The 72,089-nt window shown below is 38.9% G+C and overlaps 1 pseudogene; it reads left to right on the top strand.

The window, feature by feature from the left end:
• Nucleotides 1–35,361: 35,361 nt before the first annotated feature.
• LOC148019470 (protein DETOXIFICATION 16-like) lies at nt 35,362–41,360 on the top strand (annotated as a pseudogene).
• The last annotated feature ends 30,729 nt before the right edge of the window (nt 41,361–72,089 follow it).

Raw genomic sequence — 72,089 nt, 5'->3', positions numbered from 1 at the left:
TGTCGAAAGCTTGGAGCCAGCATCCGCTAACAATGATGGAAATATAGGAGTCCAAGAATTCTTTGAGAACCAGGTGGACTCAATCTTTTCTGGTGACATATCTATCGACCTTCCAGTGTATGCAGAGTTGTGTCAAGAGATTGACATGGGACCATAGGATACTTCATACGTAGAGCATCCACTTACTCAATTCCTTGACTAATTGCTTACGAGCTGTCTTGGTCTTCGTGAGGGCGCTCTGATAGATCTACTTTAGTGCGATCGGATGCTTCAGTTTCGAGCAGAGGAGCTCAACATCATATACACAAAGGTGTCGCACAAATCCGTCTATTTTTTTAAAAAATCTATTTTGAGAAATCCAGATGGACCTCATCGAACTGTTGCTATAGCTCCTCCAAGTACCACTTTGAACTACTGCACATTGAATAGTATCATGGAGAAGCTATGGTAATCCACCGTAACAATACTTTGCAAGTTCCCAAAATACTCCATCTCATTCACAATCGTGTTTGGATCCGTTGCTTGTCGTCAGCTCTCTTGCTCGAACCTTGCCATGATACCACAGTCCATTGTGGAGTGCATTTTATCAATACGCTCCATGCGAAAATACCATCCGCGCGACCATGCTAAACTATATATTTTGTATTGTACATTGAAATACTCAAATTAGATGTCGCATATAAAATTTAGATACGACAAATTCTAAACCCCTCATCACCTTTGGACTACATCTCCTCGAGAATTCCCACTCCTCCATTGAGACCTTTGTCCCTTTGCGAGATGCTGTGGTCAAAGCTCCATGCAACCATCGCATTGACATGAACCACGGCATCTCCTCCATGCCTTCAAGATATCGAATCGGTCGATGACGTTTACTACGTCGGAATTTAGCTCGCGCTTCCTCTCGATCTTACCTAGCGATTTGGTACTTGGCAAGCCACGTCTCCATAGAGGCATGGTGCAATATACAAAAAGCGATTCACCTTCTCCTCCATTGAGGCATCCATTCTTTTTTCTAACCCATTTTCAACCACCATATCTCCAGTCAATCTATCATCATCCTTCAGCGACCATAGCATTTCGTTGTCTAGATCCACCGTTGGTAGCCATTGTGAAATATGCACTAGCGCCTAGACACCAACCAACCTTCAACCATGCTACCTTCTGGCCGAGCTTGTTGTCGCACGAAGCCTTTTAGGGTTTTCATGAAGCGCTCCAAGAAGAACATCCATCATGTATAGATAGGTCCAGCAATCTCCACTTCATCTACAAGATGCACAAGAAGGTGGATTGTATCGTGAGCATGCTGGTGGGTAGGTATTTCTCAAAGAGACAGACTGTCTCAACTGCTCCCCGTCTCGCGGATTCAATAAAGGACGTCTTAATCTCCTTCTGTGAGATCCATTGCACAAAAGCCGACAACCTGTAAATGGCCCCGTGTATTTCTGAAGTAAGACATCCTGCGATCGCAATCGATAGTAGAAACTATCACAAATGAGAAAGAATTATGAATAATGGCTACACTCCAAATAGCAAAATGTGCACGCCAATTACAATCCATTCGTAGTACAAACCTGACATATCTTATGCCAATCATGGGATTTTAGCCCTGATAATCGGTCGTCTTTAGAAAATGTGGACCTGAGAGAACGCATCATACCCGTCGGAGTGTGGATAGACTTGACTACTTGCTTCACAATGCGCTCTTCTTTAGTGGACAAAACCCAAGCAGCGCGAGGAAGCTGCACGCGACCATTAGCACTCAACTCAGGCCAAAGCATCTCTATCTTACCTACCTCCTTCAAATCCATTCGTGTCCCTATAGTATCTCTCTTTTTTGTGATGTGGTTCCATAGCAAGCTACCCATATTCTTGAGAATATGCATGGGATCCAACAAGTGGTTGACCTGTAAGTGGGTCCAATATGGCAACTCGTAGAAAACTGAGAATCGTTGCATTCCATTTGGATGTGATTTTGTATGGACCATTTTCAGCTCATATCAGCTTGCGGGGTTCATATGTGTTGGAGGTCGTCCAAGAAAACCTTCCTGAGTTCATGATCCTTTGGTAAGAAAATAGCATGTCCTTGATATACCATCTTATTCATGGTTCGTGACCTTCAGCAGTCTAACTGTGGCCCACACAATGGACATGCATGATAACATGAGGTAACTAGACCTGTTTCAACACCACGACCCAGTGAATATTTACTTGAATGACATAAAATATAGATATTACCAATGCGAACGGAGGCATGTTCACCTGAGCACTCTCCGAATCTTAGAAAGTCATGCATCGTCCACATGAGAATGGCTCGAATATTAGCTAACTGCCGACCATCGCGTCTGCTCATATCTTGTACGGTGATCCCCTCTTCCTACAAAATCTTAAGCTCATCAACTAATGGACAAAGATACACGTCCATATTTTTAACTTTGTACCGGCTGGGGACGAGTAAGCTAAGGATGAGATGTCATTTCTTCGTAAAAAGCCATGGAGGGATATTATAGTTGACAAGAAGTATAGGCCACACATTATAAGAAGTTGATTGCAGACCGAATGGGTTCACACCATTCATTGCAAGACCGAGCTGAAGATTCCTTGGCTCTCGGGCAAAGCTTGGGAAGGTAGAGTCAATGTGGCTCCATGCGCGTAAATCCACTGATATTCGTTGAACTCCATCCGTGGACCTATTCTATGCATGCTACGTTGTCAAGCTCGCCATGCTGGACGTATGAAACATGTGGCTTATGCAGGGGATAAGCGAAAAGTGTTTGAGAACTTTTTGAGGGATGATTTGTCCTTGCAAGTCCTATCAATACCTGTGAGTACCACACTTTAAACATTGCTCCATAGTCTCGTATTCTCAAAACAATATGCAATCGTTGATACATGCATGGATGTTATTGTAGTCCATGCCAAGCTTTCGTAAAACATGACGTGCATCATCACGAGACTCAGGCATGGTATTTACATGTGATAATATATGATATTTTAATAAACTGAAAAAATCATAAACACCTTGAAAAAATACAAATGTTTGTAATAATAGTGCCGAAAAAAATCAATGAAGCGTATGTACAAGGTACCTGAACAACTCGATCACACTCGTATCACTCCACCCGTATTTTGCTTACACACTTAAGAGTGCGAACTGTGTCTTCTGGCGAGATACTCGGCACCTATCATATAATGGTATGGATGCTTCCTCTCTAAGCGGATCAGAGGTCTCGACACCCATGGGAATCAATGCATCGATCATTTACTCCATCTCAGGCTCCAAGATTGTAGGTACGTCTGGAAGGTTGCTTGTCTCCTCAGGCATTGACGGTATAGATTGGCCTTGCAAGTGGTGGATTGGCTCTTGCACTCCATCCATCGCACGCCCATGTACTCTTCTAATTGGCCGCAAAGGGTGCACTTCTCCTTGGGATGAGACATCACCTCCCTGGATAGAAAATTTGCCAGCGAGACCCAATCTTATTGTATATGGTATTCAATTAGCTTGCGAGTACAATGCATGATTGATATTAACTTTTCTTACCGTTTGCTAAAAATCTGCAATCTCCTGATCAATGATCTCAGATTTAAACTCGCCAAATTGTCGTACGTGTTCTATAGACAATTGGCGTTTTCGTCTAATTGCCAGCTTGCATTGAGAGGAAGGACATGGGACATGCTGATTAAGGTGCACCTCGCGATCTTGAACAACAGGACCTTCTTCGTTTTCCATTTTGTCTACGTTACAACAAACAATTTGTTTTTGTTATCATTCTAGGATAATAAGTACAAGGTGGCATCCTTTGTACCTAGATGGACTCATTCTTAGTGAGGAGAATCTCCAATCCTATTCTTAGTGAGGTGGACTCATTCTTAGTACACGCTATCATAGTACCCTAAGCTTATTGTAAGGTCCTATTTACTTTTCTCTCTTTCTCTCTCTCTCTCATTTCCTCTCCCTCCCTCACCCTAACCCTCTCTTTCTCTCTTTCCTTATTAGGTTTAATGACTTTTATCACTTTTTCTCTCTTCTCTCTCTTTCATATTTCTTTTTCTCTCTCCTCTCCATCTCTCATTTCCCTTTCTCTCTTTTTCTCTCTCTCTCATTTCCTCTCCATCTTTCACTCTCACCCTCTCTTTGTCTCTTTCTCTATTAGGTTTAATGATTTTTTCTCTTTTTTCTCTCCTCTCCCTATCTCATTTTTCTCTCTCCTCTTCCTCTCTCATTTCCCTTTCTCTAGCCCGGCCAAAGGTTATTATGTCTTACATTTATGTCAGACGGACACATTAATTAATGGCCGTCTTGGGCTACTTGCCCGACCAAAGGTTATTATGTCTGACAGTTGCTTGCTTTTCTAATTGGCTTTTTTCTTCCAACATTCCTTGGAAATATAGCCATACTTTTCACAATAGTAATAGTCCTTATCCTTGCTTGTATTTTCATGTATAGTCTGTGAGTGACTACCATGATCCTCTACCTCTAGAATTGGATCCTCCCCTCGCTTGAAAGTATCCATCACCTCTCTCATTTCCTCTCCCTCCCTCACCCTGACCCTCTCTTTCTCTCTTTCCCTATTAGGTTTAATGATTTTTATCTCTTTTTCTCTCTCCTCTCTCTTTCATATTTCTTTTTCTCTCTTCTCTCTATCTCTCGTTTTCCTTTCTCTCTTTCTCCCTCTCTCACCCTCACCCTCTCTTTCTCTATTAGGTTTAATGATTTTTTCTATTTTTCTCTCTCCTCTACCTATCTCATTTTTTTCTCTCCTCTCCCTTTCTCATTTCCCTTTCTCTAGCCCGGCCGAAGGTTATTTTGTCTGACATTAATATCAGATGGACACACTAATTAATGGCCGTCTTGGGCTACTTGCCCGACCAAGGGTTATTATGTCTGATAGTTGCTTGCTTTTCTAATTGGCTTTTTTCTTTCAACATTCCTTGGAAATATGGCCATACTTTTCACAATAGTAATAGTCCTTATCCTTGCTTGTATTTTCATGCGTAGTCTGTGAGTGATTACCATGATCCTCTACCTCTAGAATTGGATCCCCCCCTCGCTTAAAAGTATCCATCACCTCTAGCATTCTATCCATGTTGACTATTTACATTCTAAAATGCATTCTATTGAGTTCCTCGTCCATAAGAGAACCCTTTGCTATGGTCTCTTTGATTCGAATAAAGAACCTCATCTCTACCTTTAGAGCTACTTAAGCTGTAGCTAAATCAAATTTAACATATTCATGAACAAGGAAAGTAAAGAGCTCATTAAACTTAGGTATTTCGAATCGTGTTGATATGGATGTATCAAATGACCTATATATCCCCCTCTCTCATTTCCTCTTTCTCCCTCACCCTCACCCTCTCTTTCTCTCTTTCCCTATTAGGTTTAATGATTTTTCTCTTTTTCTCTCTCCTCTCTCTCTCATTTATTTTTCTCTCTCTCCTCTCCCTCTCTCATTTTCCTTTCTCTCTTTCTCTCCCTCTCATTTCGTGTCCCTCCCTCACCCTGACCCTCTCTTTCTCTCTTTCTCTATTAGATTTAATGATTTTTTTTCTCTTTTTCTCTCTCCTCTCCCTCTCTCATTTCCTCTCCCTCCCTCACCCTGACCCTCTCTTTCTCTCTTTTCCCATTAGGTTTAATGATCTTTCTCTCTTTTTCTCTCTCCTCTCTCTCATTTATTTTTCTCTCTCCTCTCCCTCTCTCATTTCCTCTCCCTCCCTCGCCCTCATCCTCTCTTTCTCTATTTTCCTATTAGGTTTAATGATTTTTTTCTCTTTTTCTCTCTCCTCTCTCTTTCACATTTTTTTCTCTCTCCTCTTTCTCTCTCATTTACCTTTCTCTCTTTCTCTCCCTCTCTCATTTCCTCTCCCTCCCTCACGCTGACCCTCTCTTTTTCTCTTTTCCCATTAGGTTTAATGATCTCTCTCTTTTTCTCTCTCCTCTCTCTCTCATTTCCTTTTCTCTCTTCCTCTCCCTCTCTCATTTCCTCTCCCTCCCTCGCCCTCACCCTCTCTTTCTCTCTTTTCCTATTATGTTTAACATCTTATATCTTTTTCTCTCTCCTCTCATTCTCTCTTTTTTTCTCTCTCCTCTCCCTCTCATTTTCATTTGCTCTCTTCCTCTCCTTCTCTCATTTCTTCTCCTTCACTCTCCTTCTCTCATTTCCCTATTATGCTTTCGTCTCCCCGCCCTCTCCCTCCCCCTTTCCCTCTCCCTCTCTCATTTTCCTATTATGTTTAATGTCTCCCTCCCTCATTTTCCTATTATGTTTAAAGTCTCCCTCCCTCCCTCTCTCCCTCTCCCTCTCTCATTTCCTCCCCCTCTCTTTTTCTCTCTCTCCCTCCCTCTTCCTTTCCCATTTCCTCCCCCTCTCCCTCTCCCTCTCTTTCTCTTTCTCTTCTTTTCCCATTTCGTCCCCCTCTCTTTCTCTTTCTCTCCCTCCCTCTCCTTCTTTCATTTCCTCCCCCTCCCTCTCCCTCTCTTTCTCTCTCATTTCCTCTCCCTCTCTCAATGTACACAAATTAAACCCTAAACAAGTAAAAAAAAGAGACAATGGACTCACCGTAAAGATTTGACGAGGGTTTGGCGGCTCCTCTTCGAGGCGGCAGCTCCTCCTCTCCTTCGCAAACAGCAGCGGCGGTGGCGGTGGCGGGAAGCCTTCTTTCTCTCCCTTTCTCACCCTCTATGCAAAACGATCGCTCTCTCTCTCGCTCTCCCTCTCGAAATGTCTCACGAATGCGCGAAATGAAACGCGCTCAAGTTTCGGCCCTCTTTTTTTTCCCTGTGGGGTGTCGCTATTTGCGTCGCAAATGCAACACTAATAGCGGCACAAATAATGACGTAGATAGCGATGCCACTATTTCTGTGTCACTACCCGCCGTCACTATGCTTGCGTTACCTTGTAATGTATAAGCGGCTTTATGATTATGGATACATACATGTGGAATACAAAATTGGACAACAAGTCATGCTTTATTTCCCATGGTGATAACAAGGGAACTCAAAGACATTAGTCCATCAATGGATAGGTCCATATACAATTCAAGACAAGATTCATAACTCAACTTATTTATTAACACGAAGCCAGAATCAAAGTCAAACCGTTGCACACATCTCACGTATACGACCGTGTGTGACCCCTTCCTTAGTTACAAACCAAGAAGAAATTTCTAAAGATAAAGAGCGCAAAGAGAACAAATACGATCACTGCAAAACACGAACCGATAAGCAAACAGTCAGTTGTGATCATTACAACGAAGACTAAATACTTCGAATCATGTAACTATAGAACATGGCAACGGTTTCGTCGGCCGACGCTGGCAGTTCAAGCATGTAACCTCCTGTCTGCCACACTGCTCACTTGAAGACAAAGGTTTATATTCAATGACTCATCTAGAACACTCGCAAAGAAAGAGCTCTCACAGGCACCAAATAGTAACCTTGTTGACCTTGTCCTCAAGGTTCCAGGGGGAGGTATGACATTCATGACCTATACTCCCTTAACAAACGTCAATTAGAAGTCCATCCGCCCATGCAGGTAGTGTGCCTGGTCGTATCTCTCTACCGCACCCATCATGAGCATGCCCCGACTTGCAATCTGTGTCTTGTATCATGCCTCTTCCCATCTTATGTGAAGCCTATATAAGGCTATTGCTTATCGAATAAAGACACACTGTTTGATGTCTCAATCTTATGCATAGTATTGTTGTGTGTGTGCGTGTGTGTCTCTGAGAGAGAGAGAAAGCAACCTTCAAATTTGAAGGTTGCAATACCCTTCACAAGGGGTTTTACCCTTCTTTAGAATGCTAATAGTGTATCCAACATTCAAAAGAAATTCCTTCCATGAAAATGGCTTTAAGTAATGGAAGTGTGTAAGTATAAAAACTTTCAAAAGAAAATCAAAACCAAAAATCAACCTTCACTATAAATGAGAAAAAAATTTAACCTTTCAAAAGAAGGGTATCTTCCCATGAGACCCTTCAAATAAATTATGGTTAATACTTTTATAATAAAATTTATTTTATTAAATAATAATCTAATAATAGTTTTTATTTTGATTCTCTATTCTTCTTTGATTTCTTTGATATTCCTTAATTATCTTTAACCATCTCCAGTGCATGACAATAAACATGAAGGAGTGGACAGCCTCACATGCTCAACTCTCTCTCCTCTTCTTTTCTATTATTTCATAAAATTCATTGTAAATTAGAGTTTCAAACTTTTTATTACTAAATTAATTCTAAATAATAAATTCTATTCTATGAGATAGTAGACTCGATGGTAACTTGACACTCTCTCTCTCTCTCTCTCTCTCTCTCTCTCTCTCTCTCTCTCTCTCTCTCAAAACTTTCAATAGCCCCAACCCACGCACTGCATGCTTGCAATAATAATCTAGGTCCTTCTAGGATTCCAAGTCTCACGGCAAGGCCTGGAAGAGGCAGCAAGCTTTGAAGGCAATAGGCAACATGCTAATCTTCTCTCTCTCTCTCTCTCTCTCTCTCTCTCTCTCTCTCTCTCTCTCTCTCTCTCTCTCTCATCGACTAAGGATAACTAAGCCTTGAGGGTTGAATACTCAACTTTGATTCCCTAGATTTGTAGTCAATGGTATAACTTAACTACTACTTCCATGTCCTTATGGCTCTCTTGACTCTAATTCCCTCAGATTTGCAATCAATGGTAAAACTTAACTACTACCCCCAATTTCACAGCTTCTTTGCAACCATGCTGCTATATTCAATGCTCTCTTAAACTCCCTAATCTGTGGAGTGTGTGGAGTCTGGACTCATGGAGGCTAGATTCTAAGACTTGAGTCTTTGAACAAACTAGTGCGGCATGGAGAGTTACTCTTGGAGAAAAGTCAACCATAATCGAGTAATTCTCTTGCTTCATCTACCTTGCAGTCTCTACCTTTGCATATCCATTGTGATTCATCCATTTTTTGTGCCTAGTGCATCCATCCCCATAAATATAACTCCACTATCTTTGGAGTACCTATCTTGGAGGAGTCACTTGAGTCTTGAATCCTATCAATCACTCGAGTACCTACCTCTCTTCATCTCTTCTCATCACACTTGCCATGAAGCCACTGGTCTCAATGCTATATAATTACTAGTGTGTATACATCTAATAGCGCTTTTTTTGTGTTTAGGTCTCGTTTTTTACTTTAGCCCTTCCTTGGCACTCATTGGCAGCTTGAAAATACTTCATTTGGCACTTGAAAATACCCCCTTGATGCTCGACATTGGTGGTTATCATTGGCATTGATTTGTGGACTAATCTACCTCAGTCCAAGACTATTTTCCATAATCTACAGGCAGCCACAAATAGTGTTACATCAGCTCTTTATGTTTATGCTTGGTTGGCACTCATATTGGTTGCTCGGTTGGTCCCGAATGCTAGGGGAATGTATATCTATGATGTGAGATGCTTTTGGGGCTGAATTTACTTAGTCATTGACTTTTACATAGTCCATAGGCAGCCCAAAATAGGGCAGCCCTCTATCATTACACTTTATGCTCATGCTACATAGTCATTTGATGTTCGATTATGCCTGGTTGGTACCTATACATATGGGAAAGTATGCCTATGGTGTGTCTATGATTTTGAGCTTGGATTGAGCCACTGTTTCCTCAATTTTGGATGTTTATTAGCTATTGGAATATTCAGGGTTGAAGCTCTTTTGCTTATGTTTGGATATGCCTATTGCATTTGGGCTATGTCTTGGATGTATACATTGATGTAGTGACTCTCGAGGATCGACATAGAGCTTGGATTTACTCTTGAATCACTGGTTGAGCTTGAGCTCACTTCGCATAGCATTGGGATCTTCATCTCTGATGTACTTATGGCATGTTCTTTGCTTATGTCTGACCGGTCTTGACATGCTTGGTCTATGCCATTACTACATGCCGGTTACATTGTTTGGAGTTGGATGCTACTGAGCCTTGCTTTGGCTTGACATTTGATTTCCCAGAGCTTACTTTGGCTCTTTCTTGGCTTGCTAGAGTTACAGTTTGGATGTACTTGATGCCTATGGATGCTATGTATGGATGCTACACGGCCCATGTGCTCATGAGGTCTTATTCATGCTCGATCTTGGATCTTTTGACACTGGTACTCTCATATGCCCTTGTTGAGTTTCTTTGCTTGATATTTACAGCTTTTGTGCCAATGGGAGGGTCTTGATATGCTTAACAAACACAGAGCAAGTGGGTTTATGCTACTTGAGCATTCGGATACTTGAGATTGGGATCTTCACTTGGATGTTGCATGGTTGATATGCTGTGGTCCTCACAAATGCACTTGGGTTGATTTGGACTTTGCACTCCTTGAGTATACACCTCTTTGTATCAAGTCTTGCCAATGCTATGTACACTTTTCCGTATTACACAAGGGATGCAAAGGCTTACTGATAGATTCATTTGACCTTCTTGGGTATTTGGTCAATGTCCGTATGACTATCACATGCTGGTTATACTTTGGCAGTCAGTGGTTGACTTGGTGTATTCATTTTGCCTACAGTTTGCTCTCATTGTACCTGACTGTAATTTATTATAGCAAGCAGTTATGCATGGACTGACGTGGAACTTTCATGCTGAATCATCCTGATTTTATGTACTTTTGATTGTACTTGGTGGATAACATCATATGCTATTAGTTTGTGGTCATTTTGCCTTGGTTTTGGTGGTATTTTGGCTATTTACAATAGAAAATAGCAAGCAATTTTGAACTGTTTGCACCATTTTAGACTGCAATATGGCATCTTCTTCCATTGACAGTGCTATCTTCAACATCACTAAGCTTGATGGTACGAATTATGCCTACTGGAATAGTCAAGTTTGGCAGGTATTGGTGCAGAAATCGCAGATAAAGCCACTAAGGATGCATGGCTAGTAGCCTGAAACTATGACTGATGACGAATGGGATGAGCTTGATGAGTTATGCAAGTCCACCCTCATCTTGTCTCTCACTCAAGAGGTGCATTACAATGTGGTCTCGGAAGCACAGAGTGCTTGGCAGATTTGGGATAAAATTAAGAACCTCTATGACAAGAAAAGTTCGGCAAGTTAGATGTATTGGCTGAAGCATCTTATGGACCTGCGCATGAAGGAGAATATGACAATGTCTGCTCATTTGAGCCAGTTCCATGCTATTCTCAAGAAATTGCACTCACAGTGAATGTTTGACATGCTTTTTCGCACTTTATTCCTCTACAATGATGTAAAGACCATTGGATCCCTAGTACTTTGGAAAATAAAGATTGTGAGATCAACTCAGTCCATTTTGATTATATGGTTGAGAGAGTGTTGCCAAAGTTTATCATGGTGAATTACAACATTTTTCTTTACATTGTTGCTCCAATTGTTTCTTATTTGGCTTAAAATTTGTATTTAGTGATGCTCTGCAATGAAGATGCTATATCTCATATTCATCAAAGATACCATTTTTCTTTTATGGTGAATATAGGTTTTCAAGTCCTCTCTCTCTCTCTCTCTCTCTCTCTCTCTCACAGCATAAAAGAAAATCTCAAGAGACTCGTTGTGTTTGACCAAAAGGTACCGGTCTCAAGAAAAAAGAGCTCAGTTCAAAGAGACATAAATTTGGGAGAAGGAAGATGAGGAGAAAGAGAGAAGGTATGTAGATTCAAACATAGGGAATCAGATGTGCCTAAAACATAATCATAGATATTATATATTTCATAAGAGCTTGCTTCCAAACCAAGTACAACTTATGTTACCACATAAACATCAATGTTTAAGTCTTTTGCTTAGCATAAACATGGCTATGATCAGCCCAATATGCATATACTTTGCCATACAAATGTCTGGACAGCAAATAATGTATCTACAGAACCAAAGCAATCCTCTTTAAACATTAAAACAACCTTGGACTCATTTAGCACGTATATATATAATAATCATTGCGCTAGATCACCAAAAAGTCTCTCTTTCAACCTTATACATCAGTCTTTCATGTCATGAAAAGAGTGAATCAAGAATACATTTAAAAAATCTACTATTTCCCTTGATTCAAGACAACCAAGTACATAGAATAGGGAAGAGTTTCAAGACAGTAGTGGCCTACCTTTATACCCTAGTTTGCTTTATTTTATGGCCAAAAAAAACCAACATACATCATCCCATGACTTAGGATTTCAATCCCCTCCACCATCTCTTTTGAAACAATACATGAGCAATGATCTTTAGGAATATAGCAAGAGTTTCAAGATAGCCATGTATATATTATAGCTATGAGATTTATGATATCAATGGGTTACTTCAAAATCCCTATATATACTTTAGTTTATGTCAGCGAATCACAGTATACAACAACCCATCTTTATCTACGGTTTCATGACCTCATCAAAAAGCTTTTTCCTTGCTTGTTCATGCATAGAGTAGTGCTTCTCTCTCTCTCTCTCTCTCTCTCTCTCTCTCTCTCTCTCTCTCTCTCTCTCTCTCTCTCTCTCTCTCTCTCTCTCTCTTAGAAGCTATCCCATGATTGATCCAAATGTTGACGTGTGTTTTTCTTCGTGAAGTCATGCTATAATCAACCCCACAAAAGTGCCTATAGCAGCCATGCTTTTCTTAGATTAGATCTTCTTGAAGGTAGCATTTTACTTATGCCCAGTCATGGATTGGTCTTTTTTCACACTTCATATCATGCATGTAAGATATGCTTTTCCTTGCAAACATAGCATTTCCACTTAACTATAGTCTTTTACTTAACCATATTAAGTAATGGTTTGAACCATACCTAGACTTGATGACATACTTATTGGAAGAGCATTCAAAGCTCTCATGTGTAAGCCTCCAAAAGTCAACTAGGACTTACTTATCTACCTTATCTTTTCCACAGTCTTGCTCATCTTTTTCAGAGAAACGTGAATCTCTTCTTGTGAATAGCTTGATCCTCTTTCCACCTACAGAAACCTTCAACTTCGTACCATCAAGCTCGCAAGAGAGTATGTAGCATTGTTAAGTATTTATTTCATAGTGTATAGATGAAAACCATCTCTTGCGAACCTTCTTGATAGTACTAATTATCAAAACCATCGCTTCGAAACCTTGTTGATAGTACTATGCTAATTATCAAGGCTAATGTCATAAACTAGACCCAATCTCCTTCTTTCACTGCTTTAGGACAAAGCCTATTCTTCTTATCAAACCAATACTTATTGGATTCCTTCAACCACATCAGTGCAAGTTCAATGTCTTCAAGTCTCCTTTCCCTAAGTTGAATCTGTAATGTGAGAAAGTTTTATCTACTCATATCGTCTTTCCAAGGTAACACATTCCAAGTAGTAGCAACATCCTCTATGGGCATATGCTTCTCTACATATATCAACTAAGCACGCACATACCCTATGGTAACACTATCAATAGTATGATCAACCCATAGAGCATAAGGAAGTAGCCTTGGCCACTAGCCAATTTCTCCTCTGGATGCTTTACCCAATGCCTTACCAATAGGCATGTATCCTCTTTCACTTTTCCCATTCTCGTAAGGATTATATGATCTTTTTAGAGCAAGCTTTATCCCCATCCTTGAGAAGTGTTCTCTAGCTTCATCTGCATCCAATTCTTCTCTATCTAGTATCCATAGTGACATATCACATCCTCTAAAAGAAATCTACACATAGCACTAGTAGTCTTCATTCATAAAGCTCAACCTTCCACCTAGTTTGTGAGATCTTCTCTTACAAGTCCAATGCATCTCATTGTCTGTAGATCCATAGGCATGGTTACTAAGTCAACCACCCACTTATAATGCATAGCTAGTGGAGAGGTTGAATGTAGATCATGATGATGTCATATAGAAAAGTACATCTAACAAGTAGTACAAGTCTCTAAAAACTACAAGACATCTCTGTGCATGCCTTTCCACCAATAACTTTATTTTATCTTTGCAATGATGGCCTAAACTCGTCAATGACCAGCCCATAGACTCCATGTTTGTCACAAAATACTCTCAAAGAAGTACCATTTCTTTGCTTTGGATGCCTCCTTGATGCTTCCATAGAAATCCATACTTCAAGAAATAACCATATGCTTTTATTTAGATCCTCTTGAAATCTTGATCAGTCTACTCTCCTTGCTTCATCCAAGTACTTAAGTAACAAACAACCTATAGCCATTCACCCTCATACAACTCTTTAAAAAAAGACTTAACTGAAGAAGCATATCATATATGGTCAAGTATTGCTCCTGTACTTTCAAATTCTTCACCATGTGAAAGCATATATTCCTCATTCTCATATCAAGCCCTTGATAGCATATCAGCAACTCGATTGTCTTTACTTGTAATATGATGAAAATCTAGATTCAAGGTCTTATTGTAAGAAATCCTTTGAAGCATAGCAATGTTCAAAGTAGAGCAATTGGTTCATGCTAAGAAGTGGTTGTGGGAGCTACGGAGATCTACCCCGAGACCTACGGACCACTTATTGATCAAGCATTTCAGGCCGAGCGTCCATGGCTACCTCTCACATAGCCGATGCATAATGCCTACCTTGAGGGTGTAGTGAGCTTACCTCCATGCCGTTCGAGTTACCTCATCTCTCGCGCACTCCAATAGCTCCACGATCGTGTTTCTAGATTTTTCTTGGCGCGCCTTTGTCTTCCGTTTCACTTTTCCTTGGCCTTTTTCTTCTACTTTACCTTTTCTAGATTTTCCACCTTGTTCGTCAGACGATTAACAGTGGTAAGCAATCTATCTCTACAATAACTAAATCTCCGATAAAATACTATTTGTCGCAGTTCAATGTAGTAACCACTCCCCATAATAGTCTTTTGATCTACGGATAGTTTCTATGATGTTGATTCAATACTTTATCTGTAAATCTCACAACACACATGTTTCCTTGCTCACCATCCTATCCAATAGTCCATCCTATCCCTATAGGACTCATGTTAACTATAATAAAATGATAGTTCTTCCACTTTTATAATCAACCTTTCTCAGTTTAGATACTATTTGCAACAAGTATTTTAGCTTTCTCTTTGCTTTTGTATGCATTTCATGCCACTAAAACTTTTGCTATTCTCTCAACAACTGATAGAGGGCATCCACAACATGAGCACAGTAGAATCTATATGAGATCGAAAACATAAGTACCAAGAATCTTTGAACTTCAAAGGTTGATGTATAAACCTCTTCCATTCTTCCAATTGCATTCACCTTCGTTGGAGTTGGCCATCTTCCATATGGTCCACACATGTGGTCCACAATCAAGGCTACTCTAACCCCAAAAGTTAACTTTTATCCTGAAAGAGTAAGATTTGCCTCTTCCAATATCATTAACATCTTTTCACAACTAGCGATATAATCTGTAATAAACTTTCTACATCCCTTTTTATCTGCTAATTCATCTTTATCTTCTTGTGTGCACCCTTTTTATTGGTACATCATCAAGAAAAGGTATAGTGAGCCATAGTATACAATCCCACAAAACCTTATTTATGGCATTCATCATATCAACAATTAAATTTGTTGCTCCATAAGGCAAGGTACACATGCTCATCAATCCCAAAGGTGTTTTCATTGTTGTCAAATCCGAGTCAAATCATTACTTTAAATTACCAACTAAAACTGATTATATCCAGAGTAAAGGTCACCCAAGGAGTAGATCGGCCTTCCTACAAAGGCTTCTACAAAGTCATTCACAATTGAATCAACCCCAACATTTCTAAGTCATCTTATTCCTCATTGATTGCATATCCTATGTGACCCTCAAATTTCCATTTTTCTTTGGCATTGTGAACCATTTGTTTTAATATGGAGCAAAGGATGGCTACGAAATTTCCTGCATTCTGATTTTTTCATTCAGCAACCCAATTTGATAAGTGAGCTTTTGGCATTGGAATAGGCTACAAATTCCATGAGACATAGTGGAAATGACCATTGGGGTAATAATACTAGGATCAAGACGTCCAATTTCATATAGCTAAAATATAAATGCTCTACCATGTTTTGACAACATCTATGACACACAGTCTCTCTACATAAGTAAGAAAATCCTCACAGCTAATCTTCAATTCTTTTAGGGACTTTGCAGTATACTTATGCACAATCTTCTTCGAATCTCTATGATTTGGATAAGGAGAAGTCAACTCTATGTTTTTCTCATTGTGGGAAAGCGATGCAAAGCAATAGGCTTAATCTTCTTAACAACAATTTTATATTCATTTCAATCTATGGCTCAGATCTTCCATTTGTACATCTTTGTATTTGTTTTTCAACTTTTTTATCACCCTATCCTCTACATATCAAACTTTTCTATCACCCTATCCTCTACATATCAATAGAGCATACATTGTGTCACTAATGTAATTCCTATGTGCAGTCTAGAGTGCATCATAGCTGCAAGCTCACCCATAGTATCAACATAGGCCATTTTATCAACAATCTTTGTGATGCATTCATTAGACTCAAGAAACTCGTACTTCTTTAAGTCTTCTTATGTCTTGCAAAATTTTCTCTTTACATGTCTATGTATATTTCCAATCTTTTGAAAACAAACCAAACCATCTATTGAAAATGTTGTGAACCCTATAGAAAAAGCATGTATACCTTCTATATGAGGTGAGAGCCTTTTCTTTTTAATACCATCATAGTCTTGCTTTATAATGGGACCTGCTGAAAGCCAATCATATCACAAGAATATTTGAATTCTTTATTATTCGGAGGCAAGGGATGATCACAAAGACTATTATGATTTCTTCCATGGTTCACACATATAGTAAGAAATTGATCAGCTGGCTTCCCATCACGACTTCTAATCCTGGAATATGCAAAACCATCATCCAATACTTTGGTTTCCATACAAACTGTAGTGATATATGGTTGGCCAAGAATCATGAATCATTTTTATATTCAAACATGCTCCATACAAATATCATGGTGAATTATTTGCAATCCACATTCTCCAACCATGATCCATGTTAACTAGCCAACTTCCGTTTAGGTAAATACTCTTTGTCATACCATTTATCTTCGACTCATGATCAATCAATGAAATACATGGTTCCTTAAGATCTTAGACTTTGACTAAAGTCTTTATAGTAGCTCTCACCCAATGGTTTCATAAGTAGTGACTCCTAAATATCATTACATATGCTTCTTCTTCATTGAATTGAACCTGTCTCACTCCTCTTGATGTTTGGCTACAAATTATTGCATTTTCAACATCTTCTTCTTGCATCTACATTTCTTGTAAATCTGTTTCTGGTAGACCTTGTATTCCATATGCAAGCAAATCTTCTTCCCCTTGTAAAATAAGATTAGCCAGTTTCCCAACAAAGTGATGCTTCCTCTTGATAATGTCTTTGATTTCTTCATTAAACTCTCACTTAGCAATGCCAAGAATTTCAACCAAGGTAAATTCCACTATTCAAAATCCTCTTTTCTAAGACTTTCTTTAAATTTGTGGTTGTTTCAATATTAGACTACAATTTGTATGCTAGATTTTTGCCTTTGGGTTTGCTTTGCTCCTGCTTCTTACTCTTTGATGCATTATCCATAGACATATCACGTGGATTTTCATGAGGTATACCTTGTTTAGATGCAAGCTTTCCACTTCCTTTGATTTCCCTTCTTGAGGTTCTTTCATTCCCATCATTCTACTTTTGCTTCTCTTCCAACAACAACTTCAGTATTTTGACTTTTTCCTTCTTAGCTATCTTAATTGCATCAAACCATAGTTCCTGCCTCATATGTAAGGCACATCATACTCACAAAGTGTCATTTGATTTATATAATTTGGCACCTCTACCACAATAGCGAGATTAGCCCAAGGTAAGGTTTCATGTTTTGAAATTTGTTGTCTTTGATAATTTTACCACTATATCTCTGGGAGACTTGACCATATAAGGTAATGTAGGTACATATGACCTGCATGGAGGATGATCATATTGTCCTTGATGCGGACCTTCCTTGACATGGCATGGTCAAACACTTTTTTATTTACAGCATGAGATTTCTCGACATCCTTTTCTTGTTGGTCTCACTGATGAGATGTCAAAAGATTATCATTTGCCTTCTCGTTGCAACCTTTAGTACAAAATTATGATCACAAACTATATGGGGAATGGGAGGGGTCTCTTCCTAGAGATGGAGAGATATTTAGCTTTGGGATTGCTCAGTATTTTATTGGTCATTCTATCATACCAAATGGTGGACATGGCCTATTTATAGCACAAGATCTATATATCCCATGTAATTCAAAGGTCACATTAATGTGTTTTTGTGTTCCTATATATCGTTGGGGTCCATAGCATGAACTTGCTAGGTACATTCATGTCAAGAATCGTGTGGTGGAGGGGGTTGCTCAAGATGCTGCGCCGAACACACACAGAATGCACAAGGAGAAGCTCACTCAAGAGACAAGAAGAGAGATGGAGGCCAAAACGTTTTCTTGCTGATTTCTTCTTCTTCTTTCACACTCTTTTCAATGTACACAAAGTATAGATAAGATACAACATAAAAGGAAAGTGGCCTACTAAGTCAAACAATGCATAACCCACTACACTAGTCAACTGGCGCTATAACTATGCCAGCTGTAAATAGGTTTAACAACCTGAATATAATAAGTAATGAGTCAGTGGCCATGTGAGAGTCATAATGACCACCGACGTGCTAAGTGTAGACGTGTGGACCCATCTAACCAGGCGGTCCATCATCCATGTCCACATGTGTTGAGCTTGTCATCTCAACGCTCCCCCTCAAGCTCAACTGCATCTCTGCAACTCCAAGTAAGCTTTGAAACTTTTGAAGCTTCTCTGTACCCAATGCCTTCGTGAAGATGTCAGCTATCTGATCCTGTGTGCTGACATATACCAAGTCAATCTCACCTGCTAGTACCTTCTCTCTCACAAAGTGGTAGAGTACCTCAATATGTTTTGTCCTAGCATGGAACACAGGGTTCCTAGCCAACTGTATACTACTCATGTTGTCACAATAAATGACAACTGGACCTTCCACCTGGACATCCAAATCAGCCAATAGCTTTTCCAACCATACTACCTCACATGCTGCAACAGCAGCACCTCTATACTCAGCCTCTGTACTGGACAAAGCAACTGTAGATTGCTTTTTGCTGCTCCATGCAACTGCTGCACTACCAAGAGAGAACACGTATCCGCTGGTAGATCTTCTATCAGACATACTACCAGCCCAATCTGCATCTGTGTATCCAAACACCTGTACATCTGTACCTGCCTCATAGAAAAGTCCATAATGTAATGTGGACTTCACATATCTCAATATGCTTCTGACTGCATCCAAATGTGGCTTTCTAGGTACTTGCATAAACTAACTTACAAGACCAACAGCGTAGCTCAAGTCTGGCCTTGTAATAGTCATGTAAATCAAACTCCCCACTATCCTCCTGAACATAGTAGGGTCTTCTATCTCATCCTCAACATCAGCACTCAGCTTTACATTCTGCTCCAACGGGACTGAAAGTGGTTTGCATGCTGTCATACCATACTTGGACAACATATCCAAGCCATACTGTCTTTGGGACAGCCATATACCATCATCACATCTGACCACCTCAATGCCAAGGAAGTACCTTAGCTCACCTAGATCTTTCATCTCAAACTTCATCTTCAAACAATCCTTGACTTCAGCAATCCCGCTATCACTATCACCTGTAATAATCAAGTCATCCACATAGATGACTATGATGACTAAACATGCATCTCCTTTTCTCACATAAAGTGAGTGATCAGCATCAGAAACATAAAAACCAATATTGACAAGATACTCTCTAATCTTGTCAGACCATGCTCTAGGTGCTTGCTTGAGCCCATAGAGTGCCTTCTTCAATCTGCACACATACGTGGGATGCTCTAAATCTTCATAACCTGCTGGCTGATCCATATACACTTCTTCCTGCAAATCACCATGCAAGAAGGCATTCTTTACATCCATTTGCTGCAACCTCCAACCTTTGGCTGCTGCCAAAGCAATCACACATCTGACAGTTGCCATCCTAGCAACTGGACTGAAGGTTTCATCATAATCTATGCCATATGTCTGGGCATAGCCTTTTGCAACCAGCCTAGCTTTGTACCTGCTAATAGAACCATCTGCATTGTGCTTAATCTTATAAACCTACTTGCATCCAATAGCTTTCTTTCCCTTCGGCAATGATACTAGATCCCAAGTCTTATTAGCCTCTAATGCAGCCATCTCCTCATCCATTGCTGCATCCCAATGAGCATGACCAACAGCCTCCTCAAAACATGTAGACTCAACATCCTCAACTAGTTTCACCATATAAGCATAATGGTGAGCCGCATAACCTTCAAAACCAAATCTTTTAACAGGGTATCTCACCCTGCTAGACCTGCGTACCACTGGATCACTCAATGGAGTCTTTGCATCAGCACGTGCTCTCTGCACACTTGGAGTCCTCACTGAAGGAATTCCAAGCTCATCATCTAAGCTCTCTGAGCTACTGAAGTTTCCATCAAGAACTGCATCAATGCCTTCTGACACTTTATTCTTTCCTTTGTCTTTACCTGTAGTGCTACTAGATGCACCTGAAGATGTAGAAGTACTCCTTAGTCTCCCAGACCAAGGACTACCAGATGATGTATCTGGTCCACTAAGAGTCCGTGATTCTTGCCTTTCAGCCTGCACATGAGTGTCGTGATCATCATCAACATCCAATGCATCACCACTAGATGCATACCAACTGCTCATTTCATCAAAGATGACATCCTTGCTCACTCTGAACTTACATGTGATAGGGTTGTAATAGCGATACCCTTTCTGCTCTAAAGAGTATCCAATAAAGATACACTTTTCAGCCTTTGGATCCAGTTTCTTCCGCAACTCATCTGGTACATGAACATACGCAATGTAGCCAAATACTTTCAAGTGTGAAACATCAGGCTTCTTACCTGTAAAACATTCTTCGGGGGTCATACCATGAACTGCATCTGTGGGAGTTCTGTTCATAATATAAACAGCAGTATGAACAGCCTCAGACCAAAAATGCTTAGGCATATTCTTTTCAACCATCAAGGCGCGTGCAACTTCTGCAATATGCCTGTTTTTCCTTTCTGCAACCCCATTTTGCTGTGGGGTATACCTGCATGTGAACTGTCTCTTTATCCCATGAGTCTTCAGAAAATCACTGAACTCATTTGAGAGGTACTCTCCCCCTCCATCTGACGTCAGGCACTTTACTTTCAAGCCTGTTTCTCTTTCAACTGCAGCCTTGAAAGTTCTAAAGTGCTCAAACGCTTCACTCTTTTCCTTCATAAAATATACCCACAGCTTTCTAGAACAATCATCAATGAATGTGACAAAGTATGAACTGCCTCCAAGAGATACATTTTGTGTAGGCCCCCAAATGTCTGTATGTACAACATCAAGAATATTTCTGCTTACATCTCTATCATGTGAAAAGGGTTGCCTTGATTGCTTACCAAACTGACATGCTTCACATACCTTTTGAAATTCTGCAACTCTAAATGTAGGCAAACCTGTAACCAACCCTTTGGACTGCATTAGTTTCAGCCTTTGTACATTTGCATGTCCAATGCGTTTGTGCCAAATTTCAATGTCTGCAACAACACCTTTTCCTTTGGCATACATAGCAGCATCCATAGTAGGAATTCCAGCATCTAGAGTGAACATACGTCCAACTCTACTTCCCTTTGCTACCAACGTGCACTTGTCATTGAAATCTTCTACAAAGCAGCCCTTTGCATTAAATCTGACTTGCAGCCCTTGCTCTACCATTTGACCGACTGATACCAAATTCTTTGTAATAGATGGCACATGTAATACATCTGAAAGACTCTTTGTCTTACCATCATGCAAGGACAAGGGAACTTTTCCAATGTGTGAAATTGGGTGGCATGAGTCATCACCCATCTGCACATAACCTGCATTCTGCAAATCCTGCATCTCTCCAAACCATTCTGCATGGCTGGTCATATGATTGGATGCACCTGAATCGACATACCAAACATCTTCATGTGTTCCCTTTCCTGTAACAGCATTCAACATATGCTGCATAACAAACAGACGTTCATTTTTATCTTCATTCTGTCGTGAAGACGATGCATAGTTTCCTTGCTGCAACTTACCACTCCGAATATCATCTTTCTTGGCATAACATTGGGCTGCAATATGACCTGTTTTGCCACAGTAGTGGCACACAATACCAGAGTTGTTAGAACCTCTGTTCTGCCATCCACCTCTTCCTCTAAAGCTCCCCCTGCCTCTAAAGTTACCACGACCTCCTGAAACCTGCATATCGCTAAATTGCTGATTCAATCTGTTTTGCTGGTTGTCACTACCACGTCCTGTACCACGGCCTCTTGAAGAGAACCTGCCACATCCCCTTCCTGAACTGGAGTAGAAAGCTTGGACCTGTTCACCGCTTCTTTCAGATGTCTCACTCTGCATGTTGATCTCTTCAGTGATCATAAGGGAGACCAACTCATCGAAATCTGGAAATGGCTTTCTGACATATACAGAAGTTACAAAAGACTTCCAAGCCTTTTCATTGTTAAGTCCACCCAAGGTAGACGACACCAAATCATCATCATCGGCCATTGCATCAATCGCTGCCAATGCATCCGCAATGCTTATTACCTTCAGTGCATACTCATTTATAGACATCTTCCCTTTCTTTAATGTATTCAACTCTTGCTTGAGTTGAATCTTCCGTGCCTTTGTATTTACAGAAAACAAACTTTCAAGTATGGTCCAAGCTGCATATGCATTCTCTGCATTTCTAATGTGTCCCAGCATATTATTGTCAATTACTGCAGACAACCAATACATAACCTTTTTATCCTTTGCATTCCATTCCTTTGGTGCCTTTATCTCTTCTGCAATTGGAGGATCACTCACCTCCGGCTCCTTTTCTTCACCTGCAACGAACTCATAGAGGCCTTTTCCAATAAGAAAGTTCGTGACACGGAACTTCCATGAAGGGTAGTTGTTCTTGTCGAGCTTCTCAATGATGGGGCTTCCACTATTCTCTACCATTATCACAAGAATAATACTAAACAGCAAGCAAATCTTCTACAATCCTCGACCTGTAGTGCACAGCAATACACTAGACAGCCTTTTTCACTGTCTGCTCAACAATACATGCAATCTGCAACCTGTTTGCAGATAAACCTCATGTTTACTCACTGTAAACACCTTTAATCTTACAGATTTGAAATCTGAAACCTGTGCACCTACTGTTGGTCGATACAGCTGAAGTCACAGCGTACCCTGAAACTGTTGTCCGCAACTTGCGACTCTAAAACGGGCCCTGAAACGGCCTCAAATGCCCAAAACAACTGCGGGCTAGCCCTAAAGGGCTTACCTGCAGAATACACAGTGCTCTTCGCGCACACCAAATCTCACTGCAATCTGAGATTTTTGCTCTGCCCTGCTTCCGGTGCCTCCACAGGCACTATCCAAGAGAAGGAGTGGAAGAATGGGAGAGATTCTTACCCGTAGCTTGCTTGCTCGAACCTTGCTTCTTCTCCTTTGCTTCAACCTTCGAAATCAGCCTCTCTCAGTGGTGCGGCTCTGATACCATGTCAAGAATCGTGTGATGGAGGGGGTTGCTCAAGATGCTGCGCCGAACACACACAGAATGCACAAGGAGAAGCTCACTCAAGAGACAAGAAGAGAGATGGAGGCCAAAACGTTTTCTTGCTGATTTCTTCTTCTTCTTTCACACTCTTTTCAATGTACACAAAGTATAGATAAGATACAACATAAAAGGAAAGTGGCCTACTAAGTCAAACAATACATAACCGACTACACTAGTCGACTGGCGCTATAACTATGCCAGCTGTAAATAGGTGTAACAACCTGAATATAATAAGTAATGAGTCAGTGGCCATGTGAGAGTCATAATGACCACCGACGTGCTAAGTGTAGACGTGTGGACCCATCTAACCAGGCGGTCCATCATCCATGTCCACATGTGTTGAGCTTGTCATCTCAACAATTCACAGCATGAGTACCTATGGCCTTTGTGCTAATGAGGCCTCTCTTTGAACAAGGTCTTAAGCATCATGAGGGATAATGTTTGTATATTGATGGCATACCTTTTTCCCAAGGGAACATCGCAAGCTTGATTAGCAGTAGTAGTTGAGGGAGAAGTGCAAGAACAAATTGTACTTTCATTTAGTGTGCAAATGGTCATGACTCTAGGTATATGTCTACAGATGTCCCTATCTACATAGTAGTTCAAGCCATTATGGGTGGCAAAGACCTCCAAGAGCTCGTACAGATTTAGTAATTGTAAATGACAGAGGCTCTTTTAACTCGTTGTGTTTGCTTGAAAAGTACTACTTTTGTCATCCTGAAAAATAATATTGTAAATGATACTAGGTATCCTTATTTATGTGCATCATTATGTAAAAGGGTGAAAGCATGGTAATGTGGTACCAAAATAGGTTGTCTAGGACAAGCTTAGCTAGCTCCTTACAAGCTTACACTTTAATGGTTATCCCATGGCATACTCCATCATGCTATATATCATTGGAAAGATCTTGATGAGATGAACCTAAAAAGCTATACTCTGAAAGATTTATATATTTTGTACAAAAATTTTACTGATTGCCTAACATTTTAAATAACTTAACTAAATAGCTTACTAAGTGGTCCACCTTAGCATGCTAACTCCCAAAATATATGTATCATTATATGTGCTGCAAATTATGAAAAATATTTTCACATTTGCTTAGCTTTTTGAGTTCATCTAAGAAAAGTATATATTTCCCATAGTTTCGACAACTTACATGCTTCTCCTATACTTATAGTGTTAGCATGACATTCATGGGGATAGGAGAGTACATCTAGCTACTATGTGATTGAGAGATCTCTGGCACAAAGAAAACATGCTTTACTTATATCTCGTATCTCATTATGAAGTTCATGCAGTGTACACAATAGAATGCAACATGAAAATTATGGTTCAAGGTTTAGAAAACCAAGTGTTTCATGACATGTGATACACCTTGTATTATTTAGATAGTACAATGGTCCAATATATACACTATATTTAATAAGTTTCAAACCTAAAATTACCATCCACAAATGGGTTCGTAGCTGCTCGCAGTGACCTCAAAAGACAAAAGTATCTCGCAAATCAATCAACTTTCTTTTTGAGTCTATCTCTACAAATCCCGTTGGCCCTTGACGAACTGTTGCTCCAACTCCTTCTAAGACAACCTTAAACCATAGCACATCAAAGATCACCATGGAAAAGCTACGGTAATCTACTTCTATGATGTTCTGTAGGGTACCAAAGTACTCCATCTATGCTACTATAACATTAGGATTTGTAGCTCATTGTCGGCTTTCTTGCTCTTGCCATCACACCACAATCCATTGTGGAGCCACTACAAGGGATAAGGACGTTTTTTTTTCGGCTTTGCTATTCTTGTCACAATCCAACTTGAAAAAAAAAATCATGTAAAACAAATATGCATCGCTATATAGCGATGCATATAGCAACGGTATATAGAGCAAAAAAAAGAGGGCAGTGCGTTTAACCACAAATTTTTTGCGTTTTCAAAGCAATGTAGAGAGAGAGAGAGAGAGGAAGTGAGAGAGTGAGCAGGAAGAGCAAGGAAAATCAAAGCAAAAGAGAGCACGTTGGAGTGGGAGCACATGAAGGCGGGGGCACGTGGAGGAGGGAGCGCGTGAAGAAGGGAGCACGCGAAGAAGGAAGCTTTCAAGGTAGGCATCAGGCTCTTGCTTTGTGGCTTTCAATGTGGTTTGTTATTTGTGAAAGAGAGAGGGAGAGAAGGAAAAGAAGAGGGAGGAAGGTTTATTTTAAGAATTTTCATGCTTATTGAGAGAGGGAGGAAGAGAGAGAGAGGAAGAGAGAGAAACACAAAGAGAGAGAGACAGAGAGAGAGAGAGAGAGGGGGGGAGGGAGGGGGTGAGGTGGGGAATGGGAGAGAAAAATAATAGAAAAAAAATTAATAGTTTTTAAAAGAGAGAGAGAGAGTCAGAGAGATCATAAAGAGAGAGAGGGAGGGAGGGAGGGAAAGAGAGAGAGAGAGGGAGATCATAAAGAAAGAGAGAGAGAGAGAGAAGATGAGAGAGAGAGGGAGAGAGAGAGAGATGGAGAGATAAAGAGAGAGAGATATGGAGAGATAGAGATCATAGAGAGAGAGAGGGTGTGAAGATGAGAGAGAGATAGAGATAGAGATAGAGAGAGATGGAGAGGTAGAAAGAGAGATAGAGAGAGAGGGAGATCATAAAGAGAGAGAGAGAGAGAGAGAGAGAGAGAGAGAGAGAGAGAGGGATATGGGAAGGGAGAGAGAGAGAGAGAGAGAGGGAGATCGTAGAGAGAGAGGGTGTGAAGATGAGAGATAGATAGAGATAGAGAGAGATGGAGAGGTAGAAAGAGAGATAGAGAGGGAGAGAGTGTAGGAGATGGGAAGGGAGAGAGAGAGAGAGAGGGAGATCATAGAGACAGAGAGAGAGAGAGAGAGGGAGATCATAAAGAGAGAGAAGTAGAGAGAGAGGAAGAAGATGAGAGAGAGGTAGAGAGAGAGGGAGGGAGGGAGGGAAAGAGAGAGAGAGAGGGAGATCATAAAGAAAGAGAGAGAGGTAGAGAAGATGAGAGAGAGAGGGAGAGAGAGATGGAGAGATAAAGAGAGAGAGAGAGAGAGATGGAGAGATAGAGATCATAGAGAGAGAAAGAGGGTGTGAAGATGAGAGAGAGATAGAGATAGAGATAGAGAGAGATGGAGAGGTAGAAAGAGAGATAGAGAGAGAGGGAGACCATAAAGAGAGAGAGAGAGAGAGAGAGAGAGAGAGAGAGAGAGGGATATGGGAAGGGAGAGAGAGAGAGAGGGAGATCATAGAGAGAGAGAGAGAGAGGGAGATCATAGAGAGAGAGAGAGGTAGAGAGAGAGAGGGTGTGAAGATGGGAGATAGATAGAGATAGAGAGAGATGGAGAGGTAGAAAGAGAGATAGAGAGAGAGGGAGATCATAAAGAGAGAGAGAGAGAGATAGAGAGAGAGGGAGAGAGCGTGGGAGATGGGAAGGGAGAGAGAGAGAGAGAGAGAGAGAGAGGGAGACAATAGAGATAGAGAGAAAGAGAGGGAGATGGGAATGGAGAAAGATAGAGACAGAGGGAGAGAGGTATAGAGAGAGGGGTGGAGAGAGAGAGAGGTGGAGAGGAGAGAGAGAATACGAGAGAGAGAGACGGAGAGGTAGAAAGAGAGAGAGAGGTGGAGAGGGAGAATGAAATAGAGAGAGAGAGAGAGGGAGGGAGGGAGAGAGAGGAAAAATGAAAAATTAAATAGTAGTTTTTAAAAGAGAGAGAGAGAAAGAGAGAGAGGGAGAATGAAATAGAGAGAGAGAGAGATGTTGGGGTAAAGGCACCTCCGCCATGCCGCCTCGTGTATTACTACACTAACAGTACCCACCACTGCACACTGCAAGTGGCAGGCGCCCGTCACATCACTTTATTCTTTACATGCATTTTAGTGACTAGTAAATAAAGGAAGGCCCGGTCACACATTGTGACTGTTGGAGTTCCCATTTCTTGTCTCTCTCTTTCTTGCTCTTACTCTCCCGCCATAGCTCGTGTGCAAGCTTCGATCCTTCTCACCTTTCAACTAGTATCAGAGCTTGGCTTTCTCTTGCTCGAGCTCGACTCACTGCTTCTCTACCTTCGCATCGACTCCCTTCACGCATTGGGTCTCCATCCCGGCAGCCACAGCCGATCTCCTGAGCTTCCGACACTCCCTGGCTTCCCGAGCTCCCTCTCGGCATTGTTGGGCTTCTTCAGGGCCTTGCCCTTGAGGTATTGCATCAGAGTTTGAAGGGTTTTACTTCAATTCTGAGTTTTAAACAGGTGGAAGAAGAGGGGTAGCCATCATTTGAAGCTTCAAAGCTCCATATCTCCGTTGCCCTTTGCTTTGGGCATTCATCTCTTTGTGTATGCCCTCTTTGGGGCTTCTTTGAGCCTCCCATCCACACCAACATTGCCACATGGAGCAGCCACTTCCCAGGATAGCCTGCACTGAATTTGCACCAGATTTCTACCTATCTACTCATCACGTTTTCAGCCTATCTACCTTGGCTCCTAAATGAGCACTTAAACAATGGTTTCTAGAAGGCATTTGAGCTACTTTGAAAGCCTGTTTAGGCCTTGTGCTGGGCATTGAAGCTTTGGGGCTGACATTCTCTGATTTGGGACTATCATTTACTATTATACAGTGCTAGAAATAGGGCAGCCACACTTGGCATTGGCATTTGATGCTTATAGTCTACTCCGGTTACCTTGTTTAATGCCCGTATGCGGCCTACATGATGCCTAGTGCCTTGGGAATGTATGCACATGATTATGCCATGATTTTTGCCTGAAATATTGGCTGAAATTTCTCAGTTTTGACAGTCAAACTTGGCTGTAATAACAATGGGCTGAAGATACTTTGGATGCTTTGTCACTTACCTATTGGTACCGGATGTATACTTTGGGATTTGCCATCATGTATCTGACATGTGGGGATGACTTTGAGCTCATGTTTGAATCTATGGAATGTATTTGAGCTACGCATAAGCTCTATCTTGGTTGGTATTCACTGGCATTTGGACCGACTTGGCATGCTCTTGGACCGCTTATGCCTCATGTCTATGGTTGACAGAGAGGCTTCATACATTACATGCTTTGGTTCATGATATATGCCGCTTGGTTCGTCTATGCTTTACCGACATTGGGAGCTTTGCCTTGGATGTATTTGAGCATTTACAACTTAGTTTGATCATTTACTTGCTTGCTATCATATGTCATTGAGTTGACAAAGATCTTATTTTGGGATTATGTGTTACTCGTTGGTTGCTTCCATCAATTGCTTCATGTATGTCATGCTCTTGGGATGCGTATGACACATTGACTTGGTCACTTGTCACTGGTACTTTGTCTTGGGTTTCTTGAGCCCTTGAGCTCGTTTGTACACCTTTTGTGCCATTGGGAGCATCTTGCATGCTTAGTTGACCTTGAGCAAGGATTACATGCTATTGGAGCAGTTACATATATTGGAGCAGTCTATATCATTGAGCAGTTACAGATGTATTGAGACTTTGGGATTATACTCTGACAATTGAATGTTGCATTGAGTATATGTCTTGGTTCACAGGATGCTTATGAGCTGAGTCTCAGTTTTGGATCCGCTTTCTTTTTAGCAGACACCTATTTGTGTTAGGTTTGGCAGTTGTAGGTACATTTTGCCTAGATTGTCTGGGGGTGTGCCTCTTACTAGCACTGGTCAAGCTCATTGTCTCACCAACCCCTTCAAGGTCTTCATGAACTATTCCAAGACACATCCACCAACTTTGTACTAGACTTGCAACCTGCACTTCATCTACAATATGTACTAGAAGATGGGCTTGAATTGTGAGTGTACTAGAAGGAAGGTGCTTTTCAAATAGACAAATAGTCTCCATCACCATTTGTCTTGCAGATTCAAACGACGATGTCCTTATCTCTTTCTGTGAGACAAATTACACCAAGTCTGACAGCTTGTAAATGGCTACACGTATCTCTGAAGTGAGAGATCCGGTGATCGCAATTAGCAATATGAACTACCATAAACCACACATGTAGAATTCGTCTAGAAAAACACACCCCAATATACTTGACACTTGTGGATATGCACTTACTTGGCACATCTTGTGCTAGTCGTGGGATTTGAGTCCTGACAATTGGTCATCCTTTGTAAAAGATGTCTTTAAAGAACACATAAGACTTGTTGGTATGTGGAAGGACTTGATGATTTTCTTGACACATTGTTCTTCTTTGTTGTTCAATACCCAAGGAGCGCGAGGCAACTACACACGAGCATCTGCACTAGTCTGTCGCCAATATGGCTCCATCTTACCCATCTCCTTCAAATCCATCCTTGCTCCTAATGTATCCCAATTTTTCGTGATCTGATCCCATAACAAGCTACCCACATTCCTGAAAATGTGCATGGGATCCAAAAGGTGATTTATTTGCAACTTGGTCCAATATGCCAACTCACAGAAGATAGAAAAGCGACACATTCCACTTGGAAGAGACTCTTAGTGGACTATCTTCCAATCATACAAACTTTGTGCATTCATCCTTATAGGAGGATGTCCAAGGAATCCCTATCTCATCTCATGGCCTTTTGGCAAGAACACAACATACCCCTGAAAGACCATCTTCTTCATGTGCTTTGATATACGGGAATCCAACCTTGTTCTCCACAAGGGACATGCATGATAACCTACAGTGACTAGCCCTGCACCACACCACATATGATCCTCCTAAAATTCAAAGCATAGTTTGAATAACCTAGCACAAAGTAGGAAAAAAAAAAATTAGCTAAGTATTCGTCATATCCTGGGAAGTCATGCATGGTCCATATAAGCATGGCTCTTATAGTAGCGGACCGCCTACCAATATGCTTACTCATATCCTCCACTGCGATACCTTCCCACAACTCCTTAAGCTCATCAATCAACGGGCTCAGATAGACATCCATCTTCTTGACCTTGTATTGTCCAGGCACGAGCAAGCTAAGGATTAGGTAACCTTTCTTAGTAGAGAGCCATGGCGGTATATTATAGTTAACAAGGACCACCAACAACACGCTATAAGAGGTAGAGCGTAGACCAAATGGATTCAACCCATCCATAGCGAGATTAAACCGAAAATTCCTTATCTCTTTTGCAAAGTCTGGAAATGTAGAATCAATATGTTGCCAAGCCTATGAGTCTACTGATATCCTTTGGATACCATCTGTGGATCGATTTTGTGCATGCCATGTTACCAAGCTTGCAAAACTTTTTATTCGAAACATGTGACATACATGAGGTATGAGAGGGAAGTGTCTTAAAACCTTTTGGAGAATTGTCTCTCCTTGTAGGTCTTGTCGATATCTATCGACACCACACTTTGGACAAGTGGCCAGTGACTCAAACTCCCCCCAAAAGAGGACACAATCATTCGGACAAGCATGAATGCTATTGTAATTCATGTCTAATCTTCGTAATACCTGTGTGGCATCATCATGGGTCTCGGGCATTGTGTTTTCCTCAGGCAAAATGTGACATTTTAAAGTTTTGAAAATCAAAACACATTAGAGAACAACATTATACATTATTTTTATAAACTAAAGAAGGATGTCTCAAACTACTTGAATATTTCGGTCATAATTGCATCACTCCATCCATACTTTGATTGTATACTTAAGAGTGCAAGAAGTGTTTTCAAACGAGACACACGTCTCCCATGACACAATTGAATGGCAGCCTCCTCTTTCACTGGATCTGAGGATGCTGAGTCTATCAGAAGGAAAGCATTGATCATAGTCTCTAACTCAAGCTCCAAAATAGGAGGGATTTCATCGTCCTCGACATCTCCCTCCATAGAATGAGGCATAGAAGTAGTGCCTTCTAAAACATCACCTCGCTCAGGTGATGTTTGCACAGTGCAGGTACTAACTCTTCTCATGGGACGCAACAAATTCGTTGCCTATGACGTACCACCATTACCTTGTACAAAATGTAGAGAAGCATACATAAAAAATCACACCACATATATAGAAGTTAAGTAAAACATTCTCTAAGAACTCGCTGTAGCATCGTACGTGCTTTATGGTCAAACGACATTTGTGACGAATTGCCCACTTACACAGATTGCATGGACATGGGATATGCTGATTGAGCGATGCTTCGCGATCCCCATCGTATTGGTTTGAATTTCTAGACATGATGACTGCAGTATATGCAAGGGCTTATTGGATCCCAAATATTGATCCATTATTATAATCTATCACGTTTAGTGTTCAGTTGCCACGATCTATGCTTAGAATGGTGCATGGTGTAGCAAAATTGACACCCACAATCATCCAATACTTCAAAGGGTGGTTGGTTTTCACTATATCCTCACCTTTTCCACCGCCTTCTCTATTTCTCACACTCTCTTCACTCTCTCTCTCTCTCTCTATCTCTATCTCTATCTATGTCTCTATCTCACCTTCTCTTTACACTTTCTCCTCATCCTCCTCTCTATCATCACCTTTAATCTCTATGTCTATTTCTCACCCTCTTTATTCTTCCCATTCATCCTCCTCTTTATCCTCACTCCCTATGTTTCCTCATCTCCGTCACTCGATCTCTCTCTCTTCACACCATCTACTTACTCTCTTTATATTATTTCCCTCTCTCTTTATTATTGTCTCTTTCAATACTCACTCTATTATCTCTCTCTTTTCATACCTTGTCATTACTCTCCTTATGTCATCTCTCACTCTCTCTTTGTCTATCTCTCTATTATGACTTTTTCTTCTCTTTGTGCATCCTCTTTTTATTCTCTTTATATCATCTTATTCTCTCTTTACCACCATCCCTTTTAACACACTCTCTATTCTCTTTCTTTCTTTATGGACTTTCTTTACACTATGTGTATCGCTATTAGTGTTGCTATGTGTGCCACTATACTTCGATGCAAATAGAGACCTTTTTTTTAAAAGTCAGATAGCAACGAAAATAGCGACGCCGAAAAGAAAGTGTCACTAGCTTGTGTCGCTATTTGTCTCATCCCTTGTAGTGTGTTGGAGCAGAGCCACCCTACTCGCATATCTATTAGTGTTTGTAAAACCAGTATTCTTGAAAGCTCGTAACTCATGTGCACCTAGATGAACACGTACTTGAGATTGTTAAAAACGAGTTTTTATCATGCATCATGTGCGTGTTGTATCAAAGCCATCTTTTGGGTAGTTCATATAATGTAAATATTTATCTCCTAATTTAACTTTATAGCCTTTTCTCAAAAACAAAAAAAAGAAGTCTCTCCAACCTGTCATGTGCAAGTGAGCTATTTTCTCATTTCCGAAACCGGACTGGATAGCCTTTACATATACGACCATACACCTGAGATTCACACCCCTAACACGTGAGCCTCGCACACCCACCCGTAACATAGAAACTGGTGTGTCTTAAAACACACTAACACACTGAGACGATGAATGAGAGCCCCTTCCGAGCCAATTTTAGTGGGGGCTCAAAGTGCCCACTAAAAGCACTAATGATGTGTCCCACCCTAGTGCAAGTGGGGGGCCTGAAAAATAGGGACGCTGTAACATTTATTGGAAAGCCGTGAAAAAAGAAGGATGCTAAGAAAAAAGTTGGAGTGCTTACTGGGAGTTGCCTGTAGGTAATTTTTTTGTCTATGACTTTCTTAATGCATTGCATATATATACACTTATAATTCGTTTGCATGCAAACAATATCTCTGTTTGGTTCCTCCATGTCTAAAAAAAGTGCACACAAATTGGTGGCTTTTAGTTCAAAATGCACACTCTACGTAATGGCCCCGTTTTGCTGTGTGCGTCTAAATAGGAAGAGACAGGGAGATTCATGCTTTCTCATTTCTTTTAATGTATCGTCATTTTTTGCTTTCCTCATAGGAAATTTTCTATGTTCATCACAATGTGTGTGTGTGTGTGTGTGTGTGTGTGTGTATGAGAGAGAGAGATGGAAATTTCCTCAGACGAATTTTCGTCGCACATCCTCTGATCAGTAGAGAGATATATATATATATATATATGGATGGAAATTTTCTCAAACAAATTTAATCTGTGCAACGGAATATGAGAGAGAGAGAGAGGTGTCATGAGGGGAATTCGCATAGAAGACTAGCAAATTTATTTGTTCTTCTTCAGGAAATTCCCTCGCTCGCAGCCAATTTGATTGTTGCAAACAGGAAATTTCCCCTGCTCACAGGCATATTCATGTTTACATTTTGGAAGTCTCAATCCACAGCACTAGAGAAGCTCAAAGTTAGAGGAAGTAGTGCAATCGCTCTTGTGTGTGCAATTTCTAAATGTCTTTATTATCATTTTGCAGTTCAGAAGTTGTAAAAAGGATCTGCTTGATTGTGGTCTGTAATTGAACAACTATTCTACGCTTCCTTCACAGGTACATCCTAAATTTTGGTTTCATATTCTTATTTAACGTGATTGAATATCTTTGACTTCATTTTTTCTTTGGTCTATCTTTTATGGATGTGTCTTCATTTGCCATTGTTTCCAGTGCAGCCAGAAGTCATATTTTGTGTCAGACTTGCATTATCTATTATCATTCGACCAAAATAACAACAACAACTCTTCATTGTGCAGGTTAGAGAGTTCCTTGTGACTAGAGAAAACTTATCTTGCCTTGCTTTCCTTGTTCATGCAAGAATGGCATAACATTGGACACATCACAGTTTTGTAATTCTTATGCATGCAATTGCGGACATTGTGCTCTGGTTTTTGCTGTTATATTGCCACACTGGTCATAATGCTTTTGTGCAACTCAGATGTATATTGGAGCATGTATTGTGTTGTGACTTTAGAGGCTCAAGTGTCTGGATAGGTTCTTTCAATGTGGCACGAAGTGTCCCTCCACTAATGCTCATTTCTGCTAGACAATAGCTCAATTGGTCCAAGACATTTGTGCGCTTTACGACTTCCTCATTGAATTTATCTCTATTCAAAGCACGATTTCAGTTTACAGGTTTTCTTATTTGGTCATGCGAAAGAACCTATGCACGCAAAGGGTGTAATAGCTTTCCATTTTTTGCGACGTTTAGCTTGTTTTAGCCTGAAAAAACCTGAGGTTCCTTGTGAAAAACAGTCTTTGGTTCCGAAATTCCGCTTATTTGGAACTGAAAACTGCCTTTTGAGGCCTCTAATCGTTGCACACGTGCGTATAATGCTAGGATTTTTTGTCCCTCCGCAATGGAGCAAATACTATTCAAAATCTTGGTCTTCATAAGTAGGTCACTTCAACAACAATGTTGTGTTCTTTCTTTTTAACATATCAATTCTTAATTCTCAGTTGTATAGGTTTTTATGCATCTGTAGTTTGTGTAGATATCAAACTTATCGTAAGGACTTGTATTATAATTTTGCAGTTCTCAGATTGTGAAGACGATGTGATTCATTCTACTCTAGAGTTGATCCATTGTTCGCTTGCTTCATTGGTTCATGCTCTTTTTTTTTCTAACTTCTGATTTTAGTTTATTGCACTACATTGAGTTCACAGATTACTTGTATATGCTTCTATCAATGCTTTATGGACTCGATATTCGTTGAAGGAAGTACTTGCAAGGATGTGTCTTCATTCATTGTTGTTACAAGCGCATGCTGAAGTCATCGTTACTTGCTTCCTTGATTCGGGTGTGTAAATCCGTGTAATTCGGGCAACACTTGCTTGCGACGGGCATGCACGACGATGCATCGCCAGAGCTGCTGATGCCGCCCCTTGCCCCCAAGAGATAGGGAGGCACAGCTAGTTAGCTAATATCGTCTTCCTCCTCTCTCGTCCTTGGCAAGGTCTGATCATGGCGCTCTCTACATTAACATCACCGCTAGACGGGGGTGAACAAGATGAGAGTCTTCCCATCACAAGCTCTTGCGCCTCTAATGACGACCCTGAGCAGCAGCAGCTTGCCGCTTTCGATGAGAAGAAGCAGGTGGCATGAAATAAGTGGTTCACCTGGCAGAAAGCGATGAGGTAGTGGAGCTTGGCGTGGCCCCTCATCCTTGGCAATCTGCTAAGTTTCTTACTGTAGCTTGTCTCGACCACATTTGTTGGCCATACAGGGTCGCTCGAACTCTCAGCAGCCTCCTTGGCCTACTCATTCTCCGTCGTTACAGGCTACAGTGTAGTGGTATTTCCTTAATCTCCTTAATTTATATATATATATATATATATATATATATATATATATATATATGGCCTGCCCTGCAGAAGCTCATGTGTGTTAATGTCGTATGAGTAATACCGTATGCAGTACTGTATGTCGTCCTGTGTGAAATCATGCTTGCTGCTTCCTTCCTTCCTTCCTTTGTAATTCCTTCTGTTGGATAAGAGATGATATTGTTGGGGGTGTTTTTGCCTGTCTCTTGATGGAGTTGCAATTTGGACTGAGTGGTCCGCAACGGAGACGTTGTGCGGGCAAGCGTTTGGAGCGGGAGAGTATCAGAAAGTGGGGATATACATCCAAAGTTCGATGGTGGTGCTCAATGTCGTGTCGGTGCCGCTGGCAATTCTGTGGGTGTACATGGACCAAGTGTTTGTGGCGCTGGGGCAAGAACCGGAACTTGCAGGGAAAGCAGGAGCTTACGGGGTCTGGCTTATCCCGACCTTGTTCGCCACTTCCTTCTATGCTTCCCTCGTCAGATTCCTCCAAGCGCAGAGCCTCGTGGGGCTGCTGTTCGTGTGCTTCTCCATCACTGTGCCTTGCCATGTGCCCATCTGCTGGGCTTTGGTCTTCCATTCCGGCATGGGCTACAAGGGGGCTGTTGTGATTTAGAGAGAGATGACCATACGTTGCTGTGATGAAAAAGATAGACAAATGGAGTTGCTCAAAAGAGAGAGAGAAGACGAGAGAGAGAGAAAGAGCGCGAGAGGCGCGAATACCTAGATCATCTTTCATTTACTTCAATATATTTTTATACATGTTTTGATGACGATGTTTCAATAGTCGTCTCAATATTTCATTAATTACATATTTCAATATTCCCCCTCTTTTCTGAAGGGAAAATATTTTAAGTAAATTTTTCACTTCATAGAAAAGAAAAATCAATTGAGGGCTTTGGTCTTTCGCTTCTTCTTTTGTTCGCCTCTTATAGATCTCTTTGAGACTCTTTGTTTCACCTCCTCTTATCGACACTTTGCAGCAACCCCTGAAGAAGCACAAAAACCAAGAATTAGAGGTCTATACAACATTGTTAACATCATTTAAAAACTTATACCAATGTTGTTATCATCATTTTCATCATCAAATTCTTCTCCCTCTCCTAAGGCAAAGTGTGATTCTGCATCTTCTTCATCTTTTCGTGCTTTTTGTTTGTGATAGGCTCGTTTCCAACAGTCCTCACGATAGTGACCCTAATTATGACAGTAGGAGCACACTATATCGCGTTTGGGGGTGGTAGGGGTCCGGGGATTGGCTAGGTGATGATGAAGGACTAGTGAAGTTGAAGGAGGAAGGAGGTTGTTTCCAAGACACTCCCTTTTTGCGAAAGGATGGTGATGGGGATCGACGGCCGATAGGAGCCATGGCCAAAGGTGAGGAGGTAGAAGGAGTACTAATAGAATGAGAGGTTGCATTTCTGCGCGTTGTATCCTCTTGAAGTATTTGCCCGATAAGGATGGGTAAGGCAAGATTAGGTGTGCTTCCATTGGTAGTAACAAAAGCACTTCATGAGGGCGGTAATGCACCAAGAAGCATGGCCCCGGATTGTTCATTAGGGAACACAAGGCCGGCAGTAAAAGCCTCATCTAATAGACATTGCCACACTTCTAAAAGCTTAGGGACATCATCTCCCTCATTAAGAGGTAAGTTGACCAAGCGACGATGAGCGTAGACTTGTGAAGCGATATCAGAGTGCTCATAGAGTGATTTGAGACGATCCCAAATCTCTTTAGAGGTTGGGAGACGATGGACAAGTTGTACTTGTGCATCACCTATTGTGAGAATGATATCAGAAATAGCCTTTGCATCATTGCTCTTCCATGTGGCAATGTCGGCGGCATTGGTGGGTGGTATATTAGAAGAAGAATTGGGAGGGATTGTTGGAGCGGGACATGGATTTGTGCCATCGACGTAGGACCATAGGTCTTCTCGGATTAATAGCATTTTGAACCCGAACTGCCCATGTTCTATAGTTTGTGTGATTAAGGCGGTCGATTTTATATGATTTTGTAGATAAACTGGAAGATGCCATTTAATATGTTTAAATCCTCCACAATGAATAGCCCAAAAATGGTGGCAGCTTTGTCGCCTTGGATAGCCGAAAAATGTGGCAGTTCCAACGATGCGTAAAATAAATGAATATGTATTAAAAACTTGTAATTAATGCTTTTCTTGAAGAAAGAAATTCAAAGTAATAAGCAGAAAGTCTCATTGAGGATGGTGATTGCCGCTGTCCACTATCCGCTGTCCGCTTGTTGATGAGGTGGTCACCATGGGATCTCCATCCACACGTCCAGGCTTACGTGTTTTGGAAGAGCATAGGAATGGGATCTTGAAGATTAAGAGCAGAAATGTGACGAACGAGAAGCGGAAGATGAGGATAGAAAATCAAATTGACGCATGGGTTATGCGCGTGGAGGGAGGAACGCGCTGGCGAATGATACCATGTAGTGATTTAGAGAGAGATGATCATATGTTGCTGTGATGAAAAAGATAGACGAATGGAGTTGCTCAAAAGAGAGAGAGAAGACGAGAGAGAGAGAGAGAGAGAGAGAGAGAGAGAGAGAGAGAGAGAGAGCGTGAGAGGCGTGAATAGCCAGATCATCTTTCATTTACTTCATATATTTTTATACATGTTTTGATGACGATGTTTCAAAAGTCGTCTCAATATTTCATTAGTTACATATTTCAATAGGGGCTGTTCTTGCAAACAGCATCTCCTTGTGGATTACGGTCTTCTCCCTCACAACTTACACGAGGCTCTCAAGCAAATGCGCACCTTGTGTAGCTTTCATATCTTCAGCAACACTGCAGGATATGAAGAGCTTTCTTTCACTTGCAGTTCCCTCGGCTATGATGATGTGGTAAGCATTGCGCTTGCAAGGCCTCTGGTGTCACAAAAAGAAGTGTGTGTGTGTGTGTGTTCTGAGAGAGAGATCGTGCGCTTTATAGTTGCTGGTTTCTTTCTGCGTACTGTTACACTACAGGTATGTCATGTGTCTTAAGGGGTTTGTGCAATTTGGCTTTATCTCAGCTTCGAGTGGTGGTCATATGAGGTCCTGGTCATCATTTCAGCGTTTCTACCCAATCTGGAATTCACAACTAGAATCATTGCGATCTGGTTAGGTTTTGTCCTTATTTAATATTTTGCTGATAGTACTAAAAGCACAATGCACAATTTTTTTGACTGTGAGAGGCAACTAGCGAATACTAACTTCTTTTCATGCTTTTGGACGGCAAAGCGTTAACTCAGAATCATTGGCGCTGTACATGATACCCTCTGGTATGGCATCGGCTGTATGGTAAGCTAGAGCATTGACCGCCCAGATACAGGCTTTCAGATCTTAACAAGATTTCCCTACATGACTTTTGCATGCAGAATGTAGCAACTGAAGGTTTAAACGACATTTCTTATGGGCTTTTTCCAGCACGAGACTCTGTAACGAGCTAGGTGCCGGTAAAGCGAAAGCTGCTGGAGTAGCGGTGAATGTCGCAAGGGTTGTTGCCTGAGTTGAAGCCTTGATTGTAGTACACAAGGAACTTTCAATCGATCCCCATATAGGAAAAAAAGAGAATTCCCATGGAATTCTCTAGTTGAAAATACATATAAGTGGGAAAAGTAAAAACTAGGGAAAATGGAACATTTCCTAGTGAGAATAAGTAGGGAATCACATAAGACCTTTCTTATGTAGGAAATATTTCCTACATAGGAAAATATAAAATTTTCTATGTAGGGAATAACTCCTATATAGGAAATATTTCATATATAGCAAAAAATTTCTAGAGGTGATTCCTTAGGTACTCTCACTAGGAAATCCCTCATTTTTCCTGTTTTTTATATTCCCTACTTATATGTACTTTCAACTAGGGAATTATGTGGGAATTCTCATTTTTCCTTATCACTTTATCTAGATTGCCCTTACTCTTAGACATGCTAATATCAAACAAGAAATTACACAATAATTTTTTAACTAGAAAATTATATAGAGAATGTCATCATTTCTAAGTAAGGATCAATAACATACATCTAATGATCAAAATAGATTAAACAAATTAAGACATCAACATTTACTTCTAGCAACCAAAAGAAAAATGAAAATACTTTTGAAGGAGCATAGAACTAAAAACTAATTAAGCAACATGTGTGTCTTGATTATTTTATCCCTTAAATCTCCAATATGTTGCAAAGTAATAAATGTTTGAGTAATCCCTCAAATCTCCAATATGTTGAAAAGCAATAAATTCTTAACTCAAAGTAGAAGTTATGCTAAAACTTCCACATCATCTAGACTAAGCACATTGCTATTTTTGTTTAATACAACTTTGCCATTTCCTAGAAGCCAATAAATAATCTCCTTAATCATATCATCACTTGTTGGCTTCTTTGTATCCTTAATCAAGACTCAAAAGCTAGCTTCAATCTTTTTCAGATTCATGTATGTACTCTTTAAAGAAAAGTGCATATCATGAATTGTAAGCACACCAAGATACTTCAAAAGTATGGTTTCCATGTTCTCTTTTGTCATATTAACCTCCATTGAATAACAAAAAGAGAATAAGTAACTTAGTATACTATGTATAGATAATTAAATGACACGAATTATAATATGAAAAGCCATAAATTTAAATACATTACTATTATATATATCACTATAAAGCTACCCTTGAAGCATCATTTGAAATGTTAATCTCAATGCCTTGGTTTGGGAGATCTTTAAATTCCTAATTCAAATAAAATAAAAAATTTAGATTTTGCTTTTTATGTATGACATAAACAAAAATATAAACATTTATATCTAGCACCTTTGGTTCTTTTTCGTTGATATTGGTACCTCATTTCATGCTCCTTTATTGCAAAAGATTCTTCATCTTCTCACTTGGCTAGTCAACACGTAAAATAAAAAGTTATGTAATAAATCATATCTTTAGTTATTCACTAAACTATGACGCTATTGTTCTCTCACAAACATATATCAAATACCTTCCTCTTTCTTTGACTTTTTCGAGATGTTTCATTAATGTCATCATCTGGATTAGCCTACATTCAAAACTAAAATTAGTAATCACATTAAAAACATTTATATAGAAAAAGAAGTTACATACCTTATCATTGCTTGAACTATGGATTCTTTGTTTCAAAGTTTCTTTATGTTTAGTTGAGTACATTATTTTGTCTAAACCATGTGACAATAACTTTGAAAAGCTGGCACAATTTTCCATATCAAGTGTCTCATCTTTATTTTCAACATCCTACATTTTAAGCATGTAAAGGATAAGATACTGTTAAGAACATGAATCATATGGTCAATCTTAAATTTAATATAAAGCAAAGAACCTCATCGGATGTATAACATTGAAATTCTTCAAAGCTCTTTTCTTCCTCCACAAACATATTCATCTATGGGAAATGAAAGTTAATGTGTAAGTATCTGTATAAGAGACATTCTCAAAGAAAGTTATTAGATATGAGCTTAAAAGCATTACTTGCAATGATAAATCTGTTTGCTTGTATTGTTGTCCTTCAAAGGAGCAACTTTCTTCAAGAGGCTACATCAACAAAATAAGATCATGTGTATATATTAAATGTCTCCAAAATATATGGAATCAAGTACAAAAATGATAAACATATAAGATTATAAGATACATTTTTCAAACCTTCTTCATTTGCAATATCATCCATGCTAGGAATGTATATATCAAGTTGATTAGAATCAATAGTAGCAACATATGGTTCACTCTGCTATCAATAGACACCCCTAAATGAGTATGGGAGAAAAAGAACCAATCCTACACTTATGATATCAAACTTATAAATCATGCCATCTTACCATTGATGATGTTATGTCATTTGATACATTTTGAAGCTTATCTATATCATCCACTCCAAGAGATGCGGATAATTCTCTCTATATGTCATAAGATTAATAGTTCAATAACTAAGAATCTACACCTCAAATATTAGGAAAGCCAATAAAAAAAAGTAACAATCAACTTACCTTCTTTAAAAGATCTTTTTTCTTCAAATACTTTCTTTCATCTTGCTTTGTACCCTTCCACCAGTCATATATGTCATTCTCTCTCCATATGTACTCACATCCAATGAACTTCAATGGTAAAATCTCATGATGATTTTCTGATATGATTTTCATAATATACTCTTTATCCGCATTTTAATAACGTAGATCATCTGGGTTTAAGGATTCAAACCACCTATGTACTCAATGATAATTTTCGAGCATGACAGTGTGTTGACTTTTAAAGTATTCAGCCAAGAGCTTTTTTCCATAAAGTCTACCCTCTTCTCTAAATTTCAACATGGGTGGCCGATAGATATCATCATATGATGGTATGCGTATCACTCCTATTGATACTCAAGTGATGAAAAATCATTAGTTAGTATAACCATTTCAAAAAATGACTCATTATCAACATAAGAAAGCTGGTAATACCTGATTCTTGGCTTGAAGAAGTGTTAAGGCAAGCAATCTCAATGTCTTCCTTTCTTGCATTGTCTCTTGTGTCATCTTTAGTAACTTGTTTACCTATATATACATAGAGTTAACCAAAGCTCACAATAATACAAGGTTATGAAAATTTTCAATAACACAAAAGAAAGTAATTAGATATTTTTGTATCAATTTGGGTCACCAAATTTGTACAAGTTTTTGATCCTTAAAGTTGGTACCTGCATCTTGACTTGAAGAAACATTATCGCAAGTAACCTCCTGATCTCCCTTTCTTACATTATCTCTTTTCCCACCTTTTGTTGTTCTTTTATCTATGTTTATATATATACACACAATTACCCAAAGTTTAAAAATATAAATAACTATCAAGATTTTAAATTAGGCAAAGAGACTAGTTAAAGCTAGTTAATCTCAAAATGAATCACCTAATAAAGCAAGATGTAATATATATACAAATTTTAATTTTCAAAGTTTAGTAGAAATAAAGGCATATACCTGTATCGTGATTTGAAGAGACATTAGGGCCAATGACCTCCTTAGCTTTCATTGTTTCATATATGAAGGCACATTGAATATGTGATTTAGGCTTAAGAAAAATAAAGATTCTCAAGAACTATAAGCACTTAGTAGTCTGTCACAACAGTTATCCCTTCTGCGTGTGGTTTTACAATCTTCTTTATCCACACTTATGAAATGATATATTCATATTGGACTAGACTAGGAAAACTAGAGACATGGTGAGAAAAACAAAGATCGGTCCATATGGGGGCCAATTTTACTTAGCACTAGGAAATGTAAAATACTGACAAGCATTGAATTTGAGGACAAGTCAATATTACTTTATGTGAAAACTAACCATGAATACCATGACCATCATCTACAAGTAAAGCACAACTATACCAAACATACAAGTAGGTTGATACATCTCAAAGAGAGTGTATCTCATATTATTAGATGCAAGAAAAGTGGAATTGTTTAGGAAACTCCACCAAATAGAAAACTTGATGAGGAAAACTTGACTTACGATATAGATAAGAAATCAATGTGAAGAGTTAGTAACCCAGGGGTAGACACCATATGAACAAAAGAAGAGTATCCCATGAAAGATTTACATAAAATCAAGAAAGACACAAAGTGGATTGATGAAGGATGCATAAAATTAGGTCTCTAACAAGATGGGTATACAAGAAGCTACTAAAATCTCAATTCTACAATGAAGGAAACCACCAAAAGCCAAATGTAAAGACCCCTATTGAAAAAGAACTTGTGGAAAGAACCACACTAACAATGATACTAGGATTTTTTACAACCCTAGAAAGAGTAAATCTAGTTACTCAAGGCAATCTCAAGCATAACTTTATATATGTGACATCATGTTTAATTGGTTCACAATACCTCTTATGCTATTAGGAGCTTTAGGATATGATAGATCCCTCACCCAATACTAAATGACTTGTAAGTGAGATGTGCCTTGTGCCACAGTACTTAAGATAGCTAGGTAGACAGATAGGAAATACATAAATAGAGAAAGAGACACATGAAGATAGAGAAAATATACATGCATGTGTGAAAGAGACCTCATGCTTGTACTAGCTTGATCAGCAAAAAGACAATAATTTCCTTGCAAAGCATTCCACCAAAAGTTTCATACATTTAAGAGCTTAGAAACTACAATTAGGTTTATAAATCCAAGTGAAATTTACACAATATTCTTAGTGAAAATGATATTGACCCTTGTCTAGGTTATAGTTGTTTCCTATGTTTAATTGGTATGTTTGGTATAGTTGTGCTTTACTTGTAGATGATATTGACCATGACCATGAAAGTACTCCTAGAAACCTACTACAAATCAAAACATATTGCAAGACTTATTTACAAGTATTCATTCTAGTATGAATTAAGGGAGGGGAGGGAGGGGGGACAGGTGAAGGGGAAAGAGAGAGAGAGAGAGAGAGAGAGATATATATATATATATATATATATATACCTCGGCGTCACATAAAATGGCGATCAATTCCTTGGCCTTCTTGAACAGTCCGGCTCTGTGCGCGCTTGCTGAAGGTCACAACATTGCGCACAGTCGCATTCTCGATCCGGCGCAGCTCCATCTTCCCACGGTCCATCTTCGACGATATTGATTCCTGTCGTACATCGCTTCTGATCTGAATCTTTAATATTGAATCTTTGAATTGGCGCTATATTGATGTCAAAAGGGCTATATTGAATTGGCGCTATATTGTCTGGGACAGGGCAGATGTACGACGGGAATTGATTCCCACGGCCCAACCTCCGCTTCTTGTCGATTCCCGTCTGAGACGTCTGGGACATGGCAAATTATTTAATATTGAATCTTTAATATTGATTCCCATCGACTGAGATGTTTGGGATAGGGGCGCAGATATATGAAGCGGAGGTTGCGCAGTACTTCTAGCTGGCAAGACGAAGCTGGGGGAGCTGCAGAAGGTGAAGAATCCGAAGCAGAACAACATCAAGGGGTCAGGGGAGAAGAAGGCGGAGGAGAAGCAGGATTAAATGGAGGCTCCCATGGGGACAATATGTGGGCGCGCAGGGAGTCGACAAGCTCAGCCGAGGTGCGAAGTACTCTAATCAGGGCGTGGCACATACACAGGCAGCAATTTTGTCCCACCCTTTGATCGCTTGCACACCTCGTCCGAGAAGACGTTGAACTGCCCGTTGGTGGATATCGAGCCGTCCGACGTGTAGTCGATCGCGAAGGCGAGGATAACATGCACCTTCTACATGTCGACGTTGATCGCTAGCGCTAGATTTCTCAGCGTCACGCCATTGAATAGGGCGACACCTTGCCGTTCCCCGTGGGACTGCTAGCTGGAGCGAGGAGAAGAACTGGACGACGATCGAGCCGAGACACAGACCTGAGCCTATCTGCAGCTCTCTACAATAGCTCAAAGAGGATTAGAGGATAGGCAAATGAATAGAGGATAGGTAGATGAATACCATAGCTCAAAGAAACCTTTCTCTCTCTCTCTGTGAATATTGGTTGAGTTATAACAAGTCTCCCTCAAAATGGCGGCAAAATGAACGTTGCTACCAACCCTGCGCATGCATCCTAAAAGCACATTAAACCCCCTAAGAATTTAATGAAATACATAATCTCTTCCCGTTTTTCATTCCATTATTAGACCTTAATAAAGGATGCATCATCTTGCATATGTACATATGCAATTATGCCACAGAGTCCATTTGACATTGGAATATGTCTTTTGGGGGTTGAAATAAAATCCACCATAATCTCATAGCCGCTAATCTCTTAGCCATGCAAAAGCACGTGACGTATTTAGTCCTTCCCCCCGGTCCGCAAACATTTGTGTAGCAGTCCCCTTGGATCAAATATAAAAGTAATATTACTCTCATCAAGCTCACCAATAATGAAAATTAGATTTTGGTATTTCTTGGTAAAAGTTTACATTTATATAATGGATCAATGTTTGATACCTACATGCTTACACAACGTAATTCTATATTGGATTTTGGTGTTTCTTCTTTTACATTGCACATACTAAAAAGAGGAGCCTTCACCCTTTGGAGATTCTAAAAATAGGCAAGTAGCTTGTAATCAGAGTCATCATCATCAATGTCATGAAATTCCAACTATAAAATGCAAGTGGCTCCTCACAATCTCATGAATCATGTCATTAATTTTGGTAAACATACGCTTAGTGTTTCTTGTAACAAAGTAACGATCTCAAGTCCTCTCTTAGATTTGGGGAGCTTTGAGAAAGACAACACAGAAGTTTTTATAGAGGAGATTGGTATGTACATTATAAAGTTGACTTATACTCAGAAGACAAAGTTCATTGCTAGATGTCATCATTAAAGTAGAAACAGATGAGTGGTTGCAAAAGAGGAGGCATTTTGAAAATAAAATAAACTTTGGATACTTTTCAATGTTTTTAGCCTCCTCTTTGCACTATATAGAACTCCACTAGATCCTCTAAAACTTGTGGATGAACTCAATTGTACTAATAATATTCTACAGGTGGGGTTACAGACACAAATGCTCTATGTTTAATTAATTTTTCTAGAATAAGAAGTTTTAGGGGAACTATGGCTTAATTAATTGGAAAACTCTAGATTAAGAATTGTTGTAGGCAACAATAGTAAGCATAGGTAAAGGTAAAATTTTCACATGATTTCATTCAATAAAGGGTGCATTGCTTAGACATCTATACACTTAAAAATGTAGAAATCTTAACTAAACTAAGCACTCTTAATGTAGAAATCTTAACTAAACTTAAAAATGTACAAATCTTAACTAAACTTAAAAATGTACAAATCTTAACTAATCTAAGCACTACATGTCTCTCTAAATAGGTACATTGATCCTTCTTTGCTCCGAAAGCTTGAAGCAACTCAACCTTTTTCAATGTAGTGTGATGAATGAAAACATGTGACATGGGGTCCAAGCTTAGAAACATTTAAGGACACATAGTACATATGCTTACATGGAATGGAATCTTGATACTTTCTTTCTCTCTTCTTAAAATTAGTGCAGATGCAATGAGTAAAATATGATATAGAGTAATTAATTCCTAGAGGAAACAAGCTTTGCTTCCTTGTGCACTAACATAGAACAAATGTCACTTATTTCTCAACATAATGGACAAACACTTGATATTCACATCAAGAATCTTGCCCTTTTGAATATGTTTTTGAAATTCCATTATCAACCTTTATCTCCATTTAACTAGCTTAATGTTTTGATATTTCAATTAATATCTACTAGCAACACTTGCAAAAATAGATACACATGGAGAGTGGCTACAAATAGGGCTAGCATTTTGCAAGACATTCATTATCTTGAAGTTGTGGTCCCACAATATCATACTTATTAACCATCGATGATTGTGTATTTGAGATGTTGCAAAACCAAGTGAGCCCTCACTTGTTTATGGTTGTAGAGGCATATGAGTCTTGGTCCAATTCATGAAGCACATTTGGCTTGGTTTCTTTTCATTCGGCCCAGGTCCACAAAGGGTGACCTGATTTCTTTAGGCTCCCTCCAAGCTCAAAAGCTAACACTTTTACATTCTCTCATGTCAAGAATTTTGACAGAACGTGGGGATTCCCTTTGGTGTCATTGGATTGAGGTGCATCACGCTTAAGCAAGAGGTAACTTGCATAAGTCTACATGAAAGCATACCAATTTTGTTTACGATTGACCTCTCCTATGGTATTACTGTTGCAAAGAGGACGATGATGTATTACACATATACATGCAAGAAATTTAGGTAGCCATCACTCAAAAATTTATTTCACCGTGCTATTGCTTTGGGAGACTTTTGTGGATCAACAATACTTGGAAACATTTAGAAAGCATATTTCTAGACAATAGGGATAATAGAGGCATCACATATATTTCTTCCTATTCCATCATTTATGCTACTATAGATTGGGATGAGGCTTCTCTATATGGTTGGTATGATACTTCAAACACCTACTCCAAGGCTAGTCCATATCCCAATGTCATCCAACTTATAGGAATGATTATGCCTTGGATTATGTAGGGCATGATATGGACTACAATATGATGCTTGTGCATTCTACTTAGACCATGTTGGTCGTCATCAAGAGACCACGGATCATTCGCACGCCACCTCCTCAATAGGATATCGATGTCCTCTAGGAAATACATGCAAAAATTTTAGGTAGCTAACACTCATATTTTATTTCAGTGCATTATTGCATTTGGGAGCCATTGGTAGATTGGCTAGTACTTCGATGCTCTTAGAAATTGTATTCTTCAATGAATGATAATAGAGCCTCATGGCAATTCTAACATAACTAAATACAATGTTCTTGTTTTCTCCTGCTTGATTGTCTTTCTTCAACATCAGAATCTCTATAGACTTACATGTCCTCAATGTGCAAGTGTGTCCGACACTAGCATCTGCCATCACTTTCCATTACACACCTTGCAGTCTTTTCACTCTCACATGGTATACACCTTTCAAGCACGTCACATGATATTGGAAGATACTTTCAAAAACACATCACGGAAGGTTGTTATACATTACAAGATTGGTATGTATATACACACAAAAACACACACACACACACACACACACAAGGCATTTCATTGCAATACTGTAAAAAACAATCTAATAGTAACTAAAAAGGTTGCGTTTTTTGGCATTTTGCCACTTTTACTATTTTTCCTAGGTTTATTTGGAAATATGTGTTGTATAGATATATAATACAACAAAATCTTTGTTTGTGTATGTTAAGTCAAACCACCTAGGATATTATTCCATTATAGCCCTATATATATATATATATATATATATATATATATATATATATATATATATATATATATATATATATATATATATATATATATATATATACATACATACATACATACAAACATAGAGAGAGAGAGAGAGCGTGCACAAAGTTGTTACCCTTAGAAGTTAATGTTAGTGTTAATGTTATAAATACAACTATAATATATTTAAATTCTCATGATTAATTTTAGTTTACCAAGCCTTTCTTGTATACCCATCATAGCTACCCATGTGGTCTAGGAATGGGGCCTGAATGAAAGTTAAACATAGAAATAAAATAAATAAAATACTAAATATTAGTAAAGTAAAAATAAGATTGATCTAGTCACCTTAGTCGAGTATGTGGGCTAGGTGTGGGGCCTGCAAGTTTGGCTAGGTGTTGTATACCCAAAGCTAGAAATTTTAGTGTTGTATAAGTTGCAGCAAAGGCACATTCACTTTCTACAAGCTCGAGTACTAGCACAAGAGGCACATGCTATGGTTGCACAATAATCTCCTTATCACTTGGCATTTCTAGAAAAGACATATGTTGTAAATGTGATTATAAGAAAATAAGCTCGAATGCTTGCATGTGAATGGAGGGGATAATGGTCGGCATGGAGCATTGTGGAATTGTAATATCTTGTGTTTTGCCCACGCATGTGTCTCTTTGGGTGTGAAGGGGGGGACTCGTGGATGAAATTTAAACAAAGGTTGAATAATCTTTACAAAATCCTTTCCTTTCTCTCGTCAACTGGAGCTGCCTCAAACTGCAATTGAAATATATGTTCCTCATCATTTTCATTTTTCTTATCCTCATCACCACTGTTATAGTCATCATCACCTTTGTCCTTACCTTCTCGAAACCATCATTATCAGCTTGAATTGAGAAATAGAGAATTGTGATAAACATCATCTTTATCTTATCCTCATTGTACCTTTAATTCCCTATTACATAAAAATAGGGCAGCTGCAACAATGACTGCAGTTTATGGAGCAGCCTTGGAAAACTCCACCATGCTACAACCCTTCATCAGCATAGTCGATCTCCTCTACCACCGTTACCCTACTTAGTAACACATACCACTCCATCCAAATCTGTAGACCCCTCTATAACCACTCCTCTCTCGATAGCTTTTGGCTCAGATTTTATTATTGCGATTAGTCTAGCAGCTTGACTTGCTCAGGTCACAGTAGCAGACTGATATCTATTCATGGTGTCATTCTTCTTTATGGACATTGTAATTAGAAATGCTACTTGGTATTATATGTAAACTTAGCTTTTTAGCAACATAGCCGAGTTTAAAGAAGCAAAGATAAAGCTACAAGAGTGCTAATGAGTTTGAAGGAAATTATCATTATTTGGAGGAGGAGTTGCCTTGTATTCATGGAAGAGTGGACCACTTGGAGAGCATCCAAATTTGAAATGCAAGAATAGGCATGTGAGAGACCAGAGAAGACAACCCTTGAGACTCAAGCCTAGAAGAGAGAATCAACTTCAAGACTTAACACCTATAGTCCATAACATTTATTTTGAGAGCATGTTAGACCATTAATCTTTTACTACAAGAGTCAAATCATTTTTATCTTTTATCATAAAAATGTTAAAATATGTGTTCTTCTATCATACATAAGATTGGAGTGATTTTAATGTACTCATTATAATAAGGGTGATATTGAAGCTCTATAATGCCTATGATGGTTCATCTTGCCTTATTTGGAAACTTATTGAAAGTGGAAACGTTTACATTACTCCATACGATGACAAAGTACATGTGAGAGTTTTGTTTTGTTGTGATTGAATATGGTGCACCTTTTTTTCAAATTATAAAGGTCAATGCTAAGGTATGAAGAAAATTTGGTGCCTTTGAGACTTCATGTGGAACAATCTTTTGATCATACAATGAATAGTCCTTTCCTTGAGATGCATACAATGCTCTATACCTCATGTGGCAAATGTGATATATATGATGTGGTGATGTCTAGCTACTAGTTGGCTTAGTGAGTTGTTGCCATGTCCAATATTTCTTTTGGTTCAACTCTTAAAAAAGAGAAAGATTAGTATCTTGAATTAAGAGAGTGATTACTCTTTACTTGAGGGATTGATTGCATGAAGAATATTGTGAGAATCAAGAACAACCTACTAGTTCTAGGTGTTTTGACTTGAGAATGTTCTTACATGCTAACAAAACCTAAGAAAATGATGATATCATCTAGAGTTTGAGTTGAGTCTAATAACATTAGATTCGGTGATAGAAGGATCCTCATTGGATAGAAAGATTTAAGACTACTTCTTGGAGGAGAGTTCAATTATCTATGTTGGTGGCTTAGGGTTGTAGTACTTGTCAGATATCCTCACAACTTGAAAAGGGATTTTGAGGGAGGTGAGATGTCTGTAAGAGTACTCCATCATTGGGCAAAGGGAAATTAAGGCATAGGAAAGTTGCTTCTTTGTAGTTTGATATGAAGATTGTTTCCACTTGAGCATGTAGTTGATGTTGCTAGTCTTATCACGTAAGTCTATTAACCCCCAAGTTGATGTTGAGTGTAAATATGGTGAGTGGATGAGAGAGCCTCTATAAGTCAAGCAACACTCGAGTTTTTAGCATAGTTGCAATTCTTTTGGGTAAGTTGCATGTTTCTCCCAAGGAGATTTCCTAAAAAATCATGAAAAAACTACTCATTTTCAAAAATTGGGTTCAATGTTAACATGTACTTTTTTTAAAAATCCCAAATCTAGTAGTTTTTTAATTATACTTCTTTAGTGATAAATATTGTTAGTAAATTGGATATTTTTAAGTAGTTTATATTCACACTAGTACATGATTAACTATCAAGAGTTTTATCCATCACAAAACTACGCATTTTGTTTATCTTCACCTTAGTTTTAAACAAATTTTGATCTTAAAGCTATCAACTATTTTGGCCCCTTAAATAACTCTTTAGATATCCAATGGAGTTTCTACACTTGATATTTGGGATAATATTAATATATATTCTAGGATGTACATATTGATATATTAATACTTAGTAGTATTGCCTAATGAAAACAAGTATTGTATACTAAGTTTTGTGCATTTCAATGAGATATTGACTTTAAGATGCCATATGTGAAGTGAATGTAGTAATTTTTCAATAAGATATTAACTTACACTTATGAAAGTAAGTGCTACATAAGAATTTACCACATACTCGATCAATGCATTGAGACAGTGCCTCTCTGCATATCGAGTCTCAAGGCCGATGGGATCGCGATTTGTAATGGAGTGCTGCAAAGAAAAAAAAATGCTAACTATTAGAAACATGATTGTCAATACAAAGAATATTTCAAAAAAACAAACAAGCAAAACAAAAGAAAAACTTACAAAGTCCTCCAAATATGTCATGTGTGGACGCAGATGGGAGAGGACCCATCTTAGGCAGACTCCTAGGGGTTATGGATATCTGGTCGATAGTAGGTTAGCAGGAGCCATCATCATGAATGATGAGGGAGGAGGGTGATGGCTTGCATGAGAGAGTTGTGCCAACAAGTTTTTCGGCACAACGTCTTGGATCATTGGAAGAACATACCGGAGGGGAGCAAGGACTACATAGTAGCATCCTTGCATGAGGAGTTTCCGGTGTCAGCCGCAGTAGATAGATTCTCTACAGGCTGGATGATGGATTGCATGTGTGTATACATGTCACATAGACGATCCGACACACGCAAGGTAATCAAGAGTAGGGCTGCAAAGCCCAAGTGGTTAGATGCGGACGACTGGCCTCGACTGAGGGAGGGCATTTTTCTCTAGCAGCCCATGCCATCCGCCACTCTTGCCATCATGCAGTTTCAAAGACAAGGGCAAGTAATGGTGGATGATGTCCTCTATCAAATCTTCTTGCAAGGCATCCCCAACCTATGTTATCATAATATGCAATTCTAAACTCAAAGCTAACATTGAAACTTAAATGTAAATTGCATCATTGAATAAGGGTATGTTGATTATTGTTCCTACCTTTAAGGTGCCCTCTATGTCATATTTTGTTCTCTTTCCAACCTTATGGAAAGCCATATTGTGAAAAAATTGACTCTGTGTAAACACAAATACACTTAAGTATAGTGCAGCATGGCTTATAATCATGTTGTGTACTATTTAAATGTATGTTACAAATATATAAACTCATAAACATGACGACCTACAACTTATAGGAATGTGGGGAATGCTCTATATTCCCTATTATAAGATGTAGGGAACGTAGGGACTTTCAAAGGAATGTAGGGAATGCTCTATATTCCCTATTATAAGATGTAGGAAATGCAATTTCCTAGTTATAGATGGGGAATACGTACTTGTCTACATAGGAAATATTGGAGAATTTCCTATATTTCACCAAATTTCCTATGTGGGGAACGATTGAAAGTTCCTTGTGTATGTATGAGCTTCTTCTTTGCAAGCTCCACAAAGGAGTGATTTTTTTCGAAGATACATCTTGTGCGATAGCACCGACCATGATTGCAAGGCTTGTGAAGAATTTCAGGAGGCTTATCAGCAAAAGCTTCTTAAAAACTTTAAATTAGACACCACTCTTTAACCTTCTTTTTGCTCTTGGTACTTCTTTATAGGCTCATCCAAGTCCTCTTGTTGTTCCTCATATTTTATGTAGTTGAGAGACTACTCGGAAACTAATGTGAAATGGCACTCCTCTGCCTCTAGTGAGAATTACACTACTTGCGATGGTGGTGGTAGCACATCTTTTGTACCTTCCCTTGGCTCCTCAAACTCTTGAGCTCTACAAAATCTACAGAAAAGGACAAGTTTTCTGGTGGATCTAGAGGAAATGGCAACTATGAGCATGAGGTTTCTAGTCCTCCAAGCCCGAGGGTATCCAGTTCTTGATCTTTATATCCAACATATTTCAAGTGTTGTCTAAGAGTGTCTCTAGTTGGGGTTGGAGTAGAGAGATCCTACACTTGGCCAAATTTTAGATTACTTACTGCATGGGCCAAACTTGATTGCATCTTTCGCTCAGCTATATCATTAGAGCTAGAGGTGATGACCATCTGAATAATGTTCATGTACATCTCCTTCTTTCCCATAATAAATTTATAAATCTTTGTCTGTGCCCTGAGCTGAGTATCTCTAGCAAGTGATTTTGTTACCTCATCTATCAGTCTTTTTGATACCTCTCCCAAACTTCTTCTCACCTCATTCTCAATCCTTGAAATTGCATCACCTAGACTTATGTCAATGGTCTTATACAAACTAGTGTGAGCCACTTTTAGCTATTCCTAGGCTTTGAGGCTCTCTTGAGTCTCTCTCTCTCTCTTGCAAAGATTCTTTGGACCTCTCTTGTTCCAATTCTATCATGAGCGCTACCACTTGGGCCTACACTTTCTCTTGCTTCTTCATCATATCCCCTATTTTGTGCTTCTATATTTTCTCTTTGGAGCTCCTCACACATAGCTTCCAAGGCATCTAAGTCCCCTCCTGTGCTCAAAGGTTGACCATGATCTTGTAAGCCCGAAGTGGATTCCTCCTAGCATTGACTGTCTCCTTGCACAATGGTAGTGGCTACTTCAGTAGATCTAATGTTTTCTAGTCTAGCCATTTCCTCATGGAGGCCCTATATCTGAGCCACTAACTGCTGGAATATTCATCACTCCAAGCTCTGACAAGTATCAGTGCCTCTTTCCTTTCCTTTACTTGAGCTTCCTTCTTATTTTTTAGTCATGAATACCTTTGAACAATCGGTGTCATACTACTGCGCATCCGAGGTGTGGAATCCACCAAAAAGTTGTGTGTGTGACATTTGTTACTTTGTACATACTTAGTCGTACATATTTTGTTTTGCGTGGGCAATATAGTAGAGAGGGGGTTGGAGAAAGAGGAACTTATCTGTAATGCTCTAGTTGGCATGTATGCCAAGTATGGAAACCTACCAAATGCTTATGCACAAAAGTGCATTTTCTTTCAGATATGTTTCTCTGCATATGTAGATTTTAATCAGACGAGTACGATTCTGAATGAGTTGAGACTACCTAACATTATTCTAGTTCATGGGGAGGAGACATTGAGAAGGCTATGGTTATTGTAGAGGCAAATTATGAGGCCTTGATGGCCCAATTAGAACAAGGTTCAAAAGGGTTGGAACAGGCTGCAATGCTTGATGTTTTGATTCAATTATCTATTGGTTTACGAGATCCAGAAGCTATCCAACAAATGCTTGACCAGATGAAGGATGTACTATTGGATTTTGGACTGCTTCAGCCAATGGCTGATATGTTTTGGGAGCATTTGGGTAGTGCTTATCTTGCCCTTGGCTAGGATGAAGATTCCTTGATTTGCTACCAGAGAAGCATTGAGATACAAGAGACTGTGTTAGCGTATTGCCACTCTTGGATTGCACTGACGATTTGAGACTTTATATGGATGAGCTGAAAGCCCTCCAGAAAATGGTGGAGGATATAATTAGGGGAGTTAAATCCTCATGTATTTGCAATTGCTGATTCTTCTTACAGGGCTATGATTAAGGAGTCTCAAAGCTAGTCAATTCTTGTTAGTGGTGAGAGTAGTGCAGGCAAGACAGAGACAACAAAACTTATCATGCAATATTTGGCTTATATGGGTGGAAGGGCTATTATAGATGGACGAACAGTCGAACAACAAGTTCTGGAGTCAAATCTGCTTCTTGAGGCTTTTGGCAATGAAAAAATAGTACGAAATGACAATTCAAGGTGAGTTGGAGGAGACATATACAGGAAATATCTTGATTGTAGTCAACCCTTTTGCTGAATTGCCGCATCTGTATGATTCACATATGATGGAACAATATAGGGGAGCTCCATTAGGGGAGTGCTCAATTGGGGGGAAAAGGCCGCTTTTCTGATGGCGTGTTGTAAGCCTGAAGAAAAAGCAAAAAACGGAAACAAGGGGGGAGAGCTATTGTGGAAGGAGCAGAGGATTGGGAAGAAAAGCATCGGGGAGAAGCTTTTGGAGATTATGGTGGAAGGAAGCAATCTCTTCAACTGCCACAATTGCCTGAAAACATCAGGAGATTTAGATAAAGGTCGAGAGCAAAAACTAGGAAAAGAAGAAACCAAGTTTAGTAGAGTGGATATCGGTGAGAGGAACAAGCAGATTGTTGCCGAGGAGAAGCAACACTTGGTGCCAGATGAAACAATAAGCAGATGCTCTGCATGCGCAAGTGATTTTGGACCATTCCTGAGACGGCATCATTGCAAGAACTGTGGTGATGTATTTTGTGACAAGTGCACTCAGGGAAGAACAACGATTCGAAAGGAAAAGAAAAGGGAAGAGCTTTTTAATGGTTCAGGGGGGACTTATTTTTGTATTAGAGGGAAGGTGTAGCAGCAGAAGGTAACTGGTCTAGTGGTGTATGAGGATGTGAAGGATAAGCATGCACTTGAGTTGAGGAGTGAAATGCAGCCAGTTAACTTTTGCTTAACGCCAAAACTGGGAGGAATGTACTCTTTGACTTTCTCAGTTTGCGATACAAAGAAGAGACATAATCAGAGTGTCCTTGACGGTTTCTTTGTGAGTGCCCACAGTAGCGCATAGGCAAATGCTATAGCAGCATCTTTCCAAGTGAATGTCAAAAAGATGAATTCAGATTTATTCCTCAAGAGCAAGCCCAGTTGATCCCTGATAAGGACATATATGATGCATGATAGAGAGCTGAGTTGTTAGTTCTGTCTCCTCTCAAATCGTAGGTGTAACAGGCCCGGATGGAACACATGAAGTGAAAATTGAGTTTGGAGGACTGGAAGAGGATTGAATACTATGGAAGAGGATTGACTTGCTGGAGCTCTAACTACGCGAATCTAGCAGTCGATTCAGTACTGTGTTGTAGAGGAACATGCAAAAGAGGCCTACTATAAGCTATCAAGGCCACAAAAGCAAATCAACTTTTCTAGCTTTTGATCTGACAAAGAAGTCGATGTTCTGACAGAGCATCCCAATGTCGGATCTGTGAGAGAGAACTTACAGATGGATTTCTAAAGGACTCTGATATCTGCAGAGAATGCTGGGAGAGGTAGTAAAGTGATGGTCTGGCAGCATTCTCATTGAAGGGCAGGTTGCAAAATCCTTCGTGGTGGTATTCGCATCGAACCAGAGCATTAAGAATCCTTGCATAATGCAATTAGACCATGGCTGCAAACGATTATCTGGCTCAGAGTGGCAACACAAGAGAAGGAGAAGCGCTTGGAAGAAGAGCAAAATATTCATAAAAAGAGGATTGAAAGTTTGAAACAACGACTTCAAATGTTAACACAAAACTGAAAAAACTTGGAAGGCTATGCTAGCCCTCTTGTTGATAGAATTGATCTTGAGAATAAGATTGTTGCAAGGCTGTATCAATCGGTTACTGTTGTTTCAAGGTACAGAGAACATGTGAAAGACCTGAGCAGTTTGGGAAGAGATCTACGGTGAACTATGATAATTGATAACAATCCTTTCAACTTTGTATTGCAGCCTCTTAATGGGATCCCATGCGTTCCCTTCACACTGTGAAGAAGGTTTGAACTGCAATGTGTTGCAGTTGAGAAGGATAATGAAGGGAAGTCTCGAGTGAATCATGTCACTGTTTATGAGGCCCTGGATAGAGAGCTTGAGGTTATGCAGAAGAAAAAGAGTTTTATGGCAGATATGCAAAAGCTGAAGCATACATTAACAGGGCACAAGAAGGCTATCTCTAGTGTGACTAATAGATGTCTACAAATAGCAGCAGAGTAGAAAAGGAATCAAGTGTGGCTCTAAACAGTGGTACGATAGCAACGGTCCCAAATCAGATTATCTTCTGAATAGGACTTGCTATGGGGTGATTATCTATTTGTTCTCTAAATTGCAATTGGAAGAGAATATGTATTCCATGGCTGAAAAACAATCAACAAACAACCTGCAGAGTGTTTCTTTCTAAAATAGCAAGAAGGGATGTGAAGGACTTCAGTTTTTGAGCAACCAGTTTATAAATCAGATTTGTTTCCTTTATGAAGCTGAAGATGTTGATGTTGAACAAGTTGATTATAGGGCCATTATCCGAAATTGAGGTGACCTTCCTTCAAATTGAATCGTGATCTTGCTTGATTGATCTTCTATCCTGAAATTAGTCAAGGTTCTCTGTGGTCGTGACTTTGCTTTTGAAAACCCTTCGACATCATGTGACTTATCTCTTGCTTTTATTCAGCCATGGACTACACTATTGTCTTCTACACTTTCTTAGTATGTTTTGTCATCTTTACCTCTATGATTCTTGCCTTTTTCATTGTCCTCTTTTTTGGCAACTTGTAAAGTGTCTCACACCTCGAGGGTGTCATCTTTCTTAAAGCTTGAGGTATATGAACATGCTTCTCTGTCATCCCTGTCCCTCTTCTTTCCTTATTGGCTACTCTAGTCTCCATTGAATGTTTGACTTCTTTGTTTTTGCCCTTCTTGTTTCCTTCAACCTTTCTCAGCCTATTCTCCTTTGCTTCTCTCAGCTTGCTCTCTTTGCTCTCTCTCTTTTGTCTTTCCTTTTGCCTCTCTTTCTCTCTTAACCCTCCTGTTTGGGATTCTCCTTGTGTAATGGCCCTAGGGATAGTGGCTCATTCAGGAAGCGTAACAACTCTCGTGACAAGTGGTATATCTACTAGGATCCCCAACCCGACTTTGATTACCCTAGTTAATGCGCTTGCAAACCATACAGTGACTCCTCTGGCCTCTAAGAAGCTTGTGTCAAGCTTCTAAAATAGTGTACTTTGCGCTTTTGTGATGGCTTCATGGGCTACTTATAGCCATAATTTGTTTGGATCTCTAGCCACAATCTGATCCGTTAAGATGCCTTCTATCGATTGTCTAGGGATTCTAATTCTAAAACAGCTAAGTTTCTTCATCCATGATAGCTGCAAATAGCACGCCATACCGTGTACTGTCTTTTGATTCTTTCAATTGATTCTACACATGTGGAAATCTAGTGGCTTCCTTGTATTTACCTTGTCTATCATGTTTTTGTAGGGATAGATCTATGAACTAAGGGGTGAGTGTTATCTTCCCAATTACTTGGTTATTCTTAATCAAATCTCTCAGTACACTACTTTTTGAGGCAGGTTTACAGTTTAAAATGAAGTTTCAATATTTGTTTGAATGAGCTAGTTCGCTACACACTTTAGTATAAAGTTGTATGTGATAACGCTCAACAACTTCCCTTGCCATTTTGTTGTCATTTACCAACTCTTCAGAATTGTTTATGATCCAAATTTTAAGATTTTCTAAACTCCATAGTGTGGGTTCTAAGTTGTATCTATCACAGTGCTCAGCACTAGGCATTGTATTTTTCTAATTTTGGATTCCTTTATTGAGACAGGGGTTTCAAGATTAAACATGTTTTGGGTTTCAAGGTTAGATATTTCTGGTGAATGTTTTAATATCCACATTTAACAAAATAAAAACTTGTAAGAACAAAATATAATCAATAGCCAAAAATGCTAAAATAAAATGATTCTAGAATACAATTAATGGACATGGTGACACACCTCTATTTATAATTGTCATAAAGTTCAGGCAATCCATAGAAGGTGGCAAAAGTATTTTGGATTTTTTGGTTGTTTAATTTTTTACTTTTTTGATTTTGAATTTTGAATATGGTTTTGCTCGCCTGAATGATAGTAGACAGCTTCCTAGTTGGGATGTGTGTGGTTTTTGTTGATCCCTCTTTTTAAATAATTAATAAATATAATCGGAAGGTGGGGATACTATGTATAGGGGTGGTACTCTAAGAGGCATCAATGTAAGTGGTGGATTGAGGAAGCCACCATTCAAAATTTAGGATTCAACTACAATTCTCCAAGCACATCTAAATGGAATAGTCAGCATCAACATTTGCAAAGACATGTCATCAAATTTGCCAGTAGTTCAGGGACCTCTAGATGGCTTGCTACATGGAGTTCTTCCTCTAGTAGCATTTTATCTAACAATGGATGCTGCTCCAGTTCAAAAGGGTATGGTAGACTGCAAGCAATAAGGATGGCGTGAAATGAAATTTTATGGAAATGAGTTGGGTCAAGTTGTATAGTTTTTAGTACATGCCGTTGTTCCATGTTGTCATGAGACGACTGACATTGACGGCAATGTCAAGGTGGTGATTCTACCAAGTCTTTAGGAATGGAATTTTGTAGTCACACTTTTTCTTCACTTCAATCACTATAGCAGAATTGTTCGCTTTAGTGATGAGACAGATGCCCATTTTGAGATAAGACGCATAGCTTTAGTGCTTTTCTCAGGAAGCATTGTGAGAATATATTTTTGGTTGATAGCCTCACTTTTGCAAAAAATATTTTCATTGTCTTTCCAAGTGGTTTTTCAACGAGATACTAGATCCTTCATCTACTCATCCGCAATGCCCAAATCAATCATCTCATAGGCTTGAGCTAGTGTTTCAAAAGTAGAGTCAAGTTGAGTCAAATAATTGTCCACTGGAAGATTGATCTCACTAGCGAGTTTGTATTCCATTTGGTATATTAATTGACAAGTGGAGTTTGATTTTATTCTAATTGGTAGTCAGATTTAGTGGCACTTATCAAGATCACTACTTGATTAGGTATTGGTTGGGTGTCCTTGACAACTTTGGTTTTGTCTATGGGCATTTTATGGTCATTGGTACAATTTTGCACCTTCTATGTGATTTTCAATGGTGATTTTTTCATGAAGAATATGTGGTTTATTTACAATGTTTTGGGTGAGGAGGAAGGTCTTGCAACCAGACCTGGGATAGCTTTGTGTTTTTATATCCAAATTTTTTATTAGATTGAGATGTGGCATCATGGGTACTCGAATTATAAGGTAGATAGATGCAATTTCATTGTTTTTTATGGGGTAGTGTCCATTTTGGAATCCAGATATGGCAGTTACCCTTGTAGTAGCCTTGCATAGTGACAACAACACTTTTAGTACCCATGTGAATTTGAGATGGGAATATTTTTGCTTTATCTGCCTACGGTTGTTTTTTGATTTACGATGAGTTCTTGTGTTAGTCTTGTGAGGGTTGTTGAACTGTTCATTCCTTATACTGCTGATGGGCAGGAGCTTTCTTCTCTAGGCAAGGGTTAGCGTTTTTGACGTAGGCATAACAGATTGGGTGGGTTTTATCAAGTTTGTTCGTTTATTGTTCAAGCTTCCCTTCCTAATTGCAAAAATTACTCAAACCCTGGGAAGATGCAAATGGATACATTGCTCTATAAAATTAACATGGCATTGGGTTTTGTATTTGAATGTCCGTACAAGGAAAATTTATTGTCTTACATCACTTCGATTAGGAAGGACATAGAAGAGCATTGGGATGCTTTTCTATCTCAACCATTATCATCAACTAACATTTACGTAAGACTGAGTATAGCGAGCCTCCGAATGGATTTAATTTTGTGTCAGACGGTGTCAAGGAGGGCTGAAAAAGTTGTTGCCAGAACTCATAAGGCAAAATGCTGAAGTTTGATCCCTCGTCAATGAGAGTATCGAGGTGTATACATGTTGCTAGTGTGATATCTTTTTTCTCCTCATCCAAGTTGGTGATTGAGAGTGCTTAGTCTTGGAGAAGTTAGCTTGAGGTGTATACATGTTGGTAGTATGATGTCTCTTTTCTCCTCATCCAATTTGGTGATTGAGAATGCTTAAACTTGGAGGGTTTGCTAGGATGTAGTATTTCCTTGTGGTGTGTGGTTTTTTTTCTTGCTGTACGATTTTATGGTAGTGTTGAGTATTGTAGTTCTCTTGTGTTGTGGATGGCCTAGGGGGTAATATTTTTTGATACGGCTCCCGTTGAAGTGGTCTATTTACTCCTCATCAAGAGTCTCTAGCTCTATGTTTCATGTCCTACTGAGAGCACGGACTTGGTAAGGCCCTAGTTCTCTGAACTTTAGTTTTTATTTGTGTCCTTTTAACAAATAGAGAAGATCCAAGTCTCATTTTTCAAAGGATTTTTACTGCACGTGCTTGTCAAACCATGATTTCCCTACGGGCTAATTTCTCCACGATAAGTTTGTGAGTGACTAAGAGTTTGGTTTTGGTTAGTCGCTCTAATTCTGAGAGACTTTCAATCTAGGATTTGTTTTCATCCCATCATTTTTGCAATGTAATACGTAGGCTCGGGATGAGAAACTCCATAGGCAATATAGCATCAGTCCCATAGGTCAGCCTAAAAGGGGTTTTTCTTGTGGCAATCTTATGTGTAGTGCAGGATGCCCACAACACAGCCATTAACTTGTTGTCCCAGTATAACCTAGACCCTGACACTATCTTGGTGAGTACACTAATCTAGGTTTTGTCTCGGGGGGGGGGGGGGGGGGGTCACTCATGAATATATGTATATATAACATGAGTTCAAAATAAGGGGTTTTTAAAACACCAATTTTATACATTTTTTATATACAGAAGGATGTTATATAAAGGGGTTACTTACAGATTGAATAGAAAAGGGTTGTGTTTTATCCAATAAAAATTCAGAGATTAGGATATTTATAAATAGGCCATGAACGCATGTTATATAGAGAATATATATATAGTGAGCCCCCCGAGGGTTTTGTTTATTGATTTGGCCTAGCCATTTGTTGGGGATAGTATGGGGCTGGCTTTTGGTGAATGATCAGAAATGTGGAGAGTAAGTGTTATGCTACCTCATTGATGAAGTGTGTGCCTTGATCACTTGCCAATTTCAATGGGGCTCCCTAATCTGGATATTACTTACTCCCACAAGAACTTAGCGATTGTCTATGTATCATTTTTCCTTGTGACACGTGCTTCAACCCATTTGGTCATGTAGTCCAATGACAATGATGTACCTAGCTTATGAGTATTGTGCAGTAGGGGTTGTTGCAACCTCCTAATCTATGTGGAATGTATAATAGGACTACAATGCCTCATACAGAAATACATCTCACTGCTATAGGTAGTGCTGGAATTACATAATACTGTACTAGGAAACCCATAGGAAACTCAGAGATAATAACATAGAAACATGAGAATACATAGTACAGCACTAATAACAGCAAATCAAAGATATAAACCAAAGAATATGCTAAAAATAGAACAAAAACACAAAGAATCATGGTGCCAGATGTGAGATCTCATTTATCATCATGAATATCCATCATACAACCAGTCGTGAATACAAGGAATGATCAAAATGGGACAGACATCACAGATATATCTTCAGGTCATGCTTGAAAACTACCTACATAACTATACTTCATGAGACATCTAAAGACTTCTTCACACATAAAAAGACTAAGACTAAGGTATTGGACCATGCTAACATAATGCATGAATCCATGGCTAACACTTGGCACAGCCGGTGGATGGCTGGAACAACAATGACTCAAACTCTTGGCCGTCATGGTATATAATAACTTATCAAGAACGAACATATCTAATGAAAAAAATTATGCCTTACTCTCAACCTTGCACCATGAAGTAAGCCACAAAAGAGAAATGATAAGTAGAGCCTCTCAAGTAGGATACTTATAGCCCTCTATTGCGGTTGCATAATCCACTCAAAAGACTATCTTAAAACAAAGTCATACATAGCATAAGTATGATGGAAAAAAGAAGAAGTGTGATACTAGTACAAGAGATCCTCATGAACTGTGAGGCTCATGGACATCATGAGAATCAGTGATGGACTATTCCTGTGCATATTGCTCATGTGATACAAGAGATAGAACATCAACTTCATGAATACTATCAAATGTGAGTTCCCTTACCTTAATGTGCTTACTGATATCTCGGGGGGTCACTCATGAATATATGTATATATAACGTGAGTTCAAAATAAGGGGTTTTTAAAACACCAAATTTTTACATTTTTTACATACAAAAGGGTGTCATTTAAAGGGGTAACTTACAGATTGAATGGAAAAGGGTTGTGTTTTATTCAAGAAAAGTTCACACATTAGGATATTTATAAATAGACCATGAACGCACATTATATAGAGAATATATATATAGTAAACCCCCCGAGACTGATATCATGCAATACTTTAGTGATATCAGCCTTCACAACATCATAATTCAAGGACCGATTTTTAACATTGTCATGTTGCTTGATACTTTGTAACTTAGTAGTCATACCCAAAAGCCTATCATACTCAACCTGCATTTCTTCAAGCTTCTCCTTAAGAACATCCTTTTCATGAATTAAGTCCTCCAAGTTTTTAGAAACAAATGATTGCTGCACAACTGTATATGGCCGAGAGAGAACTTGAGACATTCTCCCAGTACTAATGGGAACCCACTGATCATGCATAACACTAACCAATGCATTCTTCATAATAGCCAAATCTTTTTGCATAAAAATAGAACCTTCTAAGTCCACCTCTAAGTTATTCAAAATTTTCTTTTCAACCTTTAGCAAAGGCTCATCCGTGCATCTAAGAGAATCCTCTTAGCTCTAAATTTAGTATTTTCTTGTGCCACTAAATCAATCTCATTCTAAAACTTGTCCTGCATAGTGGTTGTCCACTCTTTAAATGCAGCTAAGGATATCTTACAATTTGACAATATGTCACCATACTCATCAATTTTCCTTCTCAATGCCTCCACTTCACCTGCATGCAGCTGCATCATTTTGCCCATCTCAATGATCATGATATCCCTTTTGGTCTTCATACAAGACAACTGCTACTATAATGACTACACAACATCCAATTTGACGGCACCACATGCATTCATGTCAATCATACACTTATTCAAACCAAACATAAGAGAACATGCTTCCTCAAGGCTATGAGGAACATAACTTGCAACTAATTATTTCCTGTCATTAGACATAGTATCTCCCTACTGCATGAAATCCAATTTCTTAGGCATAGCCTCCATCTTCACTTTAGAAAATGAGTTGCATACCTCTAATGAAAATAGCCTCATGAACCATATACATCATGCAAAGTAAAACCCATGTTCAATGGGGTAACTTGCTTGTTTCCATGATCATTTTCACTATCTAGCACAGCACTAGAATGACCTGAATCTCTATCATATACATCAACAAGAATCCCATCAACCAATTTTTGTTTCTTGGAGGCATTTATCTTCTCACCTTTTTGTGAATCCCATAAAGATAACTAAATGGTCGGACATACAACCTGCGAATGTGCATACAAACCCGCTGTTGTTCTTGTTTTCTAACAGTAGGAACATGCACTTCCTACATAAGCTTGTCATCCAATCTAACTTTTTTGCTATTGTTTCCTAACAATAGGAGCATGCACCTCCTACATAAGCTTCTCATGAAGTGATCCTCGCCAATTAGGAATGGCCACATTCTCCACATACCACAAGATACCAAATGTGTCCTTGGTGATTGTATCCATCTTTATGAAAAGAAGAAAGCATTCCATGAACCATTTAATGAAATACCTTCTCTTAGGATCGGCATGTCTAAGTACATATTCATTCCTTATACTTTTGGTATTTCCAAATTCATGGTGCATTGCTTCATCTGTACAATGCCAATGTTTAGGCCGATCATTGAGTTCAGAACGAAATACTTGAGACAAAAGAGGACAAAAGAGAAGGTGTAATTTCTAGTTTTCCCCCAATCTTACCACTTTCCCTAAGAATAGCTAAGTGTTGTTTTACATGAACATTGTTATTGCATGACTCCCATGGTGATTCAGCAAAACCCAATAATCCAATTTGCATTAGCCAGCCTCTAGTATTAGGCTTTGATGTGTCCATGTAGATAGTGCAATAAATCAAAGGAGTTGCCAACTCACCATCCTCATTGCTTGACATGGCCGAAGCTATTTTTGGGGTTGTCTCCTTTGATCTTATAGGTGTGATTTTAGGAGAACTATCACTCCAATCTTCCTCTTTATTATCTCGGGGAGGTCACTATATGTAAAACCTCTATATCACGTGCATTCATGGCCTATTTAAAAATACCCTTATCTGTGAATTTTTCCTAAATAAAACACACCCCTCTTCTATTCAATTTGTGAATACCCCCTTTATGTGGCACCCTTGTGTATGTGAAAAATGTTTAAAAATGGTATTTTAAAAACTCCTTTTTTTGAACTCACGTGATACACATTTTTGTATGTAGTGACCCCCCCCCCCCCTCCCCCCCAAGTTTATCATGCGCTTGTTTTTGCTGCTATTGCCTCCTCTTCATGAACAACTTCTAAGCTTTCTTTCCCCTAGTTCTCACCATGATTGCATCATTAATGCCCCGTTGAAAATTGTTGTGTATGAGAGACTGAGAATTAGATGAGAGATGAAGGAAATGAGAAGAGATATGGCATTGATCGTTCGGCCCTTCAAACACATGGGCAAGACAGTGTTGCCTCCTTGCCATAGCCCCCCTTTTTCCCCCTTTTCCAAACTCACATTTTGTGAAACTCCCAAAAAGAGAAAGTGATCTATATATTGATTGCATAAGGTACTTACAACGACTTTGACACTTGTGTTTTGGTCCTTCAGTTTGCCTTCCCACAACTAAAACTTTAAAAATTCATACAATTTCAATGTTAAAATACCTTCAATTGGAGTCACTTGATCCAATGTTCCATCATCCACAAGTTTATAGTTAGAAATTAGAAATTTTTTCAAAGGGTACACCAATGTCATGATAATATTCTCCATGTCATGATAGTTTGTGAAAAGCCATTACAAATATATTCACCATGGCCTAAGTTCCCATGATCCCTCACCTCATACAACAAAATCAAGACCTATTTGGCTTTCGAGTGAGGATAAAAGATAATTAGAAAGATAAAGACATCAGTAACAATCTCATAATGATATAGTGGTACTCCATGTAGAAAATCATTTCGTGAAAACCTATAGACAACTATAAGAGTAAAAAAATCATAGACTATCGTATCATGCAGAAAATCATAGCTTGATGTATCAAGTAACACTGCTGAAGGCTGAACCAAATTGACTACACCTACATGCTTTCCTTGTGTCTCTTTAGATGGTTTATCATAATCTGATTGTACTAATCTCTGCAATCTAAATCCATTAATTGCTGGCTTAATAATCTCACCTTGTAGTGTGGCCAAAATAAAGGTTCCTTGTCCCACATCCTTGACCACTTCATACCGACCTATATACCACAACTTCAACTTCCCTAGGTGCTTACCAAGCTTGGAACTATATACCATCACAAGATCTCCTTCCTTAAAAATCTTCTTTTTAATATGTGGGTTGACCAATGCTTGCCATCTTGACTGCACTATTGCTGATAGGTAATGAGCTATGATCCGATCCTCTTCAAGTTGCATCAACTTCCGTAACCTATCATGTGTTGAATCCTCATGAGACAATCTATGAGCTACTGCCGCTCTTAGGCTAGGAACTAAGAATTCCATTGGGATAATTGCTTCAATTCAATAGACTAACTCAAATGGGGTTAACCTATTAACACCTTATATGTTGTGTGGAAAGACCGTAGTGCTGAATCTAATTTAGTGTTCCAATCCTTACAGTTAGACTATCTTCTTAAGAATCCACAGCAAGATGTTGCTAGAACTCTCGGCCTGCCCATTTTCTTGAGGATGGTAAGGTGTTGACTTTTTATGAAAAATCATACATTTCGAAGTCAACCCCTTTGTTACTTCATTCAGAAAACGCTTACCATGGTCACTTACTAACTCTATAGGGCAACCAAATTTGGTCATTATATTGGAGTAGAGAAAGGGAGCTACACTTGCTGCTTCATTATCCAACAAAGCTTTTGCTTCAACCCACTTAGCGCAGTAATCCATACACACCAAAATGTACTAATTTTTACTTTGACAGGCTACTGGTTTAATAGAGCCTACAAAAGTCAATGTCCCACTTTTGGAAGGGCTCTAGAGGCAAGATTGGATGATTCTACATCCTATCTCTAGGCTAAGGTTGACATTTTCGCATATAGATAATGTACTTCTTCACATATTGATGAGCATCTATGAGTACTATTGGCCACAATAAACCAGCTCAAAGAATCTTCTTTTCTATAATCTCACTTAAGAAATGGCCTTCTGTCAGTCCCACATGTGCCTTATGCAGTTCAATGCACTATTCTTGTCAATTGTCACACATCTTCTCAATACATTTTCAATGCCCCTTCTATAGAGCACTCCCATGATAACCTAAAAGTGTCTGCTTTGCAATGGCAACCTTCTATGGTGATTTGTGGATAATCCTATAGGCATTACTCCATCAAGCAGAAAATTTAGCATTTGGTTATAGAAAGAATTAAATTGATATACTTGAATACTGAATAGCTTTCCATCAAGTAACTGATCATTTACCCCTTGTACAGGGTCCGCTAACTCAATCCTGCTCAAGAAATCAGCTAGAACATGGTCTTTGCTTGGTGTATACACTATTTTATAATCAACCTCTTGCAAAAGAAGCATTTACCTTGCTAATCTTCTTGTAAGTTGTGATTTATTAATGAGGTACAATAAAGCTTAATGATCCATATGAAAAATTAATTGGTTCCCCAGTAGGTAAGGTCTATACTTCTGTAATGAAAATATCATTCCAAGAACTTCTCTCTTAATCATCATTTTATAGTCTTTCTCAGCTGTTGTAAGCCTTCTACTTGCATAGTAGATAGGTCTGAACTAGCATGCAAACTTGTCCTGCATCAAGTTTTTACCCACCACAATGTCAGATGAATCAACAAATACATGAAACGGAATGTCCCACTGTGGAGGTTGCAAAAACCGTGCCACTACGAGCACCTTTTTTAGTACAGTAAAGGCTTTATCCTGATTATGCCTCCATACAAATTGGACTCCCTTCTAAGTAAGCAAAGTGAGTAGAGCATAGATATGAGCTAAATATCAAAGATACCTTCTGTGCCATTTCACCTGCCCCACAAAAGTGCATCACTTCTTGAATTATGGCAGGTATAACAACCTTCTGAACCGCTTGAATTTTCCTTGGATCTATGGCCATACCTTCGTGTGAAATAATATGGCCTAAAAGAACCCCTCTTTTAGCAGCAAAAACTAATTTAAATGAGCTCAGAGACATCTCAAATTGATGGCATCTTTCAAAGCACAGCTTAAGATGCTGCAAGTGATCTGCTTTCTTACCAAACAAACAGAAGTTATCTATGAAAACTCGCATAAAAGTAGTGAGATATGGATCAAAGGTTTTATGTACTGCACCTTGAAACTTTGATGGTCCAATTCTTTAACCCAAAATTCATAACAATACTTACAAATGTTTCCCATTTTGTTATAAAAGCGGTCTTATGAATATCATTTGGATGCATTTGAATCTGATTATATCTTGAGAAACAATCCAGAAAACTACAGATCTCATCATGACCTACTACATTAGCCAAGAGGAAAAGAATTTGTAAACGAAAGAGGAAAAGGGTCATTTATTGTTGGTGCATTAAATTCTATAATCAACACAAACGCATATCTTGCCATTCTTTTTGGGTACTACTATAATAGGTGACAATCAAGTCACTTGATTAATGGGCTTGATGAAGCCAACTCTAAGAAGTTTGTCAATGTCGTGCTTCACCTATTTAGCATAGTTTGGATTGATGTGGTACCTTTTCTGCATTATAGGTTTAGCATCTACCTTCAAATTAATCCTATGTTGACACACCCTTGGATAAATCCCTTCATATCAATGTACTCCCAAGCAAAAATATCCTCGAATTCTTTACATAGATGAATCAACTGCTACTTAAAGAATTCCTTAACAAAAATACTCATCTTGATCGGTTTAGAACTTGATTCAGTATCAAAATTCACTTCTTGAAAATCATCTTTAAGCACTCTTGCTGACTTACTCATAGTGTGTTCATACTTCAACTCAACATCAATAATGGCTTACTGATTGACTCTATCCAAAGTCTCCTTTTTCTATGATGAAGAATTTTCTTGCTCTTTAAGAGTCTCCATATCAGTCTCTTTACTCCCCTTAGGGCAATCACTGATTTCTCCATCCAATTTAGTGTCCTGTTATATTAGGTCATTGTTTTCTGTATCAAGTCCTTGTTTTTCTATATCAAGTCCCTATTTTCCTTTGTCAAGTCCATCCAATTTAGTGTCGTATTGTATCATGTCACTGTTTTCATGTATCAAGTCTTTGTTTTTCTACAGCAATGAACCTACTGCCTGCAGTGGTGAGCCTTTTGCCTGTAGCAATAAACTTGCTTCCTAAAATGGTATTGTTGTAAACAGATTATGTTTAGACAAAAAATTTTCACCATTCACCCCAAAAACTAGTACAATAGCAAGTTGTAGAACTTCTTTACTTTTCTGCTCCAGTTGTTGGCCTACTACATGGCCCTCTGTGACCCTCCAGGTATTTCGACTAAGACCACTATTGCAGACGTAGAAGCTCTAACTTTGAGGTTGACTGGTCGGTTGGGATTCATGGTTTTTGGATTTTTCCTTTTCAATGGAGATAGAGAATCAAAATTAAGAGACTTCTATACAGTGACTACTTTACTTCCAAGCAACACTGTACTTCCTAGCACCAGATGCTGCAATCGCTCCACTACACGATCGGGAGGAGTTGATTGATCTTCCAAGTTAGGTACTTCATCCTCTGTTTCAAGAGAACTTGAAGGAGATTTTGTAGATATAGTAGGAGAATGATACATAGTAGCGGTACAAGCAGAGGTACTGACATCCTGGAACTCCTCTCTATATGCTGGCAATTCCTCTTCATCCAATGTACCAATTCCTTCTGCTTCACCACCATTATTCCACAATAACCCCTGCTCTTGTTCTACCAATAACCCTCTTAACTCTTTGGTCCTGCTTCGATTCAGGATCACATTTGATGGATGCAATAATTGTTTGACATATATGTAGAAATGCAAACTTAGACCTTTAGACTACATCATCTTGCTACAAGTAGTATGCCAGTGCTTTAGGTTTTAACCAAAATTTCAGATTTCTCACATCAAACAAGGTATTTTTAGTTAGGCTTAAAAACCAAAGATTCGGAGCAACAAATGCAGGATTGTTTCATCTTGCTTCTCGAAATGTGTTACCGTTTCATACAAAAAATTAGAATATCAGCCATTTAAACCTGTTGTTTTTAGTGGTGTTTTAACGTAGAGATACAAGAAAGCAATGGCAGGATCACCAAAGTGTTGTAGCCCCTAATCTATACAGAATGCATAGTAGGACTACAATGCCTCATACGGAAATACATCTCACTATTGTAGGCAGTGTGGAAAATATATAATATTGTACCAAGCAACTCATAGGAAACTAAGAGATAATGACATAGAAACTTAAGAACACATACTACAACACTAATAACAATAAATTAGAGATATAAACCAGATAATATATTGAAAATAGAACAAAAACACAGAGAATCATGGCGCCAACTATCAAATCTCATATATCATCATGAATATACATCATACAACCAGTTGTGAACATATTTCTATCGGTTCACACAAGAAACTCTAGACCACTTACTATATAGGAAAAAAAAGAGAATTTGCTAGTTAGATTTCCGCACAACTAGAAAGAGTCTAATATAAGAAAAATCAAACTTTACTAGATTGCCAATCTAGAAAGATAGTTTTTGATATAGAAATTTTTTTCTAGTTAACTTACTATATAGAAAGCTTTATTCGGTTAGCTTACTATATAGGAAGTTTATTATCATGACTATCTCTATAGTAACTTCATCGAAAAAATTACCATATAAAAAAGTATAACATATAACATCTATGTAGTAACTTTATCATACAATTTAGCATATAGGAGGCATATAATAACATAATAAAATCTAATAGAATGATATTTTTATATCTCTGATATAAATAATAATAGAAAATACTTGATTTAAAAAGTGATTTTAATAAAGTAAAAGTGAATAAGAGAATTTTTGCCAATGTCCACAATACAAACACAAGGGCCTTTTAATCATTTCCTACACAAGAAAAAAAAGGGAATTCCCTATCAATTCCCTAGATAAAAATACACATAAGTAGGGAAAGTATATAATAGGGAAAATGGAACATTTCTCTAACTAGGAAATGTTCTATTTTCTCTATTATTTACTTTCCTTACTTATGTCTAAATTTCCCTTTGTGATTCCTTAGTTTTTCTAACTAGGAAATGTTCCATTTTCCCTATTATTTACTTCCCCTACTTATGTGTATTTTTATCTAGGGAATTCCCTTTTTTTTTCCTTTTCTATGTAAGAAAATTTTCATATGGGGGAAAGTTTTCCTACATAGGGAAATTTTTCTATGTTTCCCTATAAAGAAAAAATTCCCTACATATGATAGTTTTCCTATATAGGAAATTTCATATGTGATTTTAATTTTCTCTAACTTGGAATAAGCATGAGTTTGACTTTTTGTATCCGTGTGAAATAGTGAAAGTAATGGTATATCATATCTCCAACATCACTACAAGTATCCTCTACTACTACAAGCACACTATTTAACAATATATGACAATCCTACATTTAAAAATATATGACCACATCCAACTCAAAATCTTATCGTAAAATTCTTGTGCATCTTCAAAAATGCAACCTTTGGCATACATATATCGATACATGACCAACAACTTTATAGCATCCCCACTTTCTAAATTGCAATGTCTATTAGTTGTCACTTGTTT

This window comes from Lygodium microphyllum, chromosome 20, assembly GCF_053477565.2.
Source record: "Lygodium microphyllum isolate KBCC chromosome 20, Lygodium_microphyllum_v1.1.10, whole genome shotgun sequence".
Taxonomy (NCBI): Eukaryota; Viridiplantae; Streptophyta; class Polypodiopsida; order Schizaeales; family Lygodiaceae; genus Lygodium; species Lygodium microphyllum.
The sequence above is the reverse complement of the archived record's forward strand: the minus strand, read 5'-3'. Positions and strand labels throughout refer to the sequence as shown.